The sequence below is a fragment of the Thamnophis sirtalis genome, unplaced genomic scaffold (genome assembly GCF_051295495.1).
Source record: "Thamnophis sirtalis isolate CommonGarterSnake01/CBP01778 unplaced genomic scaffold, rThaSir2_p1.2 scaffold_2, whole genome shotgun sequence".
Taxonomy (NCBI): Eukaryota; Metazoa; Chordata; class Lepidosauria; order Squamata; family Natricidae; genus Thamnophis; species Thamnophis sirtalis.
The window spans coordinates 80,856,457-80,928,545 of record NW_028261382.1 but is presented as its reverse complement, the minus strand read 5'-3'; the positions used below and the strand labels follow the sequence as shown (position 1 = coordinate 80,928,545).

The 72,089-nt window shown below is 39.3% G+C and overlaps 1 protein-coding gene across 2 annotated transcripts; it reads left to right on the top strand.

The window, feature by feature from the left end:
- Positions 1-20,740: 20,740 nt before the first annotated feature.
- ADRA1A (adrenoceptor alpha 1A) lies at positions 20,741-64,613 on the top strand. Of its 2 annotated transcripts, none has more exons than XM_014054869.2 (4): positions 20,741-20,879; positions 20,972-21,063; positions 24,286-25,949; positions 60,512-64,613. In XM_014054869.2, exons 3-4 carry the CDS (start codon positions 25,055-25,057, stop codon positions 61,027-61,029), a joined length of 1,413 nt encoding a protein of 470 aa, XP_013910344.2. In that variant the 5' UTR covers positions 20,741-20,879; positions 20,972-21,063; positions 24,286-25,054; the 3' UTR covers positions 61,030-64,613. The 2 variants fall into 2 exon arrangements, with proteins under 2 accessions (XP_013910344.2, XP_013910345.2); XM_014054870.2 differs by having other exon boundaries at positions 20,770-20,879; positions 20,977-21,063.
- Positions 64,614-72,089: the final 7,476 nt, after the last annotated feature.

Genomic DNA, 72,089 nt, shown 5'->3' with positions numbered 1-72,089 from the left:
TTGGGCGGAGTATGCATTTATTCAGTTATGAGATAACCAAAGGTCTGCAATAAATTTTCAATAGAATAAAAAGAGAGAGGAGGACAGAGGGGAGGGGAAAGGGGGAGGAGGGGATAGGAAAGGAATTATCATTTCCACCCTTCTTTCTATTAAGTAAGTATATTCTTACCCTTCCCCTCTCTTCCCTTTTAACCATTCTTATCTACAACCTATACATTTCGGTCTTTTGTTCTTTCAGCAAAAGGTCCATATAAGGTTTCCACTTTTTTAAAAACATAAGGTTTTTTCCCCAAATTGGGTCCTCCCACTGCAAGAAAATCCTAACATTGGTATCATGACAGAATTTTTCTTAGATGATTTTTAGATTGTAAAAAGTGACAAAATGATGGGAAGATGTGCAACAGAGAAGTCCACCATTAAAATCCTCCACCACTTTTTACCAATAAAGTAACCTCAAAAACACCACCAAGAGAAATTCAACAGACAATCTCAAGCTGCCTAAAACTAAAAAGAAAAACAAAACCTTCCATCATAGGGGATAAAAAAAATTGAGAAATTCAAGACATATTCTAGCACGGCATCAGTTTCATTTTTGGTGCATTTATGCCAAAGTTTTTCATTGGTACTATGCAATCAAAAGAGAACATCATTGCTCTAACAACACAACACAGCCCATGTTATTAAAAAATCCTGTCTATGTCAATTTTGGTTGCATTTAGTCCTAAATGTATTCCATCTGTCCGTGAAATTAACAAGAAAATATGTGCATCCTTTTTTCTATGTATCTATCCAAATATGTGCAAAATAATTTGCAACATTTCCTAATATGTCCATTTTATATTCAGTATTCAAGCTAATCTCTCCTCTTCCAAGTGTGAAATCTAGAACTACGTGCCGTCTGCATTTTTTTAAAAACAAATCACATTGCCACATAATTTCTCCTATAGTAAAGTATTATTCTAAGACTTGCCAATGACAACACTTTATAAACACCTACAGTATGTCTGCAAACCAGGAAATCCCAGTGTTTTAAGCTAGACCAGATAAATTTTGTTGTATACATCATGTACAGTGACAATAAAGGCTATACTATAAATTAATAATAAAACGGAAGTATCGGCCATCGCTTTTGCCCAGACTACACAAACATGTAGCTATAATGAGTCACATTAAAAGGACTTTGCCTTTTAAGTATGAAATTCTCAACGCTTAAAAAGTGTGATGGGAATGGGGATAAGAATCCCATTATTCTCCAATTAATCCATCTTAATAAATGTGTTTGGGATTGAGCTGAGGCTCTGATTCAAGTCCATGGGACAGCCTTGAGGGTGCATCTGGCATACAGTAGAAAATATAGAAGAAGGGGTGTGGGAGTTCACAATTTGGGGTCACGATTAAAGCTGAAGTAATTCTTTCTCCAACTCTCAGTTAGGTGATAGAATTCACAATCATCAGAGATGGTTATGGTCACCATTATATCCACCTGGAAAAAAGAATTTTGAAAATAGTAAAGAAGCAGCCAATCAGTGGTTATTTATTGTTATGGTGGGAATAACGGGCAGTATATCATAAATTGGGAAGAAGGCAAGGAGAAACCACTTCTGAAAAAAAATAACCTTGGCAAGAAAACTGGAGGGATTTGTCTCTAGGCAGTCATCAGAAGTCAAAAACTGACTTTGAGGAACACAAATTAAAATTTTTGCATCATAAATACCATCTGCTAGGGAACTATAGTGAAAAGGAGCATGTCCATGTCTGTAACCTTCTTGATTGATCATCTGATTGTGGGAAATAGAACGGTGGACTTGGCAGGCTATTAATTAAATCCAGATCTCTTTTGTTCTTATATTTCATAACCATCTGTATGATGATATAGATTTCTGATTTAACAAACATACTTTTTTAAAAAAAAATAGTAAGCAGGTATTCCACTGCTTTCAATCCAAATTTCTATTTTAAAAAATGGCTCCAACAAATGAGAAGAAGGGGTGGGAGGAGGTAAGAAGTATGTATGTATGTATGTATGTATGTATGTATGTATGTATGTATGTATGTATGTATTCTGCACTAATTCATATGGATCCTTGAGCAACAATCAAACCAATTTAAGTTTATAATCTAAGATGATTAAATTTCTCTTCATCATGTTTTTTTCCTTTTTTTTCCTTAATTTTCTTTTTCTGCTGGATATTTTTCAGTTAAATGTCTGGACTTTAAAATCTGTCTTATTGAACAATAGTCCATTTCCAGGTGAAGGAATAAATAAGAGGTAATTGTATTGACAAGTTTGATATACAGGGCAATGCCCTTGTTGAAAGAAAAAAAAGAGTGAACCAAAATTCCACAGAGTAATTTACTATCAGCTATGCCAGAATGTACCCTCATTGATCTGCTGGCTGATTTAAATTTTGACGGTGAAGAAATAAGAAAAATAGCTTTGCTGTTTCTGTCCCCTATTGTCATTAAATCAAAAGGGTACTTTGCAAAGCACTTTTTGTGAAAAAAAGCCAATGATTCATCCAGCCACTTTCTATTGAATGAAATGTCCCATTTAAGCACATACACCAGGCCTCTGCTTGGCTGAAATGCCATAATATCCCTTAACCATCCATATTTTCCACAGAGCTACTATTGGATTAGAATGATGGATAGAAGAGAGGATATTATACCAATTTAGTTATGAACTTGCAAATGGGATCTTTGATTTTTTTAAAAAATTCAGTTTAGAACTGGATGAGTGGAGGGAGGAGGAGGGAAGGAGGAGGAAGAGGAAGAAGAGTATGTAAGAGTATTATTATGGATTCCTGAGAAATAACCAAATCATCATGGTTATTGATCATCTGAATCATCTTTGAGGACTCTTACTACAATGCTATAATAGAAACACTATTCCAACACACCAGGAAAAAAAGCTAACATGAATTGCCCAAATGAGTTAATGAATCAGCCAAAAATTCTAACATTTCATCTGTAGAGAAAATAATTTAAGTATGATCAACCAAATGAATGATCAGATCTCATCCTCTTATTAGAAACATGGATCATGGATTGGACACACCTGACTTGGGGCTGTATCTGTGACATTTCCCCTGTATTCCTGCTGAATGACTGGTCATCAAACAAACTGGTCACAAAAATAAGGAGATTCCTAATATAGTATGACAACTAATTAAATATGAGCCAACAGTGTGTGGTGGCAGCCAAAAAAGCCAATGCAATCCTATGCTTCATTAACAGAGGGATACAATGAAGATCAAGGGAGGTACTAATACCACTCTAGAAAGCCTTAGTAAGACCACACCTACAGGTGAAACTCAAAAAATTAGAATATCGTGCAAAAGTTCATTTATTTCAGTAATGCAACTTAAAAGGCGGAACTAATATATGAGATAGACTCATTACATTCAAAGCAAGATAGTTCAAGCCATGATTTGTCATAATTGTGATGATTATGGCTTACAGCTCATGAAAACCCCAAATCCACAATCTCAGAAAATTAGAATATTACATGCAATCAATAAAACAAGGATTGTACATAGAACAATATCGGACCTCTGAAAAGTATAAGCATACATATGTACTCAGTACTTGGTTTGGGCCCCTTTTGCAGCAATAACTGCCTCTCCACCGTCCAGGCCTTCCGCACAGCCTTGAAGAACTGGCTCGCCCGTCAGGCCTGGGGATAAGGACCATTACCCCGCCCAAATGTTGTATGCATGTTGCGTATTATTTTTATTATGTGTTGTCGTCTTAGTGTTGTATTCCCCCCTCCCTGGTTTTCTGTGAGCCGCCCTGAGTCCCCTCAGGGAAAAGGGCGGCCTACAAATAAAATCAATTCAATTCAATTCAATTCAATGTGGTGTGGCATGGAAGCTATCACCCTGTGGCACTGCTGAGGTATTATGGAAGACCAGGATGCTTCAATAGCGGCCTTCAGCTCTTCTGCATTGTTCGGTCTCATGTGTCTCATCTTTCTCTTGGCAATGCCCCATAGATTCTCTATGGGGTTCAGGTCAGGCAAGTTTGCTGGCCAATCAAGTACAGTAATCCCACAGTCATTGAACCAGGTTTTGGTGCTTTTGGCAGTGTAGGCAGGTGCCAAGTCCTGCTGGAAAATGAAATCAGCATCCCCATAAAGCTCATCTGCGGAAGGAAGCATGAAGTGCTCCAAAATCTCCTGGTAGACGGCTGCATTGACCCTGGACTTAATGAAGCACAGTGGACCAACACCAGCAGATGACATGGCTCCCCAAATCAACACAGACTGTGGAAACTTCACACTGGACTTCAAGCATCTTGCAGTGTGTGCTTTTCCATTCTTCCTCCATACTCTGGGTCCTTGGTTTCCAAATGAGTTGCAAAAGTTGCTCTCATCAGAAAAGAGGACTTTGGACCACTAAGCAACAGACCAGGTCTGTTTTGCTTTAGCCCAGGTAAGATGCTTCTGACATTGTTTGTTGTTCAGGAGCGGCTTGACAAGACGAATACGACATTTGAAGCCCATGTCCAGGATCCGTCTGGTGGCTCTTGATGCACTGACTCCAGCTTCAGTCCACTCCTTGTGAAAGTCCCCAACACTTTTGAATGGCCTTTTCCTGACAATCCTCTCCAGGCTGTGGTCATCCCTGCTGCTTGTGCACCTTTTTCTTCCACACTTTTCCCTTCCACATAACTTTCTATTAATGTGCTTTGATACAGCACTTTAGGAACATCTAACTTCTTTTGCAATTACCTTTTGAGGCTTTCCTTCCTTATGGAGGGTGTCAATGATGGTTTTCTGCACAACTGTCAGGTCAGCAGTCTTTCCCATGATTGTGATTCCTACTGAACCAGACTGAGAGACCATTTAAAGGCTCAGGAACCCTTTGCAGATGTTATGACTTAATTAGCTGATTAGAGTGGGACACTTTGAGCCTAGAATATTGCACCTTTTCACAATATTCTAATTTTCTGATATTGTAGATTTGGGGTTTTCATGAGCTGTAAGCCATAATCATCACAATTATGACAAATCATGGCTTGAACTATCTTGCTTTGCATATATTAGTTTCACCTTTTAAGTTGCATTACTGAAATAAATGAACTTTTGCATGATATTCTAATTTTTCAAGTTTCACCTGTAGAATATTGTATCCAGTTTTGATCACCATACTATTAAAATATGTTGAGACTCTAGAATGAGTATAGAGAAAAGCAACCAAGATGATTAGGGCACTGAAAGCTAAAACATATGATGAACGGTTACAGGAACTGGACATGGCTAGTCTAGTGAAGAGAAGAACCAGGGGAGACATGACAGCAGTGTTTCAATATTTGAGGGGCTGCCACAGAGAGGAAGGGATCAAACTATTTTCCAAGACACCTGAACACCAGACAATGAAAAATGGATGGAAACTGAACAAGTAGAGATTCAACCTGGAAATAAGGAGGAATTTTCTGACAGTGAGAACAATCAACCAATGGAACAGCAGTTGCATTCAAAGGTTGTGGGAGCTTCATCACTGGAAGCTTTCAAGAAGAGACTGGACTGCCATCTGTCAGAATGGTGTAAGGTCTCCTGCTTGGGGTGGTGGTGGACTAGATGACCTACAAAGTCTCTTCCAACTCTGTTAATCTGTATCTATCGATTGAATGCCCTCCTTACTTGATTGACACAAGGTTATCTCTTTTATGCCAAGGCAGGAGGAGATTGCCCTCTTCTCAAGCATTTCAAGGATTGGGCTACAGATCTTAAAGACTTCACTGCTTTAGAAAGATTTAAGCAACATATATAGTCAGTAAGTAATGGAAAATGATATTTCTTGACCAAATCCAATAAATTGTCTAGGCTCATAAAACTTTTTTCTTGTTCCTCTTTTAAAATGTTATATAGCATAATATTGCAGACTCAGAGATTTGAAAAGGAGTTAAAAGGAACTTGGTCCTTACTAGTTCAAGTGTGGCAAGAACATAACTTTACATGAAAAATGAACTATGATTTACGAGAAAAACAATTTAGAGACCAAAATGGGCAGCCTAAAATGACTACACAGGCCCAACTGGGAGTTGAACAGTTAGAAGAATGGCAAGATGATACCTTTATGCTGTTCATCAACACTAGATGGCGAATTATGGATTTACAAGTAAAACAATAATAAACTTTGCTGCTCTAGCAACATTAAAAAATAAGAATTAACCTCAAACTGAAACCACTGACCTTTGCAAAAAAATAAATAAATAAACTGGCTTTCATGAAAAAAAAATCTCTTAGCAATAGCAGACTTATATACAGCTTCATAGGGCTTTCAGCCCCCTCTAAGCGGTTTACAGAGTCAGCATATCGCTCCCACAGTCTGGGTCCTCATTTTACCCACCTCGGAAGGATGGAAGGCTGAATCAACCCTGGCCGGTGAGATTTGAACAGCTGAACTGCAGATAACAGTCAGCTGAAGTGGCTGCAGTACAGCACTCTAACCACTGCGCCACCTCGGCTCACATAACATTCTTGAACATTCTTAATGCAATTATTGAACTAGATACATTGTTCAGGACCAAGATGGCCCCAAAACACCTGCCAACTCAACTTAGAGAACAGAAATGGTTTATTCTATCTGTTTTTTTTGTTTGATGCTGATGAAAGGAACTTCAAGTAACAAATGGTTAGTTTGCCTGCAGCCAGCAAATCCAACATTCAACATCTCTGCTTAAGGATATAGAGAGGGAAAAGAAGAAACAGCATGGACAGTGTCTCTATTTGAATTGATGGGGACAAGAATACTTCTGAGATTGGAGATTCATAGAAAAGTTGGACAATTTGCTCTATTTTCCTATGGCCCAGCCCTGTCCTATATATTCCTCTTTTCCCTTCATCTGATCAGTCCAGTAAAGATAATCATGAAAATCAATTGATATTGATCTAGACAGTGCATTAATATTCTATCCCTCTCATTTATCTAGCAATCTTGATAAATTATGGTTTTCTATTTTTCACATCTCCCAAACTTTGCTTATAGAATGTATCAAATTCATAGAATATTTTTAAAGAATATACTGTAAAGGAAGAAATGATACCCAGAGATGGCATAGAACAGATAAAATGCAGGACCCAGAGAACTAGATGAGGCATTTTGATATGGCTCCCATACAGAGAAAGAGAAAGAGAAAGAGAAAGAGAAAGAGAAAGAGAAAGAGAGAGAGAGAGAGAGAGAGAGAGAGAGAGAGAGAGAGAGAGAGAGAGAGAGACTAAATTTTGTTCATGTAAAACCAACTTATTTTTCAAAACTACTTGTGGACATTTTCTTTCCCTTTTACATTTTAAAAGGTGGTCTTCCCAGTTAATAAAAATTATGTGATAATTTCTGAGAAGACATGGATGGCTTAAAAATGAAAAAGCATGTTACATGGGCCTCTAAACAAACCTTAGTAACACAATAATTGTTAATGAAATTTAACTTAAAGGAGTAGGGAACACTTGTTTCATAGTTGTCCCAATGGTGCTTTTCAGTAGTGGATTTCAAAAAAATTTAGAACCTCTTCTGTAGGTGTGGCCTGCTTTGCCAGCCATGTGACTGGGTAGGTGTGGCCAACTTGTAAAATGTTGTGAAACACACTTAACAACGCTCTTGCTTAGCAACCAAAATGTTGGCTCAGGAACTCTGGCATTGAAGGGTGCAAGTCTTAAAGCTTTCAAGTTACAAGACCCTTGCACCCCAACCCTTTAGAAAAAAAATCCCGGGGTGTTCAAACTTGACAGCTTTAAGACTTGTGGTCTTCAACTCCCAGAATTCCTCCTCTTGCTCTTTATCTTGATGATGTGCGGATGGGCGGGGGGAGGGAGCTGGAACCGGTTCTAAACGGCACTGTAGATTTGTGGAACCTCTTCTATAGAAGAGAACTGGCAGGAACCCAACCCCTGGTGCTTTTTCAAAAGGCAATTGGACTTTATTTTTTCCTTGAAAACGTTTCGCTTCTCATCCAAGAAGCTTATTCAGTTCTGAATGGTGGAGGATTGAAGGATTTATATTCCTTGCAGTTGTCTGGTCATTAGCACTCCTTCTGAGAGTCATTGAGACCACTTGGAGGTTTATTTGTCCCCTCAGGGTCACCTGAATAGTGCAAATGGGTGTGGAACTTTCTTGGAACTGCTGAAAGGACTGTGTGGCAAACAGGAAATGGGGGGTGGGTGTCATATCCCTCTCCCAAGTGGCCTCAAAGACTCCCAGAAAGAGTGTGAATGATCCGATGGCTGCACGAATATATAAATCATTCCATTCAGTCAGAAATGAAGAAGTTTCTTGAAAGAGAAGCTAAACATCTTCAAGGAAAAACAAAGTTCAGTTTCCTTTTGAAAAAGCACTTTTGGGACAGCCATGACCTGGATGACTGAGAATCTCCATCAACACTTGCTTCATAGCTTTCAGACTCAGAAAACAATTAAACAATTTAATTGTCATTAAACAATTAAAACAACACAAGATAAAAATATGTGTTTTGAATATCTAAGCTCACTGTTCAAAACCACATTTTTCAATGCAAACTTACATATGATCTTAATTATAATAATCATGTCAGGAAATACGCCACAGTTGTCTTTCATGATCCACCTAGAATTAAATAATTTTTAAAAAGCATTCACCCAGAGCCCATTATTGTATTTATTGTCTTAACTACCCCATTTGTTTCCAGTATGCTCATAAAATTTCTCTCTGATTCATCTCTATTTAGGGAAGGTGCTGGGGATACATTTAAAATCTTGATTCGTGATGTACTATGGTTAATTAATTCTCCTTGCAGACTTTATGAGCTAAATATCAATGTCCTGGAAAAGACAAACACAACTTAAGACAGACTTTTGTCATAATCATGCATACATTATTCAGTAGTGTGCAGTATTATCTATAAAGCATAAAAGGAGTGTTTTTATTCAGATGGAAATCTTGCTTTGTTCAAGAGAACTAAGAGCACAACCTAACATATATCTTCAAATATTCTCTTTTGTATTCAAGGTAGTTTCTAACCTTGAATATGAATCAAACAACATACTAACCAAATCAGACCTGTTTTCATTGGACAATTCTAAATTTCTACAGATTTGACAAACATGTACTTTTAAAAAAACTCATATTCATTCATCCATTCGTTCAACATTCTCAGACAGCCCAGATGTCAAACCTGCGGTGTCATGTTGCCATGTTTTTCCCTTCATTAAGCTGAGGTGCGTGTGGCCTCACCTGACTCATCTGGCCTATGGGCCGCCAGTTTGACATCCCTGTCATAGAGTTATGAGGATTCACAAATGTAACAGAATAACCACCACCACCACCATTGCTTCTTGTCCTGCCTTCAGGTTGCTTTGGAAAATAGCTTGACTCCCTCTTCTTTGTGGCAGCCCCTGAGATATTGGAAGACTGCTATCATGTCACCCCAGTCCTTCTTTTTCATTAAACTAGACATAATGTGGTTAAGGAACGTTTTTAAAATGTGGCAAAATTCACTCAACTGTCTCGCTTAGCAACAGAACTTTTGGATCCAATTACAGCCGTCAGGTGAGGACTACGCCTTAATTTCCTTGTCTAGGTAGAAGGCAATAGCTAGCTGAAGTTCACCGGTTCGGAGAAGTCAATTAGGTCAGGACCTGGTTAATAGCCAAATGACAAACCATGAGATAATCCAAGGGACGTAAGACAAAAGTTAAAATAAGTACCCTGGAGACATTTAAAAGCAAACCACTTCCATAGTCTTGCCAAGAAAACTATGTGAAGGTCCCCCTGAAGGCATTTGGAGTCAAGCAGCTTTCACTTAGTATTAATTACCTTAATCAATATACTGTTCAGTTTGTCAGTTAAGTGTTGACAATGTCATTTATCTCTGTGGAAGGACTAAGTAATTCCCTGAGGGAACTTGGCAGTTCCTTTCAGCCATATATATTCGCACGTATCTTTTAAAAAAAAAAAAACCTTCAGCAAGCCTGTTTCAGAGCAAATCCACAAAGCATCAATCTTGGCCAACTGTGGCCATTTTTCCACTACAACCAACTAACCCAGCTGATATAAGCTAAATATCAATATCCTGAAAAAGGCAAACACTACTTAAGACAGTCTTTTGTCATAATCACACATACATTATTCAGTAGTGTGCAATATCTTATATATATAAAAATGGCTGTATATGTATGTTCCAGCATAACTCTGGAACACCTCAGGTAATTACAACCAAACTTGATACACAGATGACTTACTCTCTGGAAAAAAAATACTGTGGGGGTAAGACACCCCTAACACCCCTTGGTGTGTGTGTTCTGTTATGATACAGCCTGTTGTGCCTTAAAAGGGCTTCTACTGTACAGCTCAGTGGAGTTGCCATGGTAATGGCTTCACAGTACTCCACAAGGGGGCTCCCTCTGGTAAGGGGGAAAATCCAACATTAGAAATTACGTTTGGTCTGGACATTTTCCCCCTATAAATAAACACGCAGGCAACACCGGGTTATTTGCTAGTTACTTATAAACAGTAAAAGGAGCATTTTTATTCAGATGTAAATCTTGCTTTGTTAAAGAGAACTAGCAGCACAATCTGACATGCAAATCTAAGACAACAAATCAGGAGTCTGGTATCATCTTTTCCAACTAGCACATTTTATTAAAGGGCACAAGCTTTTCTGAGCTGATTATATTTTTACTACCACAGACTAACAATCACTTTCCTCCTACACAATCTACAATGAGAACCACCCTGCAGAGATCTCTCTGTTGGGGATCATCCATGGTATGTGTACTCCCAGATGCATACAAGCAGATCAGAATCTGGTGCAGGAAGTCTCCATATATGTTAACTTTTTGACCATCAAATGTATGGGCAGAAAAATTGTGTCCATGCTCTGTCTCTATTTCTCACTAGGAAGTAGAAATTGTCCAGACTTTGGCCAACAGTAGGAATTTTCACGTTAATAGATGCATCATAGCCAGTAAGGTTCGTTGGAAATAACATGGAAAGACCTTTTTTGAAGTCATCTCTCTTTAGATTTAATGAAAAAGTGGGAAGGCCACAGAGATTGCAGATGCCTCTGGAAAGGCTTGTAGCAACACAGTTCATAACAAAATAAGTTACAAATAGCCTTGCATGAGATTTTCTCCCAAATTACCTTCTCCTTTGAAATCCAATTTTAATTTCAAGTACATTACAAACAACTCTGGGAAAATTCCATTTTGAAGTGAGACGTTTTAAAAATAAAATTAAAACAAAAGAACTGAATTCATAAGGAAAATGCAGTTAAAAAGCTAAACTTCTGAACATTAGAAAAGTTAACATGTCCCTTTTTGGAACTATTATACAGGTTGCTAATGGTAACTTTTAAACAGCAGTGGGAATTGTCATAATGGAGCTCTGACAGGTGTCAATCTCAATACACTCCAGAGGTTGTGAAATAGCAATTCTGTGAGCAACTGCAAATTATTCTTTCAAGAGCTTCATATCAGCTCAGATAGAAAATGTTGCATAAACCAAACAGTAAGGCCATAAATCCCCAACATCACCCCTCCATCTGTAACCTGGTACATCATTACATGTTGCATTTATTTCGAAAGAAAGAAAAATATTGGCTGGACTTTTGATCCTTCTGGGAAATTGTTGTGCAATACATTTGCTGAAACAAAATAAAAAGCTTCTCTCAACTAGTCTTTATTTCTCTGGATTCTGTTATGGCATTTTCAGTATTCAGGAAAGAATCTGCTCAAATCTTTCAACCATCTTTGATGGAAAATGAAAAATGAAGAACACAAAAACCTTGCATTTGTTTCTTTATTGATATTAGTCCTGGGAAACTGATAGCAATGGATATATTCAGCTAAATATGATGGAAAGAACATTTTGAAATTCTTCTCTCTCCCTTATCTTGTTGTTAGTTGTGAAGTCATGTCCGACTCATTGCAACCCCAAGGACAATGTTCCTCCAGGCCTTCCTGTTCTCTACCATCCTCTGGAGTCCATTTAAAACTCACCGCTACTGCTTCAGTGACTCCATCCAGTCACCTCGTTCTCTGTCATCCTCTTCTTCTTTTGTCCTCAATCTTTCCCAGCATGAGGCTCTTCTCCAGGGAGTCCTTCCTTCTTATTAGGTGGCCAAAGTATTTAAGTATTTGATTATCCTTTATCTTACCTTCCTTGGATTGGCCCTAGAATTCAGGCCAAACTTCTCAGAATTCTGCTATCCCGAGGACATTCTCTCTGTTGGAAAACATCTTCAGGAGAAAGTTAAGTATACTCTTTTTGGTCTCTTTTAGAGATGAAATACACTTTCATATCCTTCCAAGTGGTGGAGTAATCAAGATGACAACCAGCTAGCAGCTTCTTTAAAAACTCCTGACTTATGACCAGCTATTCAGGGCTTAAAATGTCAATGCTATTTTTGAATGTATTCATTGTTAAAATATACTTAGAAGTGTAAGGAGATAGTAAATTAGACGTGGAGTAAGTTAAGTAAAATTAGTTATCACTAAAATCATTGAGATTTAAATATTGGCTAACTGGACAAAGTGATTTCCATGGAGTAAGCTTAATTTACTTAGCTTGGATTCAGTCCAACAACCAGCCATCCTTTATCCATGTTCTTGGCTTCCTTGTCATGAAGTTCAATTCTTGAGAGAATTAAAAGTGAGCTACATTATAAATGTTCCTGGTTTTAAGGGTTACATTCAGCACTCTAGCAATTGATTATAAAACATAATAACTTGTTAATTCATTGCCTTTGCTTTTCCCTCCTCTTCCCGCTAGTGTCTTACTGATGAATTTAATTTCTAACGTAGTGTATAGCAGTTTTTCAATTTCCTATAATTACTTCTAAAAGTGAATTCAGAGAAAGAAATTTAATAAGTTAGAAGGCTGATCAGAGGAACATTCAACAAAAGGGTAGAAAAAAATTCTCTCCCTCCCTCCCCCTCTCTCTCTTTCTCTCTCTCCTCCACCTTAAATTGTGAGATGGTTTTGCAGATGGAAAGCTATGTATAGTTGAGTTGCTAACCACAATTTACTTCCAATCTTGCTTTAGCCATTCCTCCTACAGTTTGGCATTTGGCAACCCTGTGAATTTACCTTCATTTTATATATGAACACGGATGTCAAAAGGGAGAGCTTCAAGGTGTGAGCTGGCAGAGCTAAGGTTCCACAATCCAAATTAGAGTGTTTTTGGAAGGCAAAGATATCACAGTTTTGTAAAACAAAACAGCATTGATACCTCCTTCCCTGAGGCATACAACAAATGGCAAGATAGTGTTGAAAATGGAAAATGAGTCATTTTCTGAGTCACGTATTCCTGTGATGCATCCAATTCAAATAACTATTTAGATGCAGATTTATCTACCACCTTATCCCGAGACATTGGGCAGTTTGCAAAGCAGACAATAAAAATCAATAAATGCCCATCACAAAGCAAGTCCCATAAAAGAACCCCAAACTGTAACTTTAAAAATGTCGGCACATAAGGATGCCCCATATCCACAAAGTCATTGGAGCAATATGAGCTTCACTTTGAACAGGTGAAGAATGGGCCATCGCTAAAAAAGGAATGCCACCAGACCTCTTAGTTTCACTCCTCTTGGGATTGGCATCAACAAGGAGGGATGTCCCAAAGGTGCTTTTTCAGGAGGCAACTGGACTTCCTTGTTTTTCTTTGAAGATGTTTCACTTCTTAACCAAGATGATTCTTCAGCTCTGCCTGGGTGGTGGGGAATCAAACATGCAGCAATGTGGCCGAAGTTATGCCCTTTGCAAATGCTTACAACCTTGATGGATGGGGATTGTCATGTTGCTGCAATTGCTGTCTTGATTTTTTTTTTGACACTACAGTGGGAATAGGCATCAGAAGATCTAAATCTGGGCAGCAGACACCATGGGAATTGAGTCTTCATAGGCCCAAACCAGCATTTTGAATGAAGCCAGATCACATGGGTTCCTGGGACAGCAATGACAGCACCAGGATTAGCTGACACACAATAATATAATGGATCTACATATGGATCTATAGTGGGACTGTGGGAAGCCTCCCCCTCCACAACAGAGGAATGAAATATTTTGGGAAATATTTTAAAAAAGGCAGACGGTTATATTTCCCTAAAGGAGAAATGGAGAAACATGTTTTCAGAGGAAGAAAGCAGCCCCCAGTCTTTCTTAATAGCCCACAGCAGGTGCCAGCACTAAACAAGATAAATAGCTTATTGAAAGAGGAAGCCAACTATCTAGATGGCTCCATTCATAAGCAAAGCAAAAACTGCAAGCAGAAGCCCATTCAAAGACAGGATATTTTGAAACCTCTTACAGCAAAGTTTGACAGCTAACAAAAGCAGAATGGTGGGTTATAACAAGCACCCGCGAAATACTGAAATACCAAGATATTGTAATTCTGCTTTAATATTGGCTAAACAACCCTTAAAAATGAATGGATGGATATGTGCATGTGTGAACCTATGCGTGAAAACCATTACAATTTTACTTACTCTTTCATGTATGAGAAGTTGTACTACACAGTAAATTATATGCACCTTAGACAAATTCAACAAGGTCTATTTGTCTATTATTACACCAAGAACATAGATGGTAATGACAACATTCCTCAACACTCAGAAGTGACCAAATGAGGGAAATTGAGCATATTAAATGTTTAGGACAGTGTATCTCAACCTTGGCAACTTGAAGATGTCCGGACTTCAACTCCCAGAATTCCCCAGCCAGCATTCGCTGGCTGGGGAATTCTGGGAGTTGAAGTCCGGACATCTTTAAGTTGCCAAGATTGAGAAACACTGGTCTAGGAGAAGGGGAAACTAGTCACTAAATTAGTCTAATTAGTCACTAAATCATCAACTGATCTAATTAAACATGCTTTACTACTGTATTAAATTCTTATTAGTATAGCTGTTTCTCCTTTTTTTTTTTTAAAGAAAATCCAGGTCACCCAGAAGAAAATGAGAGGCTCAAATTCCAGACCTGGTCAAAGTGTTGGATTGTTTCCTATTCTTCCATTCTCAGTTGATATGACTTTACCTTGCTTCGTTTAATAATGGAGGGGGGGAGAGGGAGAGGGAGGAGGAAGGGAGGGAGAGGGAGGAAGAGGGAGGAGGGGAGGGGAAGAGGGAGAGGGAGAAGGGGAGGGGAAGAGAAAGAGGAGGAAGGAGGAGTGGAATTAACAGTTTAGCTATCTGTGTTTTGGCTTCCCTATTATTAATGACCCATGCCCTCTGAAATTTTTGAAGGCATTTTTGGCAGCACAGGCTGTTCCCTTTCATTAGGCTGGTTCATCTGTTACCATATAATAAACTTATTAAACTGTTTTACTCCAGCCTTTCTGACTTAAGCCTTTCTCCGGCTAAATTGCAGGACTCTTCCAAGACAAGGCCATCTGATGCAGTGAGCAAGGTGAGGGAAGGTGCACCTCACTCCAACCCATCTTGGTAGGCACCCCTAACATGTATAAGCACCAGAAGCCCTGACTTCCATTGAGGACCTCCATACTGCATGAGTCAAAAAGAGGACTGTGAAAATATTTACAGATCCCTCGCAACCTGGGCATAAATTGTTTAGACTCCTATCCTCAAAACGATGCTATGGAGCACTGCAACATCAGAACAACTAGACACAAGAACATTTTTTCCCCGAATGCCATCACTCTGCTAAACAAATAATTCCCGCAACACTATCAAACAATTCACTAAGTCTGCACTATTATTAATCTTCTCATTGTTCCTAATCTCCTCCCACTTATGACTGTATGACTATGACTTGAGAGACCGCCTGCTGCCAATTACCTCCCAAAGACTCATTAGATCTCACAGGGTCGGCCTCCTCCGGGTTCCGTCCACCAGCCAATGCCATCTGGCTACTACCTGGGTGAGGGCCTTCTCTGTGGCAGCTCCGGCCCTTTGGAATGAACTCCCCGCAGAGATCCGGACCATCACCTCTCTCCAGGCCTTCCGGAAAGCCGTCAAAACCTGGCTGTGGCGGCAGGCCTGCGGTTGATGAGTTCCCCTCCCCTCTCGACTGGTATGGCTGTGTGATTTTCGTGTATTTTAATTATGTGTATTGTGTTTATGTTCCCTTTCCCCCCTGAGTTGTTCGCCGCCCTGAGTCCCTCCTGGAGAAGGGCGGCATACAAATAAACCAAATACAAATACAAATACAAATGACTTTGTTGCTTGTATCCTCACAATTTATATTGATTGTTTCCTAGTATGATTTGATTGCTTATTTGTACCCTATGACTATATGATTCGTGACAAATGTATCTTTTCTTTTATGTACACTGAAAGCGTATGCACCAAAGACAAATTCTTTGTATGTCTAATCACACCTGGCCAATAAAGAATTCTATTCTATTCTATTCTATTCTATTCTATTCTATTCTATTCTACTCTACTCTACTCTACTCTACTCTACTCTACTCTACTCTATTAAATTTCACTCTAGTTGATCTTTTTTTTTATTTAAAGCCAAGTTCCCTGTATATTGGGAGGAAGGGGAAGAGAAAGAATAGAAGTGCCCAAATGGGGACAAGTTATGAAAAGGCAATTGATTGCAAGTCTCCAAACCTTGTTTTTAATAGACAAAACAAAATATCTTAAAGACAAATCCCATACCCATCTCTGTCATGATGACTGGCTACTAAATAATCTTATGCTCCAAAAAGAAATCTGCTTTCTAAAATTATAAAATTAATGTTTCTGCTTCATCTTCTCCTTTTTCTTCTTTTTCTCCTTTTCCTGCTCCTGCTATTTTATACTTATTACTATTGGCATTTAGCTTTTTGAAAAGGGGGAAGGGAGGAAGAAGAAAAAGTCAAAATGAATCAACAGAATTTACACGCATCCTAAAATTTAATTTCTTAGATAACAATTTTCAGTGTTTCATTAGTTGGTTTGACATAACTGAATATATTTTTTTAATCAAAAATGATAAAATTATGGTGGCATGCAAATATCAATGGCAATGATCAGGGACAGAATAACTCATAAAGCAAAATAATAGAACATTGAAAGTTAGAATACTTAAGAGAAAGAGAAATATTTCCTTAGATTGGCTTTTTCCATAAAGGTGAATTCGATATGCACAATTCTCATAAGCATCATTTGTATATCTTACCATAAGGATCCCCATGTTCTTTGGCATAGAGCTGTGGTGGTGCAGTGGTTAGAATGCAGTACTGCAGGCTCCTTCTGCTGACTGCCGGTTGCCTTCAATTTGGCAGTTCGAATCTCACAGGCTCAAGATTGACTCAGCCTTCCATCATCCAGAGGTTGGTTAAAGAAGGACCCAGATTGCTTGGGGCAATATGTAAATCCCCAACTGACTCTGTAAACTGCTTAGGGAGGGCTGTAAAGCACTGTGAAGCGGTACATAAGTCTAAGTACTATTGCTATTAAGCACTAAGCGTAACCCAACAGATCAAGAGCTACCCTCCAAAAGGGAGTGCAGTTTATGATTCCAATGTTGTGGTGAGTTCATGTGTTTTAAGACATGAAAAGTTGATTTAAGCTTCTATCTCTAAACTTCCTCCAGCACTTGAAAATAAAAGAAAAATATACAGATAGTCCTCAACTTACAACCATTCATTTAATGACTGTTCAATTTGGGATAGGATAGGAAAGGAAAGGATAGGAATAGAAAATAGAATAAAAAGTTGGAAGGGACCTTGGAGGTCTTCTAGTCCAACCCCCTGCTTAGGTAGGAAACCCTACACCAGTTCAGACAAATGGTTACCCAATCTCTTCTTTAAAACGCCCGGTGTTGGAGCATTCACAACTTCTGGAGGCAAGTTGTTCCACTGATTAATTGTTCTAACTGTCAGGAAAGTCCTCCTTAGTTCTAAGTTGCTTCTCTCCTTGATTAGTTTCCACCCATTTCTTCTTGTCCTGCCTTCGGGTGCTTTGGAGAATAGTTTGACACTCTCTTCTTTGTAGCAGATCCTGAGATATTGGATGCACTGTCCCAGGGTCAGTTGACTCTCTTTTGTGACCTTCTGACAAGCAATGGGAAAGCCAGTATTCACTTAATAACCATGTTACTAACTCAGTGATTCACTTAACAAATATGGCAGGAAAAGAAGTAAAATGGTACAAAAGTCACTTAATAAATTCCTTACTTAACAACATAAATTCTGGGCTCAATTGTGGTCGTAAATGGAGGACCACCTGTATCACTCAGAGAGATTAGGGGGACTTCAGATGGAGGCCAATGGTACTTGATTCCTTTCCCCCTTAGCTATGGTTTCAGTTGTACAATGAAAAATATGCTCCCTTGAATGCAGTAGGAACTCCTCTTGAGTGCAAATGAATGCAATTAATGGCAAGTTTTATAAGAAATAAATGGAATTCACTTAGATATAGTTTTATTTTTTTAAAAAAAAACTCATTTTAAGTCTATAATGACTGATTTATCTTTAAGCCTCTTGAAGCATTCTGCCCCACTTATAATCAGTTAAAACGGGAGAAATATTTAAATATCTGTATTGAATGACCAGACTGGGTTTTCCCCCCCTCTTTTTCTTTTTCAAGTCGCAACAGGAAATATTGAGTGGGCATAATTGACAGAATCAGATGGAGGGTATGGGGAGCCCTGCCACTTTTGGGGAACACCAGCTGCTACCAAGCTGCTTTTAAACGAAAAAGAAAATGATTCAGAGCAAGATTCCTTTCCATGTCAAAATGTTTAAAAACTGTTGTTTTACATCAATAAATGTTTATATGATGTAGTCTTTCCTGGCATTCTTTGATACACATACTGAATGTATTTTGCCCACAGTGACCAGTTATGGAATTTTAGCCTCTATGTTTAAAGGATTTGTCCCCAGATATTCTCCGTGAAGAATTGCCTTCTGATGGGCCCTAAGAAATATAGCTTTGAGCTTATGGAACCACCTTCTCCTAGGGATACTGGTGGCCCTGGGACCTGCTTTTTTTCCTCCACCAGGCTCTGAGACCCAAATGTTAATGGAACTCAGCTTTGGGTGTGAATAATAATATTTCTTATTGGGACCTCAGCTTGGGATTTGATGGAATAGTTCATTTAATTGATGTGTGTGTGTGTGTGTGTGTGTGTGTGTGTGTGTGTGTGTGTGTGCGTGCATATCAGATATGTATATAGTATACAGTGTGTGTGTGTGTGTGTGTGTGTGTGTGTGTGTGTGTATCACATATGTGTGTATCAGTTCCTACCAGATCGGACCGGTTCAGCCGAACTGGTAGTGGCTTGCCGGCCTGGGCTACCAGAACCAGCAGTGACCCAAGTATGTCACGCCTCCGGACTGGTCAAGGCAGCATGTTTTTTTTTTCATTTTTTAATGTTCTGCACATACACAGAGCTATTTATGGGCAACTGCGTCCGGAGCAAAATTGCCAACTTTGCAATGTAATCCTATCCATTTTTTTATTTTTTTTCTAGTGCTGATTTCAAAATGTTTTGCGATCTTCTGTGCCAACAGCTTCAAAAGTGTTTGAAAGAGAGCAGCATATGTCTCTTTTTAAATAATCACACAACAGCTAATCAAAAATGTAACAATCACATTAAAGGAAGCCATAAAAGTCTGCCTTTTTGCAAAAGAGATGCCTGGCCAAAATAACTAAAGATTTCGCTAGAGAGAGTCAGGCGGAGGGGTGCATATTTGTAAGACGATGCAAATTTTCAAAGGTGTGCTTCATTTTCATGAAGGTTCAGGTAAAGCTTTCCCTAAAAACTGTCCCATTAATAATGTCCTACACATCCAAAAGCAAGCTGGAATGATGACAGTTCTATGCTCTGCTTCTCTCTGGAGAAGGTGCTGCTCCCTGATCAAATGTGTTGGCATGTACCATGGAAGGAACAGAGTGCCAACTCAATTCCTGCAGCCTGGTTTACCCCATTGTTTGACAAGCTATTATGGAAAAGATGCCTCTACCTTCTACCCTCTCATAAACCCAAGAAGACCTCATTCTGGATACAAGACTTGGAGAAGCAGGTTCCAAACAACCTTGGTTCTTTCTTTGCCCAAATTAAGCATGTTGTGTCCTTGGTGCTCTGTGAGCTTGGTTGTTTTGCTTGCAAACATGTCAGTGCCTGAGTAGTTAACACTACCAGGGCTCCAATGAGGTTACCTAGTCAATCATAAATCACTTGCAAGCAAACAACCACTCTCAGAGACCACCAAGGACTCCATCGTTAAACCCTGAGCTATATATATTCTCTTCTAAAATAAAACATGCTCTTTCAACAAGAACAATTGAGTTCCCTCTTGGTATGAATCTCGCTGTCAAACTCAAAATCAGTTGACATTTTACAAATGCACACCTATCCACAGACTCAATGTACATCCTTTTCTTCACAGTCTTGTTACTCCTTTCTTCCCCCTCAGCCTTAACAAACTGCATTTATCCGTATTTCAGAATGTGAAAACACCCAGCATAAATACGATAGGTGGGGTGAAAATGCTAACTAGCTTCTCACCAGTTTGCTGTAGTATTTCCTTTGCCACACTGCTCCTTTACCCCCCCCCCTTCTTTAAAGTAGATTGAGTAACCAGTATTTGCTCACAGCTGACAAGGAGACTCAGACTCACACAGAAAGAGGGAGGGGGAGAGAGAGAGAGAGAGAGAGAGAGAGAGAGAGACGGAGGGAGGGAAAGAAAGGAAAGAGGAGTCAACAGAAAAAAATGTTGACAACTGTCAGAAGTGCCCTTTCTTGTGCTGAAATACGGTAACCAGCAAGAGATTACGGTAAATCACAACAGGGACCGTAGTGCTGCCTGCATCAGCTCCTACAGCACACTAAAGTTACTGCTTCTCCTTCACAGTCGAGCAGGGGGGCATTATTCACAGAGGAAGAGGGAGGTATCATAAAAGCAGCACTCAGCCACCCTTAGCCATTGGGACAGAGGGAATTCATGTAATTGTGAGTCATCAAAATATACTAAGGGGGAGGGGGTGAGGGTGGGAATGCTGATTCCTTTTTGATTTATTTATTTCATTATTGTTATTTGCAAGCAAAGTGCCCCACTGTGTCATTCGGATGACTGCTTGTGATTCGTCCCCTTTCAATCAGCCCGCAACAGGAGGGTTTCAGGAGCTAGAAGGAGGTAAGTAGATGGAGATCTTTAATATCTATGGAAAAGAAGTCCTTAGCTAAAGACAATATACCTGCCTATTTTCCTTCCTTCCCTCTTTCCCTCTTTCCTTTTTCCCTTCTTTCCTTCCTTCTTTCCTCCAAGTAATGTTGACATGGTCAACAACATTTCTTTTATATCCTGTTTGGGGTATGCCTCCATCCTACATTCCCTGGATTTCTCGTATTTATTTAATTTCCCCGAGTCCAACAACAATCAGCAGAGAAGAACTAATGAAGAGAAAATTGACTAGAAATGTGTTGCGATGTTTTTATTTACATGCCTGCTTACTAATATTCATTGATTCCTAAAATTTTATACTGGGTCGCATTCGCCCAAGCCCTGTTTTTTGTGATGTTGGGGCCACAATTTATTGTTGAAATTACAATTGGCTTTGAAATATTCTCCCACTAAAGGTATGCCTGAATTTTCACCTATTTTCTCCATTGCAATATAAGCATCGTCAGCTTTTTAAAGAAGGAATACCTTTTCTTTAAAAAGAAAGAAAAATGACTGAAGTTTTTTGTTTAAGAAAATTACACATTTAAAATCAAATTATCTATTATTAGTTCAATTCTCATTTATTATCTTGGGGATATCCAGCGAAGTTTCTATTTGTAGGAAGTGAGTGTCCTATTAAAGACAAGGAGGGTATTTTTTTTACTGCATGGAGTTTAGCTTATCAGATGGATAGATTGTTGTCCTTAATTGACCAAGCCTCTACCCATAAACATGGATAACAGCTGTAAACAGTGGGTCCAAAAGGCCAGAAACTGCAAGGCACCGGACAGATCTGTACTCTATACTATTTGTATGCAAAACCCATTTGTATCCAAAGAGATAAGTGCAATGACCCTTCAAGTCAGAAACAACTGGCAATAACACAATGTTCTGAGCTTTGCTGTTAATTTGACCCATGCTGTAGGATCCCCCGAGCCCTAAAGAAACAAAATCTAAGTTTAAAATATCATGTCTAAAGCAGCACCGCTGTGACTTGTGTGTGCCTGTGTATTTGTACTCTACTTATGGGAGATATGGTCAAACTCCTGCACGATTTCAATTTCCCTCGCCCTGTTATTATTAATCTTATAGAAAAGAGTTCCTATTAGAGTTGTATGATGTCATTGTCTTTGCTGTTCTTAATTGGGAACAGCCTTTGGCGAAATCGTAGCTCAGGAACACAAAACAGGTTTTGTGTCCTAGGTACTGTTCTTGGACTGTCAAAATGTAGCTGGAAGGGCACTTTGCTGTTGTTCTCGATGCCAATGCCATGCTAATCATCCAGGAGTCTAGAATAGTCCCACACCTTTTGCTTGGTTTTGCTAGAACCAGCTTAATTCGTCTGCTTTGCGTTGCCAATCGTTTTTGTTCTCTGCCTAATAAATTTGGGTTGACAACTTCTCATTGATGGGCTACCAGTGGACCCTAAACTTTTTCTAGCCTCTGGAATTTCCCCAAATTACTGCACTGAAATTTGGCAGCAAACCAACCAATTAACTTGGTATGATTTCCAACTGTGTTCTTTTTTTTCTGGGAAATAAAAAGAAATCCATAATAGGCTTAATACACCTATTAAGAATTAACCACTCAAAATCACAACCCATAAACCAGAGTTTCCAAATGTCAGTCCTGGTGTCTTCAGACTCCAGAAGCACTCAACAGTCAAATAATAATAATAATATAATAATCTATAATGTAACAAATTTAATCTAATAATAAGAATGTTATTTCCGCCCATCAGCCAAAACATGGTTGCCCACCTCTAAAATAAAAGGTAAAGGAAGAACCTAGTTATTTCCAGAAGCTGTTAATCTATAATTCCCAACACCTCTAACCATTCTGATTAGCTTTAATGGAATTTCGAATCCAACAAAATCTGGAATCCCAAAAGAAGATTAGCCAAACCCAAGATAAAGAAACGGGGACTGAGAAAAACTCTGAGAGTATGTGGAGAAAACAGATATTCCATGGTTACACAATGGGATGAGTGCTTGAGCTTAGCATGGTGGGAAGGGAGGGGAATTTTAAAATCTATGGAAACTAAATGAGTAAATTATGAAACTAACTTGCTTGCTTATTTGGAGCACCCAGAACTGAGTCTGTGGAGATATTGATCTGGCCGCTGTAGAGAGAAATGCCTGTACTCTTTTCACCAAGGATACCTATTGTGATCTAATGCACAAGCCTAATTGGGACACCAGGAACAACATGCTGTTGTTTGCTTGAAAACATGCATTTGCTCAAAAATGCTATTCTATTCTATTCTAGTCTAGTCCAGTCCAGTCCATGAATGCCCAGCATTTTAATCTTGAAACATGAGATTATTATTTTGACACTTATTTGTCAAATCAGACATACAATCCAATAGTGTTTCTTCTTCACTTTCAAAAGTTTTAGAGAAGCAATTGGTCTTTATAGTCATTGTAATTTGTTCCTTTTAATTAGAGATCCCCAAATCTGGCCCTGGGATCTCCTGCATGTGTATATTACAATAGACATCATCTATGCCAAAGATATTTATTACCATGCCCAGGGCTAAATTTAGATATTTCAAACAGATGATACCAATCCCTGATACCAATCAATCTGTTTTGATTAGACCAAATAAAAACTAGGCTGCAAGGAGAATTCCATACATAGGGTTCGCAATTTCAGCCATGCATCTCAGATCACAAGGGGAGTTTTCTGTTCTCCTTTCAAGTTAGCATAAGGCTCATTTGTAATATAGAGCAGGAAGAGAAACCACTTCAATATTGGTTCTCTTATGTTGCAAACTAACATGGAGATGTCCATGATTTCTTCTTAATATAAAGTTGCAGAATGTTTTGCTTGCAAAAGAGTTAACTGAAAGAAATCACACATAGATCTGCTTGTTCTAAAGGACCTAATGTTGCCTTTCCCCCTTCCATTCCCCCCCCTCGGGGGGGAGGCTGCAGAGTAATCAATGGCCAATTTGTCAGAGATCAACATTTTTATTGCCCAGGATTCAGAGGTGTGATTTGATGAAAAACTATAAAAAGCAATCAGGCTGAGAAGCATCAATTGATGACCAAGCAGTGTCAACAGCAGTCTGTATGCAATGATATTAACTCAGTAAAGTTTGATTCCTAATTTTGGAAAAATGTTGCCATCAGGATATTTGCCCAACCAGAAGTCTGGTGTTTGAAATATGTTTTCTCCTTTTGACTTCTTTAGGAAACAACTCATCTGTCAAGCAGAAGAGCACAGATCTCCATCTCCTCCGAGTTCCTAGCAGGTCCATAACCATTGTTTGTTAAAAGGATTATATGCTGGGTGTCACCGTTTTACCATTATTACAGCTTCTTGGAATCACAAAGTTAGTCATGGATGAAAAGACTAGATATTGAGAAGTGTCAGCCAGAGTGACAGACAGCAATCTTCTTTCACCTGGGAGGATTTTTCAAAGTCAGAAGAAGACATAAAAAAGAACAAATAATACTCTGCTATTATTTGTGTTGCATCTTTCCATGAAGAACTTTTAAAGAGTCTGGAAGTTGAAGTCCTTTCTACCACAGCAACTTTCCTTGCTTGGTAACAAAAAGCATCTGGTGGCTCAATAGGTATTATTTTAAAAGAAAGAGGTCTTTAGTCAGTCTTTAATATGGTTTCATCATCAAACACCCAGCAAGGTATGATAAACACCAAAGAGACTGTTCTGAAGAGAACCATTCTAATTGCTTTGGAATTATTTTTGGGACAAGAAACGCCTGTGTTTTTCTTCAGAGCAAATGCAAAAGAAGAAATGTGGATTTTCAAATATGTTCATTAGTCAAGGGTTTGGCTCTCTCCTCTGCATTTATAAAGCCAGACTAGTATTTCCAATTAGTTTCTATCTACAATGTGGAAATAAAGCTTCACCCAACACTACCAAATATTTGCTCTTGGCTCTTTCAAAGAAAGGGCAGCGAGAATCACAAACACACTGGATGTACATTAACCAGTTATGATAATGGGACTGACCTCTGAGAACATCTCTGCCCTTGACTGCTTCAATTGCACTCAGACTGTGGAGCAATTAAATATTTCCAAGGCCATATTATTAGGAGTCATCTTTGGAGGTCTGATTGTTTTTGGGGTCCTGGGCAACATCGTGGTTATCCTTTCAGTGGCCTGTCACAAACATCTGCAAAGCGTAACCCATTACTACATTATCAACTTGGCTGTGGCTGATCTCCTCTTGACTTCTACTGTTCTCCCCTTTTCTGCTATTTTTGACATTCTGGGCTACTGGGCTTTTGGGAGGATCTTCTGCAACCTCTGGGCAGCTGTTGATGTTCTGTGCTGCACAGCTTCCATCATGAGCCTTTGTGTCATCTCTATAGACCGATATATTGGAGTGAGCTACCCACTGAGATACCCAGCCATAGTGACTGAAAAAAGAGGTATCCTGGCTCTGCTGTGCGTGTGGGCATTGTCAATTATGATATCCATAGGTCCTCTCTTTGGCTGGAGACAACCAGCTCCAGAAGATGAAAAAAACTGCCAGATCAACACTGACCCAAGTTATGTCTTATTTTCTGCTCTTGGGTCCTTCTACCTCCCCCTGGTCATCATACTGGTGATGTATTGCCGGGTATACGTGGTAGCCAGAAGGGAAAGCAAAGGATTGTCGTGTGGCCTGAAGACTGAGAAGTCCCATTCAGAAGAAGTGACTCTCCGCATCCACCGCAAGAACAACACTGAAGCTGCAGGAGCTACCCCTACCACCAAGCACAAGTCCAATTTTTCCGTAAGGCTTCTAAAGTTCTCTCGGGAGAAGAAAGCAGCCAAAAGCTTGGGAATAGTTGTGGGATGTTTCATCCTGTGTTGGCTTCCTTTCTTTTTAATCATGCCAATTGGTAAGTAAAATATAAATATACCGGCCAATGAGAATGTGAGGTTGTGGGTTGAATATCTGAGATTCTAGATGAGTTCTTCATCTGATGTGAATGAGGAATGTCTGAGTTGAATGAGATATAGGGATAGGGTAATTTATGAGGTAAGTGTGATGTTATTTTTATACTCCCCTGTTCTTTTCCCTCTACTGTTGAGAATGCACATACACAGAGTTAAGCAGCTAGGTGATTATTGGTACTATCTAAAAGAAGATGGGATTTTGGCACTGGTCAGAGGGATCTAGATAAGGCAGAGGATGATTCTCGTTTTTGATCAAAAATTCAGGTATCACATCCTGTTTAAGTCACAATGAAAACAGGAGATGATCAAACAAATGAGGCTCACTGGGCATCATTCCGTGAAATTTCCATACTTGTGGAATTTACTTTTTAAAACTAGGATATTGAGCCCAACCATTCAGAACCTGTAAGGATATATATGGTCTTAATTAATAACAGAATGCCTCTGAGAACATAATCAGGCTAGGAATTTGTGATCCCTGGACCAAAGCCAAGCTTACAATTCCTTTCACCCAAAACTCCTCCCCTTGCTTCTTCTCAAATATGTATTATTATTTTCAGCAACTTGGTTTATAGGCAATGATCAACTAATCAACTGTTTTGATGGTTAAGTAAATAGCAAGAGTTTTTGACTTCTAATCTTCTGCAAGTCACTCAAACATCTATCTATCTGCACACAACTATCCCACATCTATTTGGCGTTAACCTTTCACAAAGTCCAGGTTACATTTGAGTAAATCTTTGAGTAAACATACACAGAACCAAGCTTCCAAAGATTTACTGTCAAGACAGAGCTTTGGATTGCATTGAACTTGTCTTACTCTCATTTGTAAGGAATTGTCTTTTCTGTGATTTTCAAAAAGTTTATTTTTCTATGTATGAAACCTATTTATGATTGTTTATCAAAACTATTTTAGCACCTGTTGCTGGAGAAAATTGTATAAAAAGTCATGGACAGCCCAATTCAAACAATACTAGCTAAGGGGAGACATCTTAAATTCTTCTTTTATCTACGTTGGGTTGTAAAAAAAAAAGACATTAAAAATGAGTAAGATGCCAGTGAAAGGTCTTAATGTATGCATTTCAGAAATGAAAGTAAGCAATTGCACAAGCAAAATTTATCTGGAAACAGTTCAAATCCTGCTTTCAATGGATGTCATTCCCAGCTTAGAAGGAATGTTGATTTTTGTTTTAAATGCTGAATATGATAAGGTTGGGGTGTCCTACTTGATCTCCTTCAAACAGCTCACTTGCCTTCCATAATTTACACCAGGGGACTTCAAACTTGGCAACTTTAAGACTTGTGAACGTCAGAATTCTTCAGCCATTCATGCTGGGTGGGAAAAAAATCTGAATGTAGAAAGGGATTCTTCTAGAAACACATACCATTGGATTTAAGAAAAAGGAGCAAAATTCTAAAAAATTGTGTTTTAGGCCAGTCTTCAACTGCCTGATTATTGTCAAAATGTGTGGAGGTAAGAGACAGCAGAACAATAATAAGAATATTAACAACAGTGAAAAATAGCAATTAGCCATGTTAATGTAACAGAGGTGGAAATAGCTTCTCGGCTCACAGATCTGTTGATTTAGTAGCCACTTTTCTAGTTAGGATTTCTGATCGGGTGGAATCCTTGAGTGGATTCATAGATCTCAAAGAAATAATTTATATATAGGAGTCTATGTCTATATATAGGAGTCTATGAAAAAGGCACCTTTTCTTTGTAATGTTTACTAGATTTTTTAAAATCTAAAATTTTGATATGAAAGTCAGTTTTAATTACAGCCAACTCACTTTGGGGAACAAATTTCATTATAAACTCAATAGACTGTGGTTGTGTCATTTGGTAGCTGTAAGTGCAGATGGTTTACTTGGTGATTATTTGAAGTTTTTCCTTAATGGAGTTATGAAACTATGTGTTTCCAGATATATAATGTGTGCATTTTGTAAGATATATGAGCTGTTGTTTCTCAAGAATGCTGCAGTCTATTGTGGATGGAAACTGTTACGGGAATTCAGCAAATCACACACCCACAACTGTGATGGACAATCCTAGCAATGCTTTTCAGTTTGGAGTCAAAATAAGTGTGTTGAACAAATCATATCAAATATTTCTGATTTGTATAATTATCATTCGTGTTGTCTGTGGAAATTCTCAGTCATCCAGGTCACAGTTGTCTCAAAGTTGCTTTCTTCTTCAAAAGGTAACTCAGCTATTTTTTTCTTTGAGGAAGAAAGGAAAGAAAAAAAAAGAGAAATCTTCTTCCTCCTCAAAGAAAAAAATAATCTTGTAGATTTTTGAACAAAAAAGCATCTTTGAGCTAACACTTGTGTTTTAATTTTTCTTATTCAAAACTCTGAGAATTATTTTTTTCCTCTTTTAAATGATTTCTGCTACATCAATTATAATTTAGACCTATAATAAAATATAGATTTCTACAAAGCAAAATAAAAAAATGGCCAAGAACTGCATACAATTCTTCTTCCTATTTTGGAAATACTCTGAATGAAACATCTTTTACAAATTCTGGATATTGAATTAGTTCTAGTTCATACTCGATAGAGCTTTAAAATTGCCAGCTTGTAAATCCTACGATGTGGTCAACCATGCCCAAAGGGGTGGATGGATTAAGCAGTTTTTAAATGCTGGCATCTTATTCTGGGAAGTAGAAATGCCAAGAGTGATTTAACAAAGTTCATGAGATGCAGCCCGATTCAATTAATTTAAAAGAGAGGTTAATCTACTTTATTAAATTCATCATACCTAGTTTGGGGTTGAAATACGAAAGAGTAGACAGAAATAACTGAAAGGAATACTTTTAGGAGAAAGGGTTAATTGGAATGGCACGGTTTCATTTAATACAAACAGTATGTTTTGTAATACATTTTATTGTTTTATTACTTTCAAATACGAAACTCAGTTTGGGGAAAAATTAGGCTTTGGTAAAAATTCTAAATTCCCTTTCATCTATCCTTAATTAATTTCAAGGACTTGTGTTCAACAAAGTTCACCATCTTAGTAATTTAAATATTATTTAACTTCAGGTATGTCCTTCAATTATTAATTCCATCATTATTTTCAAGATGAATTTTCAGGACCATTCTTTTTTTATATTAATATTAAATTGTTTAGCAACCTCAGGAAATGCCTTTCTGTAGATTATCTATTCTACAGAATAGATAATCTACAGTAGTTTTTATGTCAATGTTTTTACTTAAACACCTTTGGAAAGCCTGTAATTCAGTTCAACAAAAGAATCTTACTGTATTATTTTCTTCCTACAAAAACAATTAACTTATCTTTAAAATCTTCCTTTATGTACACATCATCAGACAGTGAAATCATTAAATCCAAAGAGTGGCAGTTTAGTAATCACAATTTGGGATTGTGTGAACAGCTGCTACAACTAAATATTATTATTAGAATGTGTATTAGAAACAATTGACTGCTCGGTTTATTTATTTTTTCTTCTTTTAAAATTATTGTTTATCATTAAAGGCAAATAACAAATAAAAGTTAATGATTAAGAAATACTGCCAATGAATCTGTTACTCTAAAAATAAAAACATAGTAACTTGGAAAGTTTGTTCTTTAAAGCAATAGCAATAGCACTTAGACTTATATACCGTTTTACAGTGCTTTGCAGCGCTCTCTAAGCAGTTTACAGAGTCAGCATATTGCCCCCAACAATTTGGGTCCTCATTTTACTCACCTCAGAAGGATGGAAAACTGAGTCAACCTGGAGTCTGGTGAGATTTGAACTGCCAAATTGCAGGCAGTCAGCAGAAATAGCCTGCAGTCTGCACTCTAACCACTGTGCCACCACGGCTCATGTTTAAATTATTTTTATTTATTTATTACATTTATTTGATGCCCATCTCACTAGAAGGTGACTCTTATGTTCTAATGTTTAATAACATGTGCTTGCTAGTAAATTTACAATTGTTGTTTTAGCAGCCATCATGTACATTTACTTCTAAAAAGTAATTGCATTATTTATAATTACTAAATTCATAGGAATCCACTGTTAATGCATTTATTGATGGCTTTTCTACTTGGTTGAAGTCTTAGAGATGTTGACTAAATTTGCTTTCATGTTGTGGTTTTGAATTTGGCATCACATGTGAACCTACTCCATAGTTGTTTACTAAACAAATTGTGTTGAAACAAACCATTGCTATGTCCAGCCTTGGAATTCATTTCAGCAGTGCTTATGTTAGAGATGTTTAATCAGGAAGTAAACAATTACCCCAATCAAAGAACTGCTAAGTAAGCCATCAAAAAACCACTCCCACCAACACTGACAGAACAAGCCAATAGAATATGAATAGAGAGTAAAGCCCACTCCCATACTAGCACTGGTGATGTTACATACATAGCTTGGGTAACCAATTTAGTTGTATTTAAGTACAATGACAATAAAGATTATACTTATAATGAAATCTTTGCAAGAAAACAATCAAGGTCAAAGAGCACCAAGGAGCACAACGTCAACCCTGAGCTATGAATATTCTCCTTCATTGACATGTTTCTATGTACAGATAGTCCTTCACTTACAACCATTTGTTTAGCAATTGCTTAACGGTGTAACAGCACTGGTGGGGGGAAGTGACTTACAATGGGCCCTTGCATTCACACCATTCAGAGCATCCCCATCAGTGGTGGGTTCCAGATCCCATTGCAACTGGTACGGTGCAGTGGGGCTGGGAGTCCACCACATGAACATGAGCAGCAGGTGCGCATACATGTGCAGTGCACACATGCATACTTACCGCCTGTGATGCTCCACAATGGCTCCGTGACACTCCAGCTGCTCGGTGGAGCATTGTGCAGGCACTGTACACTCCATGCGTGGAAGCCCCAAACAGCACAAATACTGGTAAGGAGCATGGGTGGGCAGGCAGGCCCTCCGGAGCATCATACCAAAATGGTACCCGGTGCTCCCAGCAAGCAGCGGTAAGTCCGTACCGGGGCGTATGGGTCATAGCCCGCCACTGATCCCCATGGTCACATAATCAAAGTTCATGCAATTGGCAACCCACACATATTTATGAAGGTTGTAACATCCTGGAATTATGTGATCATCATTTGTGACCTTCACAGTTGGCTTCTGACAAGCAAGGATAATGGGAAAAGCTGGATTTGGTTAACAACCATGTGATTAACTTAACCACTGTGGTGATTTATTTAACAAGCACGGCACAAAGGTTGTAAATCAGGTGTGACTCACATCACAATGCTCCCAATTTTGGTCATAAGTCAAAGACTGTCTGTACTTTCTTTCCAGTCAACCAGGTTAACTAACTTGAAAGGTTGATGAGCCGCGGTGACACAGTGGTTAGAATGCAGTACTGCAGGCTACTTCTGCTGAATGCCGCCTGCCTGCAATTTGGCATCACCAGGCTTAAGGTTGTCTCAGCCTTCCATCCTTATGAGGTGGGTAAAATGAGGACCCAGATTGTTGGGGGCAAATATGCTGACTCTGTAAACTGCTTAGAGAGGGCTGGAAAGCACCGTGAAGCAGTATATAAGTCTGCTATTGCTATTGATTAAAATAAGTAGATAACCATAAGATTATCCAGAAATTTCTACAACTTAATCTTGACATGGGACTCTCTTTTCTTTTGGTAAGAAAGCAAGCCTTCAATTTTGATTATTTTTTCCCCTTTCAAATTCTAGGAAGCTTCCAGAGAGGCTCCATTTAAACCATGCAGTTCAAGAGCCATAATCAAATTTCACTCTCCCTTTAGAGCAATCAGTGAAGTCTGGCAAATATCCTGAGGGTAACATAGCTAAGTTTCAACAAAGGGAAGTCATCACAAGGCTAATTCTGTGGGACCTAGCTGTCATAATATTGGAATGTGGTTGCCAAGAAATCATAAGCATGTGCCAAAAAAAAAAAAGATTAGAGACATAGTGTTCCCTTTCCCCCCTCTGTGAATAGGCCACCTGAGTAAAATTCTTGCTGTACAAGTTCTTAAATGAAATGCTTCTCATTTTGAAATTTAAACCCTCATAACTAGGAGCCGTTCCTTATAAGGATTATAAGGACAGTCATCTACAAAATTTCTATCTTTGCATCATCCACATTACTTTAGAACAGTGTTTCTCAACCTTGGCAACTTGAAGATATCCGGACTTCAACTCCCAGAATTCCCCAGCCAGCATTCGCTGGCTGGGGAATTCTGGGAGTTGAAGTCCGGACATCTTCAAGTTGCCAAGGTTGAGAAACACTGCTTTAGAATCGCATTGTTTGTCTTTCTTCTCAAATCTGGCCCTTGACAAAGGCCACGGGGCATTAGAAACTATTACTGATCTGAGACACAAACTACAGTAATGGCAAGATTCCTGTAAGGAGATCTTGTAGGCTTCTCAGCAGGGGTGGGATCCTAACAATTTAACAACCAGTTTGCTGAGCACACACTTCACGCAGTTTAGAGAAGACTTACCCTCAGGATTACTGCTTGGAAAGGAAAAGCGTGAGAAGATAAAGGTAGGTAAAGCGCAAGGGCGGGTGGGCCCACTTGCAAAGGGTTGCAAACTGGTTTGCTCCCATCTGGGCTTCAGAGCTACTGGTTTGGCCCAACCAGTCTGAACCAGTAGAATCCCATCCCTGTTTCTCAGTAACTAAAATTCAGGGTTATTTGCAAGGGAGATAAAAAATGAACTGCATTCCCCCAGATCCCTACTTGGGAATATATTGACCCGTTTTCTAAGATCTCTCTGTGATGGTGTGCAAGATTATTATTTAACTGAGAGCAACATCAGCTTTGGAGTAGAATACCAGGGGGTTTCCTTCCAAAATTTGAAAGTATTGGGACAGTAATTGGATAGAGCCAAGACTTAGCTTTATCTGAAGAGAGGTGGGTGGTTAAGAAATATGAAATATAAACACATAAATAAACATCCTGGATAAATAATAATCCAGGTCAATTATTGGAGGAGGAGGAGGAGAGGCAGAATCTGGGGATGGAATCAAGAGAGGAAATGGTATGGCATCATTATGTTACCACAAACAATCCAAGTCCAGCCTCCTTTGAATTCTGTTGACTCATATTTAGTGACAATTTAGTATTGACCATTAATTGACTAGATTCTTGTGTATAGGCTTGAGCAATAAATCTTTTGAAATAGAACTCAACATGTGATCCCGATTCCTTGCACATGGCAGTTACAGATCTAACAGTTCATCTAACATGCTAATCTTGGTTAATTTTTTGTGGCTTATTAGTATGAAATAGTTTTGATGTAGAGTTTTCTGCAACTCAGAAAATTAGTTAATTTTGGTAGCCAATTTAAGCATCTTATATTATTTCATCCACTATTGGTTTTAATTGTATTCACTGTTAAAATTAAATTAATGAATAAATATAGGGAATATCATCAGTCCTCATGTCTTAAAGCATTTTCCCTATGCAGTTACATTTCAGGGGGGAGAGAGTTCCTGATCAATTTTGGAAAGGCTGGGAATCTGTTTCCAATATTTGTTCTTGGGAAAATGCACAATTTGGGGACAGTGCTCAGATTTTTCCAGTGGTGGTATTCTGCCAGTTCGCACCAGTTTGGGTGAACTGGTAGTGGCAGCTGTGCAAGGCTCCGCCCACCCACCTAGATGCCATCAAGGACCTTCTGCACATGTGCAGAAGGTTCGGCACATGCCCAGTCTAGCGCGCTCCCACAACCAAACCAGTAGTGAAGATAAGAGGATACCATTACTGGATTTTTCATGGCATACCCTAGTGGGCTGGATCCTATTTGTTTCCCCCCTTTTTAACTGTCCTTTGTTTCAGCAGATCAGAATATCTCATTACTCAGTCTCAAATATATTGTATATAATATCAATATACTCTATATATCAGCATAATATACCAGTATATAATATACCACATCGTTATGACTTTTTTTCACTCAGGAATAGACCACACTTAGGCACAGAAAGTATATTTGTTCCTTCCTGGCTTCTTAGTAGGTGTTAATTCAAAATTCTATTTTCTATTTAAGAAGACCAAGGTTGGCCAAAACTAAATACATAGAAGACTCGGTTCCATTGCTCCTACTGTGTTTGTTCTGTCTTCCGCAAATGAATAATTAGCATATTCATTTTTTAACCTCTGGCGTCATTGGGATGTGAATTGCCTTCTGAGTTATGAATGGAAATGAAGCACAGGAGGAGGGGCAGAACAGGGGGATGGAAAGGCAAGCAATGCAAAATCAGTTTTGCCCAACAGTTAGGATGAAGGCTTCTCCACCAAACTGATCTCACAGATTGTTATAATGATAAAATTAGAGTGACCAGATGATGAGAAGAGCCCAAACCATAACTTTGGAGAAAAGGTGGGCTCTACATAATGATTATGTGCCATTGTGTCACTGTCAACTTAGCAACTTATTGACATGACAAAATGCCTCCAACCTACTTTTTTTATTTTTCCAATGGTGTATCCAATGCCTTTGTAACTTACTCTATCCACCTTGCTGCTGATCACCCTCTTCTTCCCTTTCCTTCCATTTCCCAGCACCATAGCCTAATTTATAAAATAATAAGGCATTAAGCTGATTGTTAAAGCTGGCAAGTTTAGGAGTAGAACATTCAAATGAAGATACACACATTCACAGATATTCCTGCCAAGACACTTTCTTCTCACTGCTTACCATGTCAATGTAATTTCCCCTCTACATTGCCTTTTGTTCAACAGCTCAATAAATAATAGATGAAATTCAAACTTCTGAAACTAGTTTCACTCCCTTGAATGAGAGAAAGTGATGCATTTTATCACTCCAAGCACTAAACCATATTTGGGATGGAATGTCCTCAATCTGTGGGTGCTTTCTTTCACCTTTAAAAATAGAAATGCTAATATATTTGTTCATCTGTTTATTGATTTATATCCAGTAGCTTTCATCTTACCTTTCCCCCAGGAGATAAAAATAATATGCACAGGATAATGTCCTTTTTTTCCTCTTCATATAGCAGTATTTTGGGGGAGACAGAGCCAAGGAAATGTTATTTGCTCAGAGTCACCTGATATGATCTTGAATGTCCTTCATCCTAGTCCCAGGGGTGGGATTCAGCTGGTTTGGACCTGTTCGGGCAAACGGGTAGCACCGACGAACAGCTGGAAGCCAACCAGTTCGCTCCGACGATCAGTTTGGCCCGCCCACCAGCTCCTGGGCTTTACTTACCTATATCCTCTCAGCTGGTTCACGCAGCAGAGCAGATTGCTGCGCCTCAGCTGTGCTGCTCCCCAGAAGTAATGTGGAAGATAGGTTTTATTAAAACTACTGACGTGCACGGAGCACGCATCAGGCATGGGCACATGGGGAGCACGTGTGCATGTGCAAAGCATGCAATCACCAAACTGGTTGTTAAACCAGCAGGATCCCACCATTGCCTAGTCCAGGGGTCAGCAAACTGCAGCTCTGGAGCCGCATGTGGCTCTTTCCTCCCTCTGCTGCGGCTCCGTCACCACTCGGTGCCACAATTTTGAGAGGAGCTTCTGGTGGTGGGGGTGGCGAGAAGCACAGTGTGCCAGGAGAAGATTCTATGGCAAGGGGAGGATTTTCCAGTTGCCTCCACAATTGATAGGGCTTTCAGTTATGACAGGTAGAGGAAAGAGTATGCTGCGCTAGGAGGAGACTCTATGGTGAGGGAACTGAACTTCCGGTCAGCTCCAGAATTGAACAGGGGGCTTCCAGTTACGAACTTTGTGGCTCCCGGTGTTTTCTTTTCTGTGGAAAACAGGTCCAAATGGCTCTTTGAGTGTTTACGTTTGTCGACCCCTGGCCTAGTCCAACAGCTTAACTATCATGGAACAGTGGCAATCACAATCCTCTATAAGGATTCTCCAGTGAAGGTTTTGGATCAATCCCATCAGGTGCATTCATTAATAGGACTATGCAAAGATTCAGATTTAAAGGCAATCTGATTGAATCATCCTTTCCAATTCCATCCTCAAGGTCATTTAGCATGCTAAATTGAATCAGGTGCCTTGAATCAGTTGAGAGATCTGATGGGCTGCTGAGCATAAGCCTCCATCCTTTTATCATGTGTTCAAAACTTTTTGATTCAAGGGCATAAATTGTAAACTTGAAGTAGCTTGACTCTTTGAATTAATGAAAATTTAAAATGAATTGTACTCTCCTAATAATTGCATTCTTCCAGTGGATTCAATAGGAATGCGAGAGATTCCAAAGTATAAATATTGTATGCTTTTAAAGGCCCAGTTCTTGCCAGCATCATCCAGTGCTTCTAAAGAACTTGAATTCTCTCACATCTTCTATCTTAGACCATGACTTAAGAAACTGAGTTCTCTTCCCTTTATCCCACTTAGGATTTTTCTGCCAACTTTTAGAGTTTCCCAAGATTTCATGGGAGGAAGTCATGACAGGGAGATTTTGGTATGTAGCTTCATCGTGCTTCTCAAGATGCTGTCTCTGGAATCCTCTACTTCTGCAGACATGCTTGGCAGCATCTGGATTCTAATCATTCTTCCATCCATTTTCATGAAGTTTTATGGCAAGGTTCATTTGCAAAAATAAATTGAAATGAAATAAAAATAGAGGAACTGCTCCACAAGAGCAAAGACATCTTGCTTTGGGAGCAGACTTAATCTATCTTTCTAATGAAAAACCCAAAACAGTTTGTGGGGGGGAAAGGGGTGGAATGAGATGCCATAAATCTTGAAAAGATTCAAAGTCATCTAATGCTTTGGGTTTTGTTTTGTCTTGTTTCTGAGAGCCATTGCAACCAATGTGTGCTGTCTGGGTCTTTTTAACCTCCAGACCAAAAACAAGGACCATTTGCTATATACCATTCTAGGCAGAAATTAACATATTCCAGATGGTACATCATGTTTAAATGCTATTGATAGGTGGGGGTGATCATTCAATTGCACTCTTTCGTTTTGCTTATTCTTGCCAACTTTGGATACATCATAAACTTGAATGTCATCAGCAGCTTCACTATTGTTGACTATGGTGGACCATAAAGGGCCAGAACAGGAAGGGAAAAAGAAATAACATTCCAATTTTAAGACATAGCATAATAGCCTTCCAGTTTTGTTAATATTTCCTGAGGCAGAGATTTTAACAAATTGAACTAAAATGCAGTATGTAAACAAATGCATTGTCTATAATGTACCATTATTTCTCTTTTAGATCCTTTCATAATATAACTACAAAAGAGAGGAGAGGAGGGAGGGAAGGAGAGGGAGGAAACAAGCCATTTGGGGGGAAATGAATTAAAAGCTGCTAATTTCCAGTTGTGTCCAATTTTGGGGGGTGATGCTCATCTCCATTTCTTCCTTAGTCAAGGAATCCAGCATTGTCTGAAGACACTTCCATGGTCATAGTGGCCAGCATGACTATATGCTGGGGTCATGGAATGCTGTTACCTTTCCAACTAGGTGGTATCTATTTATCTATTCACATTTGCATGTTTTAAAACTGCTAGGTGGGCAGAAGCTGGGAGCTTCCCCTGTTGCCCAACACTTGGGTCTTGAACCCGGACCATCAAGCTCAGTGTCTTTAACCACTGAACCATTGTGCCTCCTGCTCTGAATGCTTAAATATATACCATTTTGCAGTTGTTCTGAGCTCCTTTGCAGGGTGGTAGAGAATACTGTGCTCAGTTTTATTTGCTTTTACCTTTTTGTGTGTGTGAATTGATTTGTCCCTGATCTGAAAAAACTTCACAAATGAGTCCCCCCCCAGGACTGAAGTGAGATACAGGAAGTCAGGAAGAATACTTGAATGTGCCTACACATTTGTTAAGCTACGTAGAAAAGTGTCTTTACTTATTAATAGAAGAAGACAATGGAAACTACTTGACTTTCCATTCCAGAAGTCCAAATCCTATAAGTAGCCACTGAGAAGATCCACTCTCATGTTCCCACCATGCTGATCTCTGGCAATTGTGTGAAAGCGAGAGAACATCGTATGATGCAGATCTTGTTCTTTAGAGAGATTTAAAAGACTCGAGACTAATGGGAAAGGTTGCGATGTGATCGGAATGTTCTATCTACGATGCCTGATTCACACATGAAAGTTCCCATTTCTTGCTACAGCTACCACATAAATGATGCTATTTTAAGAAGCCAGGAATCTATTAAAGCAGTTGTTTCATCAAAGGATATAAGACAACAGCTAAGGAGCTAGCCGGCTTCGTGAATACGACTGTGCAATTGTTCATTTTAAACCATGAACATCTTGCTGGTTCAACTAATTGCGTCATTTATCTAAACTCTATTAGGGCAGACAATTTTTTAGTAAGCAGTGAGCTAAGAGAGGATTTAGGAGAAGAAATTAGCGAAGCAGCCATTGAACGTGGCTTAAGGGAGGGGAGATGGCAAGATACATTCTGTACAGCTTGCGTCAGAACTGAAGGAATACAGAATAACGGAGATACAAAATTTCTGCACTATTGCAAATTATTAATAATTGTGTAATTTGCCTTTGTTTCTATAAAAGAAGGATTGCAATGTAATTCTGGCTGCAATATACCTTGCAGCCAGAATATGTCCATTCATTGGTCTTGCCAACCACCCACAGATTATAATGATCTATTCCCCATCTCATCTCCAATGTTACCTCTTTTCACCCCAATAGACCATTATTCTCTCTTAGCATTGTGATTTGCTTATCTTATTACAAAGGAGGAGGAGTCTGGCAGAAGCAGCCTTCTAGTGCTCCTGCCATTTATTTTCAATCAATCAATCAATCAACCAATCAACCAGAATAGAACTGGAAGGGACCTTGTATGTCTTCTAGTTCAACCCCCTGCTCAAGCAGGAGACCTTATACCATTTCAGACAACTGACTGCTCAGATTCTTCTTAAAAACCTCCAGTGATGAAGCACCCACAACTTCTAAAGGCAAACCATTCCACTGATTATTTGTTCTCACTGCTAGGAAGTTTCTCCTTAATTCCAAATTGCTTCTCTCCTAATCAGGTTTCCATCCATCGTTTCTTGTCTTGCCTTCTGGTGCTTAGGAAAATAAATTGACCCCCTTCTATTTGTGGCAGCCCCTCAAATGCTGGAATACTGCTATCATGTCAACCCTATTCCTTCTTTTCTCTAGATTAGCCATATCTAGTTCCTGCAACTGTTGTTCATATGTTTTAGTCCACAGTGAAGAAATTGTGCTACTTTAATTACAACACCCAAATCATCAGAGAAGACAAAGCAGGACCCACAAGAGTTTGCAGCATTTTTCTTTCTAAATTTCTAGCCAAACTCGTTGTAGTCCTCAAGTTGTTAAATCCCATCCTGTTCATAAAAGAGAGTTATAAATGCTAATATAAGTTCTTGCCAAGTCCAAATCAAATGACCTCGCCTATGTTCATTAGCCCAATATATTTTCTCCCTCCCGCCCAAAATTTTCCCAGCCTGGAGACAACTAACTTGTACAACCTAATTACACAGCACATAATTCAACTTTGGGGGTTTCTGTGGTGTTAGCTACCAGCTTTTCTGACTTCAAAATAGGGTTGGATCAAGTCATGGGGGATCAATGGATGTGAGCTTTGATTGCCTCTCAAGGTCACCAGCTGGAAAAGTGGGCTTCTAAGTTAATTGGCCTCAATGAGAATAGACTGCTGGGGGAAGGGTCTGATCCACAAGGCACTAGATATGTTTTCATCTGCTTCCTTTGTGAGAGGGTAAACATGTGAGAAAAAAATGTCAACCTAATTCAACTAATCAGATGGATTTCAGCTAAGGATACAACTGAAGGCTATAAGCATAGATGAACCTACCCAAAGTTGATTTAGCGCCTTTTCCTACTGGTATCTAATCATGGTACAAGCATGTATATGGCTATGTATAGTTTTCATCATTGCACGACATTGCCTTTATCTTATCCAAAACACATGGGTATAGTGGATCATCTTCATTTGTACCAATGTTAAAACAGCATTTCCTCATTATTCTAGCACCATCTAAGGAAAATCTTGGAGTGTGCAAAATTCTCCAGGCCTCTTAATCACTACCTTGGAGGGAAAACAAAGGACTTCAGTAGTTTGAAGCAGAAGCAGTGGTGGGTTGCAGGGGGTACGCCCCAGTACACGTGTACCAGAGCCAACCCGGAGCACCGAATACCATTCTGATACAGTGCTCTGGAGGGCCCACCTGCCCGCTCGAAGTCCTTACCGGAGTTTAAAGGCTTTTACGCTTTTGCGCAGGTGCCTGCGCAATGCTCGGCAGAGCAGCTGGGCTGTTATGGAGCATTGTGGAGGCACTTGAATGGGATTTGCAACCCACCACTGAGCAAAAGTATTAGAGAAAGGATAAGAATCATCCACAAGGACAGCAAATTTCAAGCAAATACAGATATGGAATAGCTCAGTGGGACAGATAGGTACAGCGGTGGGAAAAGACTTTTAAAGAGCTCTGGGAGTTTTCAAATCCAAACAGGAATCCTCCACAAAACCTCTTCTTGATCTCATATATCCCCGCAGGATCCAATCTGGGTTAGTCACAGTGGTGAAATTCAGATTTTTTTTACTACTGTTCTGTGGGCGTGGCAGGGGAAGTATACTGCAAAATCTGCATTCCCACCCCACTCTGGGGCTAGCCAGAGGTGGTATCTGCCAGTTCTCCGAACCGCTACCGGTTCTCCAGAACCTGTTAGAACCTGCTGAATTTGACCCCAGGTTAGTCACCCGGACCAGAGGTTTAGTCTTCCAAGTTTTCAGACTTTTTCTGGAGCCCTTCCTTAGGGAACTCTCTAGCAGAAGGTTAGAAAGAACTTCCATGAGGATTGGCTCCAGCACAAGCCCAAAAGCTCGATAGATTGAACTTCTGCTCCAGCTGACCGATCCAGATTGGATCCTGTAACATTATCATGGAACATGTATGTTTGCCTTCATTCATATATCCCTTTTAACCAGTGGTAGGATTCAGCCGGTTTGCACCAGTTCAGATGAACCACTTGTTAAATTACTCTCCCACCGCTATCAAAGTGGATCCTGGGCACTGCACTGCATTGCAATGGAGAAACAGGCAAAAGAGCAGCTGGTGCGAGGGAAGGAGGAGGCTGCTTTCCCTCTTTCTTCTTTCTGATCCTCCTCCTTTCCTCCTTCTGGCCGCTCCATTGCCTGTTTCTCCATTGCAGTGCAGCACCCAGGATGCACTTTTATAGTGTATATGTTGGGGGGGTAATTTAACAACTGGTTCACCCAGGATCAGGTTGGCTGTCATGGGAGGTTCATCCCATATATGTGGCGGAGCTGGAGGACAGGGATGGGCCACGCCTCCCACAACAGCCAACCTGACCCTGGGCGAACCGGTTGTTAAATTATTTGAATCCCACCCACTGCTTTTAACTCCATGATAGAGCACTTGGCATTAGCTAGTCTTCATTTTTCTTGCATGACGCCCTGTGCGACCAGCCAAAGGACAAATCCACAGGGCAGCCCAATTGTGCATGAAGTTAAATCAGCATGTGCAGTTCAGACACGGTTCTTTTAATCTGGCATTCAGTGACAACTACTTACAGTAACCCATAGAAGATCTTGGCACAATGTCATTCTTTTCCTTTCAGATATGTAGCCTGGTTCTCAGATTTCAAATAGGCATGGGAATAAATTGTGTTAGTGCTAAAAATGGCTGTTTGTTTGGAGATAGGATGACTTGCAACGGTGTGTGTCCATATTGGGCTCGCCTGGCCACCAGTCTTTGGGACATTTGTGTGATCTCAGTTACACCGTTACTTGTTAGGTTGGCATGGTGTTCAAAAATAATCTTTTTTCAAAAAAAAAGAGTGTGAGAGTAATTAACAAACTTTCAATTAAGTTTTCATCTGGGCCTTACAAACTCAAGCAATTTCAGAACGGATCATTGTTCAAAAATAACATAATGATTTTACAAGAATTGCACTCTTTTTGGTAAATGAGACTTTTGTGGGGGCTTGTCCTATGCAATTTTGTTTAGAAAAAGCTGGGGGAGTTGTTGTTTCATTTTTGAAGAGCTGATACTTAAGAGATCATTGTAACAGCAGTCAGATAAATGCAGGGGTGAAATTCAGCAAGTTCTGACAGGTTCTGGGGAATTGGTAGCAGAAATTTTGAGTAGTTCGGAAAACTGGCAAATGCCATCTCTGGCTGGCCCCAGAGTGGGGAGGGAATGGGGATTTTGCAGTATCCTTCCCCTGGAGTGGGGTAGGAAAGAAGATTTTGTAGTATCTTTCCCTGCCACGCCCACCAAACCACGCCCACAGAACCAGTAGTGAAAAACATTAATTTCACCACTGGATAAATGGGGTGGTGGTGAGAGGGGGCTTTTCAAGAAGTCAGGGAATCATGCCACTAAATTTCATACTAATAACAATTGAATTAAGAATAATAAGAATGGAATCAAAGTTGCCGTGTTGAATTAAGGTTCTTACTAGCTCATCAACATAATCAAAATGGGTTACCTTACAGGTAGTCCTTGCTTACAACCATTTTTTTTAAGTTATGATGGTGCTGAAAAAGGAGACTTATGATTGGTCCTTGAAGTTGTGGCACCCTTGCAGTCATGTGACCATGATCTGAGCACTTGGCAACCATCTCACACTTAAGATGGTTGCCATATCCCCTGGTCACATGATGGCTGTTGGCAAACCTTCCTTCCGGTTTCCCATTGCACACCCTGCCTTACCTGCCTCCTACTCTGCTTGTGAGCTATGTGGGACTTACTTAACGACGTGTGAGCTGCTCTTGGAGTGCCAGGATCACTGTTGCTAAGCAATGCGGTCGCATGACATCGTGCTTTACAACAGCATTACTTAGCAACAGAAATTCTGGCCCCAATTGCCTTCCTTAACCCATGACTACCTACATTCTATTTCAGATCAAATTAGCAATATTAATTAACAGGAGAATTCCTGGCTTAATGAAGCACTTGTAATGTTAAAGTAGGAGAGGCAAAAGCCCTATGCATCCTGAATATATATATATATATATATATATATATATATATATATATATATATATATATATATATATATATATATATATATATATATATATATATATATATATATATATATATATATATAGTTGTTCGGGTTTTCTCCCGCGTAGAATTGGATATGTCTTTGCGACGTTTCGACGAAGTCACATTCGTCATCTTCAGGCTGCTGCTGACTACTTCAGGTTTGGTGTTTCCAGGAGTAGTGTGGGATCTTGGCTGTTTGTCCCTTATAACTGCTGGTAGGGGATTAAATTTTAACTGCCAGTAGGGGATTAAGTTTTAACTGCCACTCTGCAAACCTCCCCAAAAAGGCCCTTTTTTCGCAAAAACGGGCCCTTTTTTTCTAAAAAATTGCATGCATAGCCTTTAGGAGGCTTATAGAGTTCCCGTTTTTTACTCATTTCTGCCCTCCCCAGCCCTCAGGAGCTCTTTGAAGCCTTCTACAGTCTCTGCACAACCATTTTGGTGAAAGGGGTTGGGTTTCAGGAGGCAAAAAATGTTGTATTCAGTGTACAAGACACACCTCTTTTTTGAGGGAGAAAGGTCCATCTTATACTCTGAAAAATACAGTGTATGTATGTACTGTATGTATGTATATAAGTATGTATGTATGATTTTCTTATTAAGAAATTAGTTTTGAAAATGGAATTGCAATGTTCTCAAAGCGCAACATTAACAGGAATAACAATGTTTTACTATATGAAAGAAACATGTTTTGTCTGCAGAAAGATTTGGGAGCAAACCTATGTTTCCCAGATAAAATGGATCAGAAAACATGTCATGATAAATATTTCTTTGACCCTGTAGCTCAAGGCAGCCGGCTTTTCTGCATCCAAGGATGCACTTAATTGTTAATATTATTACTCCGGAGGGAGCAATAAAAACTCCTTTAAGTATTATGACAAAGATATGAACAAGCTGAACAAGGCTGGATGTTTTCAGCCCTGTCGGGAATAAAAGATGGAAATTGATGTGTTGTGCATCAGAGAGGCATCCACTTCTATCCTTGTTTTGCTTAAAAGTAGCAAATATAACACTCCTGAAAATATTGTTGCTGCTAAATCGCAAGATGCTCTACCACAGGTACACTAGTCAAGCTATTCTCCAAAGCACCTGAGGTCAGGACAAGAAGCAATGGGTGGAGACTAATCAAGGAGAGAAGCAACCTAGAACTAAGGAGAAATTTCCTGACAGTGAGAACAATTAATCAGTGGAACAACTTGCCTCCAGAAGTTGTAAATGATCCAACACTGGAAGTTTTAAAGAAGAGGTTGGATAACCATTTGTCTGAAGTGGTGTAAGGTTTCCTGCCTAAGCAGAGGGTTGGACTAGAAGACCTTCAAGGTCCCTTCAAACTCTGTTATTCTATAATCTATTCTAAGACTTGGGGTAACCAATGGGGCTCAAGAAAGTCAGGGTAGAGGTTGCAACTGTGTGATCAAAGCCCAACCCTTTTAAAATGTGTTGAATGGGGGGGAAAAACCCCACGAAGAACAGGGATTCAGCTGCACAGACAGAAATAAGCCATGTTGGTGCAATGGTTACAATGCAATATTGTAGGCAAACTCTGCCCACAGCCTGGAGTTCAATTCTGATGGGGCTCAAAGTTTTACTCATCCTTCCAAGGGCAATATAACATTGTAAAACATCCAGAGTGTGCTGTAAAGCACTATGGAGTGATATATACAATAAATCTAAGTACTATTATTATTACTATTCCCATTTTGACTTTTGTGATTGCCTCCGACATACCGGTATGTGCAATTATTTCAGGGGTGGGTTTCAACCGGTTCGCGGCGGTCCCTGCGATCCGGTTGGTTGCCGAACCCGGAAGTAAGTAACTACCGGGAACGGCGAAGGGCCCCCCCCTGCGCCCGCGCGCGCCCGCGCGCCCACACCCGCTCCTTACCCGGTTTTGATGAATTCTGCGCTCCCACGCATGCGCAAGACGCATACAGCGCCTGCGCGATCCTCCAGGAGCAGCTGGGGCATCGCACAGACGCTAGTACGCATGCGTGCGCCGCGCACGTGCACGCGCGCACCGCACACGTGCGCGAGGATGCCGCACACGTGCGCGAGGACGCCGCCGGCCTCATTCCAACCGAACCGGTTGGAACGGGGCGAGAAACCCACCCCTGAATTATTTCCTCTATACAGTCTCAAATACCTCCAATTTTACAACCGTACACTGTTTTTGGAAATCATTTTCCCAAAGCACATTATGACAGTAATGAATGTGCACATTTTATGAGGATACTTCCTACAGATGTATACAGACTTCGCTGCAAAATCCACTGATGTGCAAAGTTCAAAAGAATGCTAAATTTCCATGTAGGTTGGTTCAAAGATATAAAATTAGGTACATTAATTCAAGTGCATCTCCCCATCTCTGTTTACCCCCACCTGCCTTCTTTCTCTCTCTTTCCTGTCAACAATACTGTTATCAGAAGCAAAAAATGCTAATAGCAATTTATCAGACAAGTAACAGGTGATCAGGGAACATGCATTTGTAAAACACATTAAAATACCCCATGAAAGAAGGACAAAAACATTGAGGTTACAAAACTGTACTAATAACTTTGTAGTCTTCTTATTTCTTACTTCTTATCAAAATCAGAGGATTAGAAAAGAGGAGAAAGGAGAACTATATCATTGGCAAAGGAGACAGAGGTTAACACAATGACAAAACAGCCACTACTCCTAAAAATAATTTATTTAATTATTTATTTCATTAGCTTGTATGCCGCCCACTCTCGGAAGACTCAGGGTGGCTTACAAATAAAAAGGGAAGGGGGGATATAAAAATAAAAAACAACAATTTAAAAATTCAACAACATTCATAACTTAGGATGGGGCTGGATAATTCAACAGCCCCAGGCCTGCCGGAACAGCCAACTCTTGCTCGCTTTGTGGAAGGCCGGAAGGGTAGTAAGGGTCCGGATCTCAACGGTGAGATCGTTCCATAGGGTCGGAGCAGCTACAGAGAAGGCCCTCCCCCGGGGGGGTCACCAGCCGACATTGGCCGGCAGATGGAATCCGGAGGAGGCCTAGTCTGTGTGATCTAATAGGTCTCTGGGAGGTAACTAGCAGGAGGCAGTCTCTCAGGTAGCCAGGTCTGATACCATGTAGAGCTTTAAAAGTAACGACTGGCACCTTGAAGCGTGTCCGGAGACCAATGGGAAGCCAGTGCAGTTCGCGGAGGATAGGTGTAACATGGGTGTACCTAGGTGCACCCACAATCGCTCGCGTGGCTGCATTCTGGACTAGCTGAAGTCTTCGAACACTCTTCAGGGGCAGCCCCATGTAGAGCGCGTTACAGTAATCCAGTCTTGAGGTGACGAGGGCGTGAGTGACTATCCGAAGGGCCTCCCGGTCCAGATAGGATCGCAATTGGTGCACCAGGCAAACCTGGGCAAAGGCCCCCCTGGTCACAGCCGACAGATGATGTTCTAGTGTCAGCTGCAGATCCAGGAGGACTCCCAAATTGCTAGCCCTCTCTGAGGGGCGTATAATTTCATCCCCCAGGCTAAGAGATGGAATAGCTGGACCATCCTTGGGAGGGAGCATCAATAGCCACTCAGTCTTGTCGGGATTGAGTGCAAGCTTGTTCGTTCCCATCCAGACCCTCCAAATAATGGAGAAAAACATTTCATTTTTATCTTATAGTCACTATTCTTCAAAGTAGCTTGGTGCCACATTGTTGATATCAGTTGAGATGTTATCTCTTTCATGAAAATATGGACAAAATTACTGCATTGGAGAACATTTTTTGCAAAAAAAAATGCAGATTGTAGCTAGTGGTTTTGGAGAAATGTAATCTAAAATACAAATTCACAAAAATGAAGAGACCTAAACAAAATCAAGCAGAATTCCTGCCACTAAGTTGGCAGAACAAACCCAATAGTAAGAATTGGTTTACTGCTTATATGAAATAAGCCTTGAGTTAAATACATTAAAAAGCAGTTAGAGGGTAGTTATTGTCAAGATATGATTAAACTACAACTCATGGCATCCTTCACAATTGGACATGGATATCAATTATCACTCCTGGAAAACAGTTTATGATAGGTATAAGCTAATGCCAATTAATGTAAAATTTATTTGCTCTTTTATTTGTATATTTATTTAATGCATTCATTAATACATTGGTAATACAAAGTGTAATAATTTAATAAACCTTGTGTACAATAAAAAATAGCAATGAAAGCAATCCCATTGAATGTATTTATTAATACATTCAAACCAGTGACAAAATCTGGAATCAGAATTCAGAAAATCATTGCACTACTTTATAAAATTTCAGAAAGGAAAAGAAAGGAAAGGAAGATTACAAATGGGAGGTAGAATTCTTTACACGTTCATTAATTCTACTTTTCCACTGCACCTCCAAAAGTGTGCACCTCAAAATTCAATTTTCAGTGAACAGCACAAGAGCTTATAGTGTTATGCAAGTATTTGAAACTTCCTTTCACTATTGTACCAAAAGATTGGGAAATGTGCCATCACAATTTTTAACAAACTTGGCATTATCTCAGGATTTCACTTCAAGTTTGCCAAAAGTTGCAGCAAAATTGAATTACTGGGGAAATTTTCTCCCACATCTAAATCTGAATGATTTAATAAATCATTTTCTGTGTTGCCTCTTGTTTACCTCGTGTGCAATACATTTGAAGAAGGAAAGCTAAGAAGAAAATATTTGTACTTTGTTGCTACAGAGAATTAATACTGATGTGTTAAAAGCTTTTCTTTTTTTTTTAGTACTGGCTCCAACTATTTCTTCTATTATTTTCCATCAACATCATCTTTCCAGTTATCTTAACCTCCAATTCACACCAAACACAAACGTTGCACAGGATTGATATATCATTTTAGTCATTACTGTTTGTGTTAGCTTAGGTCCCATTAGTCATTTTTCAACTATAACTATTTTAATCAGCAGGATTTTGATGGCTGCTCCTCCACTGCAGTCATAAGTAAAGATGATCTCTCTCATGTTAAAACACTACATAATTCTAGTGAAATCTTATCATGAAGAAAGAGAAAGAAGCAAAGAATTATACAGTTCTGTAATAACCATCAAAACCTGTACAATAAAAAATAGCAATCAAAGTAATCCCATTGAATTGATTGAATTTAATGGATTTTTAATGTAGAGGATGGTATATATTGATCTGCACCTAAGCTACAGATATGAGTCCAATGAATTGAGAATTATAATATGCCAATGAGCACAATCCTCTCGCTTGCTATTGCCCACACAAACACACAAATATGGTCAATTCAACATAGTTATTTATTTGTTTCTTTGTTTGTTTTATTTGTAAAATTTATTGGCTGTCCATCTTACCACAGGGTAACTCTTAATTTTACAATCTTAAAATTAAATACTAGTAATCAGTAACTTAAGCAAAGTGTGTAGGGTCATAGGCCTTAGTTCAAACTATAGCAACATATTCTTTATTATCAACAAGCAATGAATACAAAATCCCATACTAGTGAGACAATTCCCTAACTATTCTGCTTTTAAGTAGTCAGCTAATGTTTTTAGGGTAGCTATCCATTAAGGAATCCTAGTTTCATTATCTTATAAGGAAGAGAAAAAATGGTGGATTTGGTTTATGAAGAATGAATCATTTCTATCACGCAGCTAAAGAACTGAAAGCAATAATAGGCAAATCTATCTGGGCTTAGCCACGAACGCAAAATCTACTGCCAAACAGATTGGGTCAACCTACTTTGAAATCTTTAATCTTTAAAACCCAGGCATGGTGAAAATAAACCACATTACTTACATACATAACTCTTTCATTAGTGGTGGACTTCTTTTTTAAGGACATTTAAGAATCTGTGCAAACTGTCATCTGGGCTTTATAAATTGATGGGAAATTAGAACAAGGGAATATGCAGTCAACAACAACAACCAACCAACCAAAGTAAAGTTGACAGTTTGCCAATATTTGATAACAACCTTAGGAGAAAACATCTGAGAATATTTGATAACAAAGCTGCAATAAAAAGCCCGAAATAAATTCTGCATTATCACGGAAATGCAGTACAGTAACTCTGTTTCCTATATTGAAAATGGATTCCCTGAATCTGTTAAAAATAACAACATCTGTAAAAGAGGCAAATATTCAAAGTCAGATACCCTGAGTACTAAAGATAAATTATCAGCCAGAGGCTTAGGCCCTGGATGAGCTTTTTATAGACCAAACAGCTGTCCCCAGAATTCACTGGAATATTAAAATCTTTGAACACCATTTTTATCAGCCATCTCTCTTCTTGCTAGATTACAACATGGCAAAAACAAGAAGGGGGTGTTTACTGCTGAATCCTTGCCAAGTCTTCATTCCCATAGGATTTCGTCTTTAAGTCAGTTTAGTGAATATATTTCAGTATAAAGAGAAGTGTTGACAGATTTTTTTTTCCACTTAGAAAACAAAATAACATGGAAATTACTCCAGCTGTTTTATAACAAACATGGTCACTTGTTGAAAGGTATAACAATGGGGGAGTTTATACTAGATTTAGCTAGCTAACCATTTTCACCAACACAGGCAATGGATTGTATCAACCCTTCAAGATAGGACTTGTTAGGAAACAGTTTACACAATATTGTCAGGATTATTAAATTAGAACTCAATCTTGAAAGCTTGGCTGTGCCTTCCCCATCCTCCCTCTTATATACCAGGGTATTCAGATAAGACAATCTGAGCTTCTTTCTAGTACATTCTCTGTTTAAATCATGCTTCTGCTTTGTAACCATTCCTCCAAATTTCTCCAAGGTCACCTCCATGGCCCGATCTCTACAAGTAGGAATGTGAAAAAGATCGATTAAAATCTAGAAAGACTTTTAATGAAAAGAAGGACTAGGGGTGACATGATAGCAGTCTTCCAATATCTCAGGGGTTGCCACAAAGAAGAGGGAGTCAAGTTATTCTCCAAAGCACCTGAAGGCAGGACAAGAAGCAATGGGTAGAAACTAATCAAGGAGAGAACTAAGGAAAAATTCCCTGACTGAGAACAATTAATCAGTGGAACAGCTTGCCTCCAGAAGTTGTGAATGCTTCAACACTGGAGATTTTCAAGAAGAGATTGGACAACCATATGTCTGAAGTGGCATAGGGTTTCCTGCCTCAGCAGGGGTCGGACTAGAAGAGCTCCAAGGTCCCTTCCAATTTTGTTATTCTGTTTTTCTGACTTTGCTTCCCTAGGCATTACTTAATAAATTTGCTGGGAAAGGTTGGTTCATCCCATAGTCCTACCAGTAAAGTATGAAATGAAAAATGAAGCTTGGACATCATTGAACAGGGTGTCACCAAGCAACTTTTTAAACTTTCTCCAGCGCAATGTATTTAACATAGGTTAAATTTAACTGCCCTGATTTCTTATGACCTTAGCCAACGAGCATGCTTATTCAGAGATTGTGGAAACCAAATATATCTGGTAGCCATAAGATTAGTAAAGGTTATTACAACTTGTACTCATTTTACTTTGTGAAGTCAGGAAGCATTGACTTTTTAATGCCTAATTACTGCTTTGAAGTTGACACCTGATCACCAACTGATCCCTTGGGCCAGATCCAACTGTTTGAAGAGTATAATTTTTCAGAGGTCAGAATGCCTGCATATTGGCTCATTACAATAGGGATAAAGGGCTTCAGTTCCTGGAAGACAAAATATCTGGCAAGGTGTCATTGTATTAAAGAAGTCAGGCCATCTGTTGGCCCACCAACAGGGAAAATGAAGATATTGTGTTTCCTCAAAGCAGATTCTGCCAACTCATAGAAATCCCATTAGGATACGCCCCAAATGTCAATTATTTTACATTGTGTTTTTAAAATTCACATTTATCTGCCTTTTCTGACCAAGGATTTTCTGCACTCTGAAGGACAGAATTAGTTCATCACTCCCCCTTTCTGATTTTAAGAGCCAGATTACACAATCCACAGAGATCAAATTGTAAAACTTTCTCAGGATTATTTCACTCCTAAACTGCAGATTGTTGGGCAATTAATATCCTAAAATGTTCCCACTAGGAAAAGCCAAAGTATCTCTGCATGTAGAAAAGCAACACTTATTTCTGTCTTTGATGATCTATTGGTTTTAGTTATTCTTTTTGAGTAATCCATCAAGACAGCATTTGTTATTGAGTGAAACTACTTTCTGTGTGAGGGGTTACGCATTTGTCTTTGTGGAACCATCTGTATTGGAGCCTTCCCTCCATCTGTTTAGTGAAAAGTTAAATTTTATTTTGTAGGTTTCTGCTAGAAATAAGAACACTGATGTCTATGGAGATTCTCAGTCATCCAGGTCATGACTGTCTCAAAGATGCTTTTTCGAAAGGCACCTGAACTTTTTTTCCTTTGTTTTTTCTTGAAAAAGGACAAGGGTGGAGGAGATTCCTGTCAGAACTAAACCTCCCATCTCCCCCACCAGAACCAAAGAAGCTTCTTTGGTGAGAAGTGAAATGTCTTTGAGGAAAACCAAAGAAAGTCCAGTTGCCTTTTGAAAAAGCACCTTTGAGACAAGAACATTGATCTAACTATTGAAAGTGGGGGTGTCAAGTCCTTTTGAACATATCAGAGGCATAACAAAAATTATCCCCTAGGACAAAATGATTCACTGATTCACAAATGGTTACTGTGGTAAACATTATTAGTCATAAAAGACCCATTTTTAAGAAGATAACCAATTGAGTTTCCTCCCAACAACTTTCTGTACCCCATTGTTCCAAAATTCCTCACCTCTCCAACTTTAACTTCCTTTCTTACTGGTTAATGCTAGTCAAATAGCATATACCCATCCATGGTTTTTGTTTTATTTTGTATGGCTGCCCCATATGACATCTAACCTTTTTTTTTCAAAAAGACAACAACATTAGAGGTTTGTGGTTCATTTTGTGATATGCCTGTTTCTCCCTTTTTATATATATTTATAAAGTATCAATTTTAAAAAGTGCAGCAGAACAACAGACTCACCTGAATATTCTTGATAACTTTGCAACATTTTTTTAAAAGTAGGGTTGATTTGATGCATGGATTTGGCAGGGTTATCTGATGTTCAGAAGTTCTTTTCTTATTGAACAATAAGATAATTAAAGTTTCTGGATATGAACATCAGAATCCAATTAGGAATGCTAGCTTACATGCATTACATTTTTTAAAATCCTAGACTCACCTGCAGCACAGGTAATGTTTAAAAAAACTTTTGAGTTTTTGAAAACAAAACTACCTTGTGATATTTCAGTTAAAGAACATTTAACCTTTACATTTCCATATACTCAATATTCTGTCTAAATGGCAGGCTTAGGCTTATTTGCAAAATATATCTAGCTATCAGAGTATATACAGTGCTGAAAAAAATGACAAATTAATATTGGCATATTTTATTTATTTAGTTTGTTTGTCAAACATGTACAAGATAACAGGTATAAGCATAAATGTAAGTATGAACACAGTAAATTGGTATGAAAAAATGGAGATACTAGGACAGGGATGTTAGGCACACTGGTGCGCTTATGCATGGCCCTTAAAGACCTCTTAGGAATGGGGTGAGGTCAACAGTAGACAGTCTAAGGTTAAAGTTGTGGGGTTTGGGGAAGAAACCACAGAGTCACGTAATGCTTTCTAGGCATTGACAACTCTGTTGCTGAAGTCGTATTTTCTGCAATTGTGTTTGGAGCGGTTTACATTGAGTTTGTATCTATTGTTTGCTCATGAATTATTGTGGTTGAAGCTGAAGTAGTCATTGACAGGTAGGACGTTCTAGCAGATAATTTTGTGAACTACACTTAGGTCAGACCATAGATGGCATAGCTTTAGGTTTTCCAAGCCCAAATTTTTAAGCCTGGTGACATAGGGTATTCTGTTGTGAGTAGAGCAATGGAGTACTCTTCTCGTGAAATACCTCTGAACTCTCTCAATTGTATTAATATCCAATATACAGTGCTGATTCCAGGCAGACGAGCTGTATTCGAGAATTGGTCGATCAAAGGTTTTGTATGTCCTAGTTGGCAGTACAATATTACCGGAGAAGAAGCTTCACAAGATTAGGTTAACAACTCTTAATGCCTTTTTTGGCAATGGTGTGGTTTTGGAAGTGAGCTGTGGGGTTTAGATTGTTTGAGACGTGTACTCCAAGGTCCTGAACAGAGTGAGGGTCGTCTACAAGGTTGTGTCCACCCAGCTTGTATTTTGTGTTCTGATTTTTTTTGCCAATGTGTAAGACAGAGCATTTGTTGGTTGAGATTTGGAGTTGTGTGTGTGTGTGTGTGTGTATGTTAGATATAGATATAGATGATATAGATATAGATATAGATATAGATATAGATATATGGATGTGGATGTGGATGTGGATGTGGATGTGGATGTGGATGTGGATGTGGATGTGGATGTGGATGTAGATGTAGATGTAGATACAGAGAGAGAGAGAGAGAAAGAGAGAGAGAGAGAAGAGGGGGGAGAAAGAGACAGACAGACAGATCCTAGTTTGGTTTAATTCAATGACTAATAATATTAAGTAATAGTTGTTGAAGAACACACTAGAGTTATGTAAATATATAATTCTGAGATTCAATCTGAAAATGAAGTTGATTCAAAAAGTTAAATCAAATAGTTTTACATTGAGACAATTTGAATGAGAGTCTATGTGTATAGAAATATCTGTTCCCAAACTGATTTGGAAATATAAATCTATTCAATTGGAATGTCCAAATGAAATTGAGTTAATGTTCTGAATTGGTTTAAATCAGATACATATCTTTGGTCTGATTATTCACACAGGACTTCTGACTAAGAGATTGTAATCTAAATTTATAGTTTGGAATAAGAGAAACCATCTGGCAAAATAATAATAATTCATCAGGAAACAGCCAAGACAGAAACAGAAGAATTGTACAAAGTGTAACCAGTGTAGTAACTAAACAGATTGTTAAAAAGGAAAATATTGATTGGATGAACCTTCTCAAATATAACCCCGTTATAATACTTAAACATCATCTGAAATAAGCATATTCTATCTTTCCCTGATATTTGAAACTTCCAGGTTACAATAATTATTGTTTCTTCTTGATGGTGGTGATAATGGCTACTGGAACAAACCCCAATGATATCAATTGTTGCTTCTAGATGAGATGAGCGTCATACAAATCTAATAAGTAAAATGACACATATGTGTGCTGACTTCATAATTACCATAATTCTGCACATGCATATATGACACAGGTATACAAGTCATGGCATTGATGTGACAGTATTATGGCACATATGTCACTACTGATATATACTTACCATATTTTTCAGAGTATATAAGACGCTCCAAAGTATAAGACACACCTCACTTTTGGGGAGGAAAACAAGGGGGGGGGAATTTGCCTCTGCGGCCCAGCAATTTTCCTCCTTGCAGCAAACAGCACAGACGATATACATTGTTTGTGGTGTTACATTTCAGACTATACTTGTACAGATGTTGTAAAAATTGGTGTGGCTTTCTGGGAGTATATGTTATTCTCTGCTGCTTAAAAGAAGATACAGTAGCACTGGGCCTCTTCACATCAAGCATTTATTTTAAAAAGTTTCTTCATTTTGTTAAGTCGTCTAGAACAATAATAAAGCAGCCTTTAAAAAATAAGTCTAATAATTTTGAATATTTATAGTTATTGACTTACCTCCTTGCAGCAAACAGCCTGTTTCAGTTTAGCTTGATTAGTGCAAGAAAAAAAAATCTGACTCTGCCTCCCAGCAATTTGCCTCCTTGCAGCAAATGGCAAGTTTCACTTTCAATTTCAGTTTCAGCAAGGGGCTCCCAATGATCAACTGTTTCAGAGTGCAGGCATTGCCATAGCCTATTAAATTCTTGTTTAAATTCTTGTTTGTATCCCCCTTTCCTGGTTGAGTTGTGAGCCGCCCTGAGTCCCCTTCGGGGAAAAGGGCAGCATATAAATAAATAAAATCAACATCAACAACATATTGCCGCCTCTGCAAGCCACATTTTCCCATTTGCTGCAAGGAGGTAAATTGCTGGGAGGCAGAGGCCAAAGGGTGGGGGCCGGTGGGTGGGCAGGGCTACATTCAATATATAAGACACACCCAAATTTTCACCCTTTTAGGGGGGGAAGGTGCACCTTATACTCTGAAAAATACGGTAATATACTTATTATATGTTAATGTACTTAGACATAAGACATACTGTTTATTTACCCATGAGTATTACTGTTATCCTTCTCATCTTTTCTACTACTATTACTGGTATCACTGTTATGATTACTCTTATTTTGTTGTTTTGTATGTATACTGCACCAGAGACAAATTCCTTGTGTGTTTAATCACACCTGGCCAAATAAAGTATCCTATTCTTTTTGATAGAATAACAGACTTGGAAGGGACCTTGGAGGTCTTCTAGTCCAACCCCCTGCTTAGGCAGGAAACCCTACACCACTTCAGACAAATGGGCATCCAACATCTTCTTAAAAACGTCCATTCTATTCTATGGTACTTGTGTTTGCCTCCCTGAAGACATTCAAGGATGGTGGGAGTTTTAGTCCATAGCATATAAAAGATGCTACTTTGGAGAATGCTGCAAAAACCTTGTTTTATAAGATGCAAATCATCCAAAGTGCTCTCTCTCTCTTTTTCAAAGATGTAATCAAAATGTTTGATACACCTGTCAGTTTTGTCTTTGCTTACATGAAGGTAGAATGGCACTGTTATTAAGGGACGGGATGGCAGCTTGCTAATTTTGCATTAAGAACAAGCTGAAATCATTTTTTCTGATCAAAGTTACTTTACCTCTAGCTATCTTCCCTACCCACCCACCCACCCACTCATCCATCCCTGCTAAAGAATCTGAAAGACTGCCTTGGCTCTGTGCCATTTTGCTTTCCACATTATAATTACTTCAACAAGAGAGTGCCTTCCTCTTCTTTCAGTGTTGGAGTTAGAAGCTGCCCTTGAGCACTCATTGCAAAGCCTCAGGCAGAAACTAAGATAATATAACAGTATTTTAAAAGGGGGGTTGCAGGTGGGGGGAATAAATCACCATGGAGAAGATCATACTTAACTTAGGTGAAGATCCAAGTTTTGCTCTTACCATTCAGGCTAAAAAATTTCAAGATTGCATAGCTAGTAAAGATCTAATTTCTTGGTGTTGACCTTGATGAGTTCATGTGCTGCTTAAATATAAAACTATTTTCTATTGCATGGCCACCAACTTTTGGGACACCAGAGACCAGTTCCCTGGAGAGAGGTTCTTCTGCAGACGCAGGGAGGTGTGATTTTGCATGCTGCTTGCATCACAGAGATGGGGCTTCCCTGGTTTCTGGCATGCCATGGCCCAGTGCCATGGTTCTATTGCATTTATAGTTTCTAATACTGCATATTAGATACAATAAAAACAAATGGGTCCTATTGTCCCTATTTATTTTTATTCATTTCTTTTTTTCATGTCCATGTTTATATTTATACCTGCTATTTTGTACATGTTTGACAAACTTATATATGTTGCATTTTAGCACAAATGCAACACAAAAGTAACAAAGGCAACATTAAAAAATGGCTTTCTGCCTGGATGGCTCCTAGGGTGATCCAAAAGACAGAAAAGGGAAGCAGTATGCTCCCTCCCATATTTGCCTATGTACTGTATACAGTACTGTATACTATACTGTACTGCATACAGTATGCCGTATGCTCCCTCCCATATTTGGGCATACCAGGGGTTGTGACATAATATATATCTATCTCTATCTCTATCTCTATCTCTATCTCTATCTCTATCTCTATCTCTCTCTATCTCTATCTATCTCTATCTCTATCTATCTATCTATCTCTATCTCTCTCTATCTCTTTATACACACACACACACACACACACACACTTGTCACATATGCCACTGAGTACACAATTTTATGTAAGCCTCTAATTGTAGGAGATGAGCAAGCTGAGCCCGAGGGAGGGGTCTAATGCATCGTACGTCATGAGTTCTTGCACACCCACAAGAGATCTATGTCCAGCCCACCTTTAATGTCTTTATTCCCACTCATTCCTTTTGACCGCTACTAGGTCAGACTTTTATAGAGAATTTCAGATTGCACAAAACCTTTAAGCTCATTTCAACTGCTTGAATCTCCTGAGGCACTTGACAAGAATATGCTTTGAAATTAGTCCTCATGCATAAATCATGCTTTGTGACCAATTGCTGGATTAATGCAATATACATTAAAGTGGTTAAATAGAGCCGAGGTGGCGCAGTGGTTAAATGCAGCACTGCAGGCTACTGCTAGATCAGCAGTTCAGCGGTTCAAATCTCACCGGCTCAGGGTTGACTCAGCCTTCCATCCTTCCGAGGTGGGTAAAATGAGGACCCAGATTGTTGGGGGCAATATGCTGACTCTCTGTAAACCGCTTAGAGAGGGCTGAAAGCCCTATGAAGCGGTATATAAGTCTACTGCTATTGCTATATACCTAACTTGGTTACTGAATTAACACATTTTTCGGCCTTTACAAACATTACATCATGAATTAGCTAAAGACTTTGGGCTCACACACCATACTAAGCTACAAAATAAAATAAAAAGTCGACAAGATTAAAACTTAGCCCACATGCAGACTTTGACCAGTTTAAGCATATCATTAAACCATGAATGGTCATGGTGAACCATCCCTGTTGTGATTCTAATATTTTACAACAGTATTTTTCTGTTCTAGTCTTCTTTTAATAGAATTGTTAAAGAGATTGCCTGCAGCTTTTTGCATAAATCTGGGTAAGAAACCTGGGACAGATACATAACAAAATAAATAAGTTGTGGGATTTGAAAAAAATAAAATAAAAACTTGCTGTGATGCAAAATGTAACATCCAGTTGATGACTCCAAGATAGCCGGGGATCAGTTCTCCAAACTATCTTCATTGATTTCCCATCTGTTTCTATTAACAATGATAATTTTACTCTTTAAATCCTTAATTCAGCCACCTGAGCTTTTCCAGACGTGGCTGAATAGAACTCCCTAAATTCCACTGTCACTTAGCATGTTCTTGAAATATTACCTCTTGGCCTGTTTAGTACAGGAAAGCAATCCAGCATTTTAAGACCTAGATGAAATTAAATCACCATTTTTCTGTTTATTTTGGCAAGCTACCAGCAACCAATTTCCATGAGTTTCATAGAAAGAAACTGATGAAGAAGTCCGGTTTGTACAGCTTAGAATGGAAAGAGGAAAATGGGTTTGAGTAACTGCAGATGTTCCTTAGAGTCTTTTAAAAAGGGGGATTGCAATTAGGAATCATTATTAATTTCCATTAGCAGCTCTCTAAAGTATCCTATATGCTGATTTAAACTTGAAGCAAAGAGGCTTTGGGAATGTCATTGTACAATGCTGAATTTTACCATTAATGTTGAAACTGAATAATCAATTAACCTGTATGGGGGGGGGGAGAGTCCCTTTTAAAAGCTGCTTTACAGAAGGCCTCTTAACTTTGTATTTAGTTTAATTATTCTAAGTGTTAACTACCCTTCTTGAAGAAACCATTTTAAGTAGATATCTCAGTTTCTGAATCCTGAAGATGCTTTCCACCTTTAACAACTTCAGGCCATCTGATCTATCTAAAACCTGGTCATTTTGTTTTCCCCCTCTCCCTTTTTATTTGCTTTAAACTAATAAAAAGTCTAATAATTCAGCTACTGATTTCAATATCTGTCCTGTGTATTTGAGATATGAAGAGCCATTAAAGCTAAGTGTTGAGCAAAGTCATTACCACGCTAGATCTCTTCTGCTGTGCTCTGCAAGTATATTGCTCTCCTTGTAATATAATACTGTTTGATAAATGTTATTCCAAATCCATGACCTAGGACACATCTAGTCTGATTGATCGAAAAGGCCATTTTAACATCTTTTCCTCCAGTCTATGAGGCATTTCTGAAATATTGGCTTCCTCTGAATAGCTTCAGTAACAAAATGCTGGTTGTTACCAAACCTTTATTGCAGGACAAGTTAAGATGTGGGGATTAGTGGCCATGCCTCTCCTCACACCAGTGTCTCAACATCAAGCAATCTTAGCCAGGTTGATTGATAGTGCCACGCTGCTTCAGGTTCTCTCTTCCACCAGCAACCCAATGGATCACCCACAAAGCCTGATCTTCCATCACTGTCATCCCCATTTCACAGATGAGATGTTGCAGATGATTCATGCAATTGGGCAGGATCTCAGAAGCACAGGCTGCCTGTGATGGGTAGGAAGAAAATAAGCAGGTCTTGTAGCATGTACGTGATCTAAAATTACCTCCAGCCAATTCAGCTTCTTTCGAACTCATATTCATGTTTCCCTTCCAGGTCTCTTGGCTGTTCTGCTGATAGATGGGTTGATTCATTGCACAGGGAGAGCAGCCCACTGGGTGGACTTTAAATGGAAATAATCCTCTGAAATAAAGGTGGTCTCTACCACACAATATCATGTTGGTTTGCTATAAATGATTCCCATATATCCAACTAGCTCTTTTTAGTATTGTTGCCTAAGACTTCTATAGGATGCTTTGATTATAAGAGCCGAGGTGGCATGGTGGTTAGAGTGCAGTACTGCAGGCTACTTCAGCTGACTCCTAGCTGCAGCAAATCTCACCAGCTCAAGGTGAGCCTTCTATCCTTCCAAGGTGGATAAAACAAGGACTCAGATTCTGGGGGGAAAGATGTTGATTCTGTAAACCACTTAGAGAGGGCTGTAAAAGCACTATGAAGCAATATATAAGTCTAACTGCTATTGTTATTGCTATCTGAAGTAGAATGATGCTTGCTTTGTAATATCAGTACTTGTACAATGAGCACGATTCAGGCATGAGAGGCTCTATAGCCAAAGTTTGCAATGAGGATGGTTTCTACTTCATTTGGATTAAGCTTAATTATGTGCAACAAAGGCATAATGATTATGTGCACCTTGTTCCCTGATCCCAGGTAATCTCATTAAATAAGGTTAATGTGCGTTTTGCTTTTTTGCAAGGGCCACCATATGAAAAATTGATCCTGCCTCTAAACAAATAAAAAGAATAAAACAGACTAAAATTCAGACCGAATTAAGTCTTTCAGAATTCTATGGATTTCAATATTTCAACCTCTCCTGGCAAAATAAACAGGGACTTAAAACATTTAGCTGGACTTTTTTTTACATTATGTTCTGAAATAGTTTTTCAATTCCAATAGAAGAGAATATCTGTAGCTCCATGGAGTCCTTGGTGGTCTCTGAGCTTGGTTATTTTCTGGCAGATGTTTCATTGCCCAACTAAATAACATCATCACTGTACACTCCACAACTACATAAGTCACAGTGCACACTGATGATGTTACATGGTCAGGTAATGAAATGTTTGCAACCAAACAACCAAACACAGAGAGCACCAAGGACTCCAGATATGCTTTCTTGCCCAGAGATTACCTCAGTTACGATGATTCATAATTAAAAACTTTGGGGAAAAGATATTCACTTTCTTTGATTTCTTACCCCTTGATCCTCTGAAGTTGCTTTTTTATAAATCCATTAAAATTCTTTTTTGCTTTGTTTGCATTTCAGGTTCTTTCTTTCCTGACAGCAAGCCCTCGGAAACCATTTTTAAAATTGCCTTTTGGCTTGGGTATCTAAACAGCTGCATCAACCCCATCATTTACCCTTGTTCGAGTCAAGAGTTTAAAAAAGCATTCCAAAATGTCCTAAGAGCCCGGTGTCTCCACAGGAGGTATTCCTCCAACAAATATTCCCTGAACTTCACCCACAATCACCCAAGCAGCCATGTTCCTGAAGCTGACAAAGATATTGTCCGGATACCTGTCGGCACTGGAGAACACTTCTATAAGATTTCCAAATCGGATGGCGTGTGTGAATGGAAACTTTTTTCAGCCATGCAAAGCATGTCAACCAAGAGCAATGCTCTGAAAGAGAGCCCCAGCTGCTCTACGGCCAAAGTGAAGAGCAAAGGCCTCCTGAGAGAGTGCTGCTGTGCAAACACCTCAGGAGAAAACCCAAAGGACCAGCAAATACCCACCATTAAAATACATACTGTCTCCATCAGTGAAAATGGAGAAGATGTTTAAAGACCTTCCATTATTTTGATGGGAGTTCTGAAGTTTTACAGTGTGTTTTCATAGTTTTCTGCACTGGCGAGTCGATCACAAAAGGTTTCAATGGGTCACAACAGGAAGGCAAAAAAAGCCCAGATCAGGTCAAACTCTGTAGAGATGGAAACCATGGGAAGACTTCCATCCATGCTGTTCCATTGGATTCTGTGAGGAGTAGAACGGGGGTCCCTGTGGGGCTGGACGCCTTCAAATTATTCAGATTTGATTTCTTGTTCTTTTAAAGGTTTTCATTGTATCCTGTTGTTTTAATTCAAGTTATCTAGCCTTTTTTTTTGTAATGATCAGTGGCGTAAAAACATCCTTGAAATATATCCTACAACAGAGAACCATTAATATATGTTCCAGCTTTCATTGCAAATGCTTTTCTTGAGTGGTCAGCTCTTTTTTTTTATTACTCTGCATTGTGAAGATAAATTTGACAAGGCTGCAGTACAAGCTAATAGACAAATTTGAGAGAGAGGGATATGACAGGAAGGTTCTTAACTTAACCCTCACCTTTTTATTAATGGAATGATTGTGGTTCTGTGACATTGTGAGTATCATAAAGGCTCAATTGACGCAATGGGAGCTTATATCTAAGCCGTGACTCCAGTTTTTACTTTTTAAAGTTTGAATATAGCTGTCTTTCCCCAATAGGCTTAGCTATGCTGCTGAGTTGTATTGAGTTAATGCCGATTTAATTTATGCCTTCCCAACAAGAATGCTGAGAACTATAATGCATTTTGAGTGTTCAAAATTGTTTTTTTCTACCTTAGACCTTAGGGTAACTTTGCCAAAAGAGGATTAGTATTAAATTTGTTAATATTTGTAGTATAGCTGGGGCACAGAGCTTTCTTTCGATTGACTTTAGCTACCATAAATTAAATTGCTTTGCTTGAGATTACCAAACCATAAATCAATCCTCTACAAATTGGATGAAATCATTCATCTGTCAGTTATTTATTTTCTATGAGATATTTTCCTCATGAGTATACTATTAAAAAAAGGAATGCAGTACTTTCTTGTAATCCAGAATATTTGAATTTGGTTTATAGTTCGAAACCAACCAGGAAATCATGGCAATGCAAAATTTTGAATGTTTTCAAATTTATGAATGGACCCCAGTACAATAAAAACCTCATTGTCTTCTATTAGTTTCAGCACTGGAAAATTATCCTCGTTCATAAAGAGTTGCATAGAATATTCCTCAACACTCAGATTAATGAGAAATCCTCAACTCTTGGCAGGCTCATGTATTTATATTTCACACATTGCCTCCTGGAAAATCAAGTGATGACTGAAAAGGTAATGGGACCATTAGAAATTAAAACAGAGTGGATTGGATCTAGGCAAATTTAGTAACAGACTACAGTCAGTACTACGTCTTGGCTTCAATTTAAGGTGTTGCTTAAACCCAGCCATAGTTTAGGGAAATGTATGAGCCAAGGGGCAATTTATTTTAATAATTACTTACTTGCAGTGGTGGGTTCCGGATCCTGTTGCAACCGGTATGTTGCAACATAGCCTGGCATCCACCACATGTACGCTCGCAATGCACGTGCGTCCTTACCTCTTGCGACGCCTCTGCGAGCCTCCGCAACGCTCCAGCTACTTGGCGAAGCGCCAAAGAGCTCAAATGCAGGTAAGGAGGACGGGCGGGCAGGTGGGCCCTCTGGAGCACCATATCAGAACAGTACCTGGTGCTCCCGGCAGGCACCGGTACACCCATACTGGGGCGTACCTCCTGCAACCCACCACTAACTTGGGAGCCACAGGTTTTGATGGGAAGAAACCAAAAATAACACGGCAATACCAGCAGTCTAAAACAATAATATATAGATCAGAATAACAGAGTTGGAAAGGACCTTGGAGGTCTTCTAGTCCAACCCCCTACTCAAGCAGGAGACCCAGTACCATTCCAGATATGTGGCTGTCCAGTCTCTTAAAAGATGGAGCATCCACAACTTCTAAAGGCAAGCATTTCTACTAGTTACAGTACGGTAATTGTTCCCTTTGTTAGGATATTTATCCTTAGTTCTAGATTGGTTCTCTCCTTGATTAGGATATTTCTGGATTCTTAGAACGTTAGGACTAAGTGACACAGGGTTGGGAAATGCAATCTAAATTAATTTGAATCCAGCCAAACTATTTTTAATAAAATCACTCACACTGCCAGGACTAGTCAAGAAAAAATAAAACATGGAAGGATTGTCCCATGTGTGTTATCTATGTACATGCAAGCCTGAGGCTATTGTGCCCTATTATTTGGGATTGCGAAATCTTTTTTTTTCCTGGTGACATCAATTTATTATCAATTAATGTTAATCCAAGATCCAAGGAAGTCAAAGAATGTTCTCATTTCTCAGCAATTTTCTATTGCTATAGTGTCAAAGGATTACATGGAATGAATTACCCAAAATAATCACAAGTGTAATAGGAATTAGCCTGCTGTCCTTTCTGCTATAGCCTCATCCTCCAGTTCTACTCTAGGTTATAAGCCAACTCTCAAGAGGAGATGAAATGGTACAATTTTTAAAAAGGAGACATCTTGTATCAAATAGAAAGGAAGTTCATGTTCTTAATTGTTTCTCAGGAAATAGCTATTGTAAAGATTTCCCAGGACCAAACTGGAATTGACTGAGTAGTAAGGTTCACATGGGAAGTTTGCCCATGTTACATTCCTCTTTTATTTTATTTTATTTTTTTCATTTAATTTTCCTGCACAATTCTTCTGATACAAACCAAGCACAAAATACTTAGAAAGGGGATTTAAAAACTGCTTAAAACTTAGAATTTCCATTTTATTTTTATTTTTTTCCACTCAGGTCATTACAGAATCACCTGGTGCTACTATTTTCATGCTGGGAAGATTTAGTATAGAATCTTCTTAATCAACTTTCTTGCTTGCCCGCAGTGCTAATTTGCTAGCAGGTGGGGTGAGAATGCTTCTAGACTTTATAAGATGGAAGAGCAAAATGTTGACTGTAGATATGGCTGCAGCCTAGGCACCTGACCTCTGTTTGCAAACATTTAAAGGAGTCACTGTGGATTTTGCTCCGCTAATCACTGCTGACTATAGGGGTTGGTGCACATTTTCATTTTAAGGACATTGAGCCAGTGCTGTCGAAAGACATTTCTGTGATTATGTGGCCAGCATGATGTCATGGAGCATTGTGGTACCTGTTTATGTTCTTGCATGCTTTGGAACTGCTATGTTGGCAGGAGCTGAGGTGGAGGATAGGAACTCACCTCGTCATGTAGCACCCGGGTCTCAAACCTAGGCTGCCAGCTGTCCAGCACACAAGCCCAGCATCTTAACAGAGAATCTAAAATGCTGATTTCTGTCCAGAATCTAAATTGGGAACCAGAGTCTACCATTCTTGTTTTTAAAATGTCCTGTGACTGTGTATGTAACAGTGCATTGGAAATAGAAATGGATCTCTACTCAAAATGCTGCAATACGGGCTAAACAATTGTATTGTCTTTTTCCAGGCTGGCATTTTCATGATGAAAACTACTATATTGTGGGCACAGTAAAAAAACACTTGTGAGAAACTTCAGTGCGTGGCTAAGAACTATTTATTTTGGTGGAGTCATGATGTAATGATAAAGTACATTTTTTTGTGGAGAAATTCCTTGTTTTAAGCCTCATATGTAAGATTGGAGAAAAAACTAGGACTGGTGGAGCTAATGCTATGTTAGATGGGCCAGTGATTTGGTGCAGTACATACTTATTTCATGCACCATCATTTGAAGATGGAATATATATTACTGTACTTAATAGATACCTTGTAATGATTCTTTACCATTAGTCATTCTGATAGGATTCAATGGGATCTGAAGATCAAATAACCAGACAATGAGAAGATATATTTTGTTACCACATCGACGTGGGGAAAAGTCTAGATAATGATGGTCTAATGTGTTTTTTTCAATATCTCTGTATAGCTGTCTAGTGGTCATCCAGATTTTTGCAATATAGATATTGTAGACCTAACATATGCGATTCCCTTGGCTCATATCAGATTAAATCAGGGGTGAAAATCCTGTATCTCCAAATCAGGGGTGGGTTTCTCGCCCCGTTCCAACCAGTTCGGTTGGAACGGGGCCGGCGGCGTCCTCGTGCATGCGCGCGGTGCACGCATGCATACTAGCGTCTGCGCGATGCTCCAGCTGCTCCTGGAGGATCGCGCAGGCACTGTATGCGTCCTGCGCATGCGTAGAAGCGCAGAACTCGTCAAAACCGGGTAAGGACCGCGGGTGGGCGGGCGCGCCCTTCGCCGTTCCCGGAAGTTACTTACTTCCGGGTTCGCCGACCAACCGGTTCGCAGGGACCGCCGCGAACCGGTTGAAACCCACCCCTGCTCCAAATGTTACTAGATGACCATTCTTTGTGATCACTGATGAAGACTACTGTTAGCTGCACTACATCTGGAAGTACATTACTGAATCAAAGGAAATTTTAAAAAATCTCAAAACTTTGAAAAGAAGAAAATAGTTCAATTAGGAAGAGCTTTTTTGACAGCATAGCTGTAGTGAACAGAGAGGCAGCTACTAGCTTAGTGCATGCCTGAAACTTTGCATGAAAAGGGGGTTAAAATTCCACCTTTGGTATCTCCAGATTGGTCTGGAAACTTTTCTATCAGAAATGCTGAAGAGCTACTGCCTGCCAGGGTAGTCCAGTGGCCAACCCAACATGGATCCATTTCCTATGCCTTTCCCATGTATAAATCAGCTTCTTTATTTTTATACCATGGAATCTCTTGCAGCCCTGCGGCTTTATTTAGCATCTCTACAATATTTTTAGTGTTCAGAAACACTATCATGCTGATCTTGTTTGACCTTACCCAAACTGTTTTTCATTAGGGACTGAAAGGCAGAGAGATTCAAGGTCAGCTCCTCATATGGAATATCCATTTCCAACAGTCTATGGTTCATATGATTAAATATTGAAATTAAATTAAACAAACCTGCAAGAATAACGCCATTGGGATGAGGGTGGGGTGGAAGATCAAAATTGCCACTTGCCACTAGAACTCGCTTCTTCTAAAGATGGATTTGATTTCTAAAAATCAAAAATAAAGTACGAATTAGTTTATTTTCAAGGAACGCCCAGGACAATGCAGAGCTGGGAATTTTAACAATGCATTTTGAGATCAAAGCAGTCACTTGTGTCTGCAACACAGGAAGTCCTCGACTTACAACCATTTGTTTAATGATTGTTCAAAGTTACAACAGCACTGAAAAAAACTGGTCCTCGCATTTAAGAACTGTTACAGCATCCCCATAGTCACATGATCAGAATTCTGGTGCTTGGTAATTGGCAATTGATATTTATGATGCTTGCAACATCTTGGGGTCACACAGGGTCACTGTTCACATGGTCACGAGTCAATGGGGGATGCCTGATTTGCTTAACGACTATCCAATTCACTTAACAACTGCAGTGATTAACTTAACAATCACAGCAGAAAAGGCCATCAAATAGGGTGCAACTCACTTAATAACTGTCTCGTTTAACAATAAAAATTCTGACTATTTATTCAGTAATCAGATTCACATAGCTGCCCATCTCACCAAAAACAACTCCCTTTTCCAATCCATGTGAGTATTGAGAAGAAAACTGGACACAAAGCCAGTGTGGGGCACATTGAATCTCAGCATATTAACCTATTTGAACAAGCCATGAAAGTAATATGTTTTCATGCAATCCACGTGAACGATACACCTGCAAAATTGCATTATCCACACAGTTTGGTGCGGAAAATCTAAAAAAGTTGCCAAGATTGCGGATCAGAAAAACAAGCTCCTAATGTTGTTTGTAAAAGCTGTTTCTAGGTGATTAAAACCTAGGTTCCTAAATAAATTATTTAATATCATTGTAGCAAAATAAGATAAAAAAATCTCAAACTGAAGCACAGAGACTCTGGATTAAAAATAAATAAATCTAAGTAGCAGAGAGTCATTCTGGATGAAAAGATAACATATAATTTGGAGCTTCCGTATGTGCTGGCTTCCTTTGTCTTTCTGGAAGAGGCAGCCCCAGGAATAGAGATTGCAGCTCTCTTGTCACAGCCAAGACATTGCAGATAAATCCAAGAGCTTGTAGCAATCAGCCTTGCTACTCTGTTTAGGAGACAAGCACTAGGTAAAAACCCTACATTGGATACCTACATCTTAACTTAAGGGCACTCTAACCCTGAGACTCTCCAGCTGCAGCTCAGCTGTAATGTGAGATGAGAAAAATTATAAAATAGATCAGACATCATCTTATTACAATACAGAAACCCTCAAGTTCAATTCCTGGTGACTACATGTGGATGTGTTTCTTGGCAGGACTATGGAAAAGTTTTGCTGTTGCCTTCTACCAGTGTATTTTCCCCTCTCAATCTAGCCCACAGTGCCCAGATTCCTTAATAGTCTCTTATCCAGATTTTACCAGATCTGCTCCTGATGCCACCACTCATAGGACTTCACTCTATTCACTGAATTGAATTAATCTGACTCAATTGTAATTAGATTTTTTACAATTAGGTTTCAATTCAAAAGCCACGGTGGCACCGTGGTTAGAATGCAATACTACAGGCTACTTCTGCGGACTGCCAGCTGCCTGCAGTTTGGCAGTTCGATTCTCACTGGCTCAAGGTTGACTTAGCCTTCCATCCTTCCGAGGTGGGTAAAATGAGGATCCAGGATCCATATTGGGGGTAATATGCTGACTCTGTAAACACCTTAGAGAGGGCTATAAAGCACTGTGAAGCTGTATATAAGTCTAACTGCTGTTGCAATTGTTATTGCTACATTAAATGAAATCAAATTACTTTTTTTAGTCTAACGGTAAAGGTTTCTTCTGTCCAATCATGTCCAACTCTTGGAGGCAATGTTATCTCCATTTTCTAGCTGAGGGAGCCAGTTGTCTGAAGATACTTCCTTGAGGACCAGCATAACATAGGGCAAGGTGCACGGAATGCTGTTACCTTCTCACTGAAGTGATACCTATTTATCTATTTGCATTTACATGTTTACGAACTGCTAGGTTGGCAGGAGATGAGAAAGTAGAGGGAGTTCACCCCATTCTGTGATACTTAGATCTTAAACTGTCAACATTCCGGTTGACAAGCCCAGAATCTTGACTGTTAGATAAATGTACCTTCCTTTCTCCCCCCGCCCCCGGCCGCCCCTCTGCCACTTTTTTTTTCATCCTACACTACCCAATTTTCAGATTGTAACTTTAAAAAAACCATGCTTAAGTTGAATTTTTGCAAGAAGCATAGGATAAATGCTGGCAACTCAGAAGAGATAATGCTAAAACTGATGCCTAATGACCTCAGCGGTTGATTGATTGCTACATTGACTTTGGATAGCAATAACTATTCCAGCATGTTCCCAGAAAAAAATTGGCTGCAGGCAAGCTGTTAAGTTAGCTCTCTGTAAAGAGATAGGTATACGATGATAGATCAATATCAAAGCTTGCTTTGCATACAGAGGTCCTTAGGTTTCCAGATTTAGGTGGGTGGTGTCTTCTACTCTCTCAGAATTTTAGAGCGGCTATCAAGCAGAATAAGGAAAAAGATGAGAACATTCCTTTGGGAGGCAACCACCCCCTACAACTAGTTAAGCAAACCACATATAGACATCTGCTTCTCAAGCTACTTTGGTAGATGAGTATGTGCCTGCAAGTTAATGTCAACTCTTAGCCATAACGTATATCGATTTTCTCCAGGAGGATCTGTCCTCAAGCTAGTCCAGCAAGAGGCATCTAATGGCAAGCTTTGGCAATCAACCATTTGCATTCCTACCTGCAAAATGTGCTCCTTGTTTCAATCCCCCAGGAGTGGGGAACAGCCTGTAAATGGCTCTGTGCCTCGGCTTTGTGAAGCAAACAAAGCATGCTAATCAAATTGATAGGCATCTGCATCAATGTTTACACAGAGCTATTTCAGGGATTTGTGAGGGTAAGAAAAAAAATTGCTGGTTGTCTATAAAATGAAAGAGCCTCCTCTCATCCTGTTCTTTAAAGTTACTATCTGATTGAAGAATAAGAAACAGATCCATAAGTTTTCAATTTACCAGAAGTAAAATGGGGAGGGGGTAATTACTTACAATAAGAAGGGATCCCAGAAAGAAGCAATGCCAAATCCCTTGCACTATACTGCCAAGAGATCTTCATTGATGACTTAAGTTCAAGGCAAGGAAAGCTTTATTTTCATGATAAACAGGAACCATCGAGCAGATGATGATGATTAAAAGGCTAAAATGGGAGAAAAGAGGCATACCTTCCTGGATAATCCAGTAAAAAGGAGAAACTTTACAAATTTCGCATCAAACATGGAATAATAGAGTTGGAAGGGGCCTTAGAGATCTTCTAGTCCCATGATGGCAAAGCTATGAGATGCATGCCGGAAGTGGCACACAAAGCCATCTCTCTTGGCACGGGACCCATCACCCTTTGCTCTCCTGGGTTCCGGCGTGCCAGCCAGCTGGTCTTCATGGGCGTATGAGCACCAGCCCCCTGGTCTTCTGGTTTCTGGTGTGCATGCATGCCCAAAGACCAGCTGGTCGGTGCATATGTGCATGCCGGAAATCATAAGATTATCTTCCCGGCGTGCGCATGCACATCGGGCGGCTGCTCTTCTAGTTTGTAGCATGTGCATGCACGCTGGCCAGCTGGTCTTCATGCATGCATGTGCACTAGAAACCAGAAGACAGTGCACATGGATGTACCGGAAGAGCAGTTGTCTGATGTGTGCATGCGCAGTGCTCTTTCGGTTTCCAGTACATGTATGTGCATGCTCCTGTTTCGGCCCTCAGCACCAAAAACGTTTGCCAACACTGTTCTACTCCAACCACCTCCTTGACCAGGAGACCCTATACTATTTCAGCTAAATGATTGTCTTTTTGAAAGCCTCCAGCGATGGAGCACCCACAACTCCTGAAGGCAACTGCTGTTCCATTGGTTGATTGCTCTCACTGTTCCATTGTTTCTCGTCTTGCCTTTGACCCTGTCTTTGGAAAGAGCCCCTCAAATGTTGGAACATGGCTATCATGTCACCCCCTATTCACTAGAATAGCCATACCCAATTCCTGCAACCAATCTTCATATGTCATAGCTTCCTAATCATTGTTCTTGCTCTTCTCTGCACTCTTTCCAGAGTCTCAACATTATTTTTAATATATTGTGGTGACCAGAACTGGATGCTGTATTCCAAGAGTGGTCTTACTAAGGCTTTGTAAAACCTTAGAAAGATGATCATGATCAGTTCCATGATCTTATGGTTCATTCCTTTCAAGAAACATGTCAATTAATGTGCTAAAATCTGCCTCCAATTTCTCAGCTATTTTTTTCAGGGTGCCTGAGAACTAATTTTGACTTTTGAAATCTGGGAGCTTTTCAATTGACTTCATTGTTAGAAGTGGAATAATGGTTTCTTACTCTAAAACTTTCTCTACCTCTTGCCTATCCATACTTTTCCAGCCTGGAAAAACTTTCTAAGAGGAATTCTCCAGTGAAGTTTTCTTTTGGACTTAATGGAAAACACAAGAAGTCAGAAAGGTTGTACAATGAAACCGGCCACATAAATAAGTACAAGAACGCCACATTCTCAGAATTTGTTTCCAATGCATTGTTCTCACTGTACCCCTAATTTCTTTTCTTCCTCCGAAATGGATGCATTTATACTTGAACATGTTTTTTTAAGGAAATATGAGATGACATACATCCCCCTAAGAAGTTATGTTAAGAATCTATATCTGTAACTTTTGAATTGGAGCCAAAAGAAACAAAATTCATCTCCATTTCCTGCCCAAATGTTTTCATAAGCACCAACAAGAAGTTCTTAGAGAAGGACAACATGGCTTCCCTTTGTGATTTCTGATAACCTTTCATGACTCAGTCAGCAGTTTTAGCAAATAAACAGAAGAATAATCTTGCCCGTTGGAACTCTCCAAACACCAAGTTTTGAGAGTTGAGTATCTTTAGGATAAACACTCCATAAATTCAATTTAACAATCTATCCTTCAGGAAGGTCATCTCTAATTTCAGAGCACTGCTTATAAATTTTTGCAGTTTTTCTTTTCAGGTGTACGGTTTCAAGATAATCTTTGGAAAGCCTTGAACATTGCCTTGAGTCCTTACAGATAATACCAGAGGTAGTATTCAGCTGGTTTGGATTGGTTCACCCGAAACACCCACCTGGGCTCCAGAACATCCTATGTAGCCTCGTTTTCGATGCTACATGTGCATCAGTGATGGGATTCAGCCAGTTCTCAACTATTCGGGAGAACCGGTTGTTAACTTTCTAAGCAGCTCGGAGAACCGGTTGTTGGAAGAAATCTCATTTTGTTTTTTCCCACTTTACAGAGCTAATCCTGTAAGGAAGGCAGGAAGGAAACATTCTGGTGTTGTTTCTAGTCTCATCTTTATTGCCCTGATTACAAAACTGCCTCTCCAATTAACCCTTATTACATTGTCACAGCTAAGGCGAAGCGCCCATCGACGTGAGTGATGTTGAGTTGGCCACACCCACCCAGTCACATGACCACCGAGCCACGTCTACCAAGCTGGTTATTAGGGCAGAGAACCGGTTGTCAAATTATTTGAATCCCACCACTGATGTGCATGCCACATGTTCAAGCAAAGCGCATTTGCTGAAGGCCGCACACATGCACGGAAAGTGCATGTGCACATGCTCACATTTGCAAGCCAGTGGTAAACTTATCTGAATCCCACAGCTGGATCATCATTATATCTTGCAATGTGATCAAATTCATCAATTATGAAATAGGGAACAGTAATCTCCACTGTACTCAGTTTAATTTCAGTTGAAGAGTCAATCAACACTAGATTCATCCTTATCCTGTCCTGTCCTAATTTGCTTTCTTGCAACTTCTGTACTCTGGTTTCTGCCATGGACTCCAAAGCCCATACGGTCCTTTGGTTGAAAAGCAGTTCTTCATTCTGCCTTAAAAAAGGAACTTCAGTCATGTAAGCCACATCCTATTCTTATCCATTATCACCTGTATTTTTCCATTGGTCC

Bases quoted from the DNA above. Each gene is read 5' to 3' on its own strand.
- ADRA1A (XM_014054869.2), top strand. From the start codon at position 25,055: ATGATAATGGGACTGACCTCTGAGAACATCTCTGCCCTTGACTGCTTC. The intron at 25,950-60,511 runs GTAAGTAAAATA...TTTGCATTTCAG, and splicing joins CTTTTTAATCATGCCAATTG to GTTCTTTCTTTCCTGACAGC.